A 72,089-nucleotide genomic window follows, 5' to 3' on the forward strand; every position below is an offset into this window, starting at 1 on the left:
TACGCTAATGATAAGGCATCAATCGCTTTCTCGCCACGAGCAAATCTCCATCAATTCTATTTTCCCTCTCATTCTTCCTGGTGGAGATACACAAATAATTAAGTACGCGTACTTGTCCATGATGTGTACGTACAAACAAATACTACGCCCTAGTCCTGTCCCTCTAAATGCTGGTCAACATCCTAATCATTTTTTGGCCACCAGTTTTTGGACGCACAACTTGGTGGTCTTTTAGTAAGGGCACCAATTAGTTGTCTTCTGGGTGCTATATTATCGTTTGTGTTAAATTATCCATGTCCCTCATGGCCTGATGCCACTAATGGTGGTATGTTTTGTTTGGTGGACTCTGTCTATAGCGTTCTAGCCAACCAATTAATTATTGTGTAGCTCCAAAATGATATAAAACCCGTATAAAGTATGTTTAAATCATGCATGTGAGTAAATATGTGTGATAAAGCCAGCGAGGCACCACAAATGCACAAAAAAGACGAGACCACCCAAATAACTCAATCAATGGAAACATATCTTAATTTGCAAAATATATTCCATTGTCTCTTTTCCTATGGTTTTATTATTGTTTTGCTCCTGATTTCCTTGGTGGTTAGGGTGTTACTATGTTGTGTGGGAAAGTTTGGCGTGTCAAGCTCCTACATGGGACATGAGGCAGATAGTTGAGCAGCCGACGGGCCCAAGAGAGGGTGTCATAGACTCATGCGGAGCATCTGCTTGGTTCAAATGATACACATGCCACCTTGATGCTCGACTTCTAACTATCTACTCACATCGCTCCGGCGGCCGCATGAGCGTGGGGGAGCCCCATTTAGCCCATTTATTTCAACACAAATCATATAAAGGCACCGCACCAGTACATCCTTTACGTGAAAAAGGCACAAATGATTTTTTCTGTTTCTCGAATAATTTTGTTGCTTAGTTCCCAACCGTGCCCTGTGAATCATTCTGTCTAAATCTTGATTAATCAGTTGTTAAGTTGACTGTGATGAGATTTTCTCATGTATGATATGCATGGCTGATTCTTTTCCTGTGTACAACATGCTTGAGCAAATATGTATCAATGCCATTTCATTTCTCCTTTTCTATAGTTGTGTTGCACAAATAATTGAGGGCCCAATGTGCCAATGTGTATACATGTCCGTGATTGGTATGTACCAACAAATATATTGACTAGTGCGTGGAGGGCCCGTGCGAGAACACGCAAAATGAATCCTGACTACCAAGTGGCCCAAGTGACAGGAGGCGTAGCTTGCCCAGCTCGGTGAGGAAGCCTAGCATGTGAGTGGCATCGTGTTTTGGTATCAGTGACCCATAGGTCCTCTAGCACATGGTACTAGACGGCTAGGAACTGCCACGTTCCATCAGATAGGTGCACCACCGGAGTAAGAATAGATTGGGGAGGGGATTTTATTATGACTTCAGGATGTTTCTGCCACCTCACCATACTCAATAAGACATAGTGAAAACCTAAAACAAGAAACATGACCCCTCGGTTGACGAGAGACCAGGGGTCCGCTACACCTCTAAGCCCTAAAAAGCCATCAGAAGCGAGGCAAATTGAAATATGGGGCGTAAATCCTAGCCTCCTAGGGGATATCGTTCATTTTCTCCTTCTTGTCGTATCGGTTCAGGTTGTTGATGAATGTATTTTTCTCTCCTTTTTTGGAATTTCAATACAACCATTTTTCTGTTTATAATGAGATAAGAGGGGAATAATCCCTGAGCTCACTTTTATGTAAGCATTTGTGAGTACATGCCGGTATTGTGAGCACGGAGGTTTCTAAGCACACGCTGGTATCGCGAGCATGGATACTCGAATCAAAGTGGGCAGACACGCATCAGCCGGGCCTACCACCCCGACTATGTTGTGGTTCTCTATTTAGGATATAATTTGGTGGAATGCAAGTTTCTTGAGAATATTTAGGAAACTAAGTAGGATGATTTTTTTTAGAAAGTTAGGATGGCTAGCTAAGTGCCTGCACTGCATATCTCTCTAGTTTTGTCAAACACCTTATGAGCACTACACAAATAAGGTACATATTGGTACATATTGTACTTTGTAACTCACTATTATGAGAGAACCAACCTGTGGTTCAATGGTTCGAAGGACAGTGGCACCCCAACCTATTAAGGATTAAACCAAAGGTTTGACATTTTGGTATCTCATAAAGATGGAATACTCTTCTGCGGAAGACGTTTTTGTCGATACCGAGATGTTTGTGGTGATTTCGTCAATCTCAAGATCCGTCATATTAGTTTCTTGAACTTGATCTCTCGGAGGTGCTCATAGGGGTAGGGTATGCGTGTATTCATATGAATGGGTGTATGAGCATCTGCCGTTAGTACTGTGTTTCAAAAAAAATAACTCATCATTTTGATAGCTTATTAAGAAAAGAACCCTCTAAATATTAGAGGAAAACTGACCAATTCTTAATTGACTGAGAATTATCTCAGGTGGGGTCATCGAATATTATTTGGAACTGAATGCTAGCATAAATCATAAGCAGTCCAACAATTTGGAGCATTTTTCTCGGTTGCAACCCATGTTGTAACTCATGTCTAGCACGAATCATAAAACTATCCAACAGTTGGAGGCTTTTCTCGGTTGGAACTTCATGTGCAAAGGGAAAACATCAATTGCGACCCATATCACGACTCATAGCTAGCACGAATCACGATGCAATCATGTGATCTATGAGTTGACTAGACTTTCTGATGTGTCTCTCAATCTCCTACTATTCTGCATGCCGACAACACGTACAAAGTTAGTGGATCGACGCTTGCTAGTTCTCAAGAATGAGCAAATCTCATGCCAATTAATATTCATTAGTAGCTAGAACGAATCACGATGTAATCATATGATATACAAGTTGACCGAGACTTTCGGTTGTGTCCCTCACTCTCGTGCTATTCCGCATGCCGACGACACAAACAAAGATAGCTGATCCACGTATGCTAGCTCTCAAGAATCATCAGCTCTCACCCTAATTAATACGCATCAATGCATAAATCTATTGGCATCTTTGTTGGTTTAGTTAGTCTTAAATTTTTTAAATTTTATCCATCTACGTGAGGCTACTGAATAACGAGCATTCATTTTTATGTTTATAGTAAGATTAGATGCGAAGAATCCCTCGTCTTACTTTTATAGAAGAATCCATGAGTGCACGCTGGTATATTGCAAGCACGGAGGCTCGAACCGAGGCGGTCAGTTACTCATCAGGTCGTGCCTACCATCCCGACTACGCCGTGGTTCTCTATTTAAGGTACATAAAGTGGTGTATAAGTAAGTTTTCTTGAATTTTTTTAGGAAACTGAGTTACTCCCTCCGATTCATATTAATTGACTCTAATATGGATGTATCTAGACACATTTTAGTTCTAGATACATCCATATTAAAGTCAATTAATATGAATCGGAGGGAGTAGAATGATTTTTTCGAGAATATTAGGATGATTATATATGGATTTTTTTTTGAGGAACGAGTTGGCCCGTGTAGCCTGCCCACCATTAGGCCCACGAAGGCCGTCAGACTTCCAGGCCCAGCCGCGGAAACACGGCTTCCGTTTCCATCTCTTGCGTTTTTACCTTTTTTTTTTTCTTCAGCGCAAGGGGATTGGAAGGGGAGAAGGCTCGGGAGATAATAAAAGGGAAAAAGGCTTTCAGGCTTTTAGCTTAGGGTTTCTCCGCCTGCTGCCTCCGCTGCTGCTTCCCATCTCCGGCGAGAGCGCGTCGACCTCCGCCGGCGAGGAGACCCCGCTGATCCGAGCTTCCGGCGGCGGCGTCCCGGATCGGCCGCGTCCTCCGCTCCAGCGCCGGATCGAGGTGCGTCCCCGCCTCCCTGTCGAGGTACTACTACTTCCCGCTGCTCCTCCGCATCCCCGTCGCGGCAGCAATGCTTGACCCGCTCTGCCTGCGCGGGTCTAGCGGGTTAAGCTTGCGCGGGTGCTCCACTCCCGAATCGCTTCGCCCCGTGTAGCGGTCTGGGAGTGAGGCGCGCGTGAAGTTCGATGGCGGCGGTACGGATCGGCGCGGGGGTCAGCGACGAGCTGCGGCTCGCGACCGACGGTGGCATTGCTCTCCGATGGGCACGTGCTTCGGTTTTATTTTGGCGATCTGTCTCGTATCGAGCTTGGAAAGTTCACCTGGGCGTGGGGGCCGATCTAGGTAGCTAGGTTTGTTTGCTTAGTTAGGTTCATGCTTCGAATTTCGGGTTGCTACCATACCGTAATGTCAATGGAAACAGGATTAACTAGGTTTAGCGCACTTGATGGCGTCCGGTTTGTAATTACAATTGTTCGCACCACTTTATATTTATGCGTTCGCCTGTTTAACATGTACACATAGACTAGTGCTGTGCTGCTGTCATTGTTCTCCTTTCTCTTGTTTTAAGTACTCAATTGCTTGATGTGTAGATGTATAAGTTAGTTTAATTGTTTGCTTTAATCCTGTGCTTAAAGAAGACCATATGGAGGAAACAGTAAAATGGTTCACTATGTAATTTTGTCTGTTGCATGGACTCTTCTCGGTCACGAAATCAATTTTCATTGCGGTTCAGGGTCTCCTACCACCATTGGCTATTACTTATATGCGTGCCACCAGCTGAACATTCGACTACAGTCTTGAAAACTTTATCCTGTGTTGACCCTCATCTCCATGTTTAGTTCAAATAGAACCCCATGGGTTAATATATCTTTTTTTTTAAACTAATCTGTAATTTTAAGCACAACGGCGTGACTGGTGCGGTGATAACCACACCCAAACTACAACCAAATCATGTCATGTCATGTGTTTGAATCTCCTGTTTGCTCATTTGTCAAATATTTTGACCTTTGTCCATTATAGTGGGAATATTTACCGTATATTTGTTACTAAGGAAACCTACGCCTAGCGCAGGTGGTACGCCTTTTGGTGTGAACTGGAGTAGTCAGGTGTTTGATCGCCACATTAGTTTTCTTTATTTTTGTTGCCTGGGTTTGCTCCATCTATCTCACTTTTCCTACCAGCATGCACTTACCAATGTTTCTGCTTCTTTGGCCAAGCTTTAAAAACTATGTACTTTGCAACATATATACTACATGCCTAGTTGCTTAATTTGCTTTTTTAGCAGGATACTACTGAATACTTTGTGAAGAGGACTTGAGCACAGGCTTGGTGCAATGGCGAATATGAACATAACTGGCATCTTGGAGAAGGTATCCATTGCTTTAATTTACATCCGTTGATATTAATGAATCTTTTTGCTCTTTTATAATGCTTTGTAACATTTTGTTGTTGTTGTATGTGCTTTCAGATGACAGGGAAAGATAAAGACTACAGATATATGGCGACGTCAGATCTGCTTAGTGAATTAAACAAAGAAAGTTTCAAAGCAGATCAAGACCTTGAACCAAAGTTGACAAATATTATTATTCAACAACTGGAAGATGCTTCAGGAGATGTTTCTGGCTTAGCTGTGAAATGGTACTAGTTTTTTCCGTAAACTGTATTTACTTAATCCATTTTTTATGTCCTTCATGTTTCGGCATCCCAGTGTTCTAGTTTCTGTTGATGTTATCTTGTCCAAAAAAAAAGGAGAATCACATTTCTTTTTATTATGTCTTGATTGGGGAGTTGGGTATCTGGCTGATGCTACCCGCTTATAGATGTTTTAGATGCATTAGCTGTTATCATGTTAAAATGATAATATACTTCCCTTTTATCTCGTAGATTGCCTATTGGTTTGCAACAGAAGACAAACTTCTTGAATTACGTTATGTGCTGTTTTCTCTTGATTCAGTTATTGTATCTGTGGGGGCTTTATTTTGCAGAGAAATCTGATACCCAGTTGTTCTGTTATTATTTCCTACATCTATTCGTCATATTTAACTCATTATTTCTTGTTTTTGTTAGCTTGGCTCCGCTTGTCAAGAAGGTTAGCGAGGATAGAGTGGTGGAGATGACAAACAAGCTTTGTGATAAATTACTCAATGGAAAGGAGCAGCATCGTGATACTGCTAGTATAGGTCTGAAGACAATCATTGTGGAAGTTACTACGCCATCACTTGCTGAAAAGATTTTAGTTTCTCTTGCCCCACAGCTGATCAGTGGTGTCACCAGTGTAAGTTTTTTTTTTTAATTTCGTTTCTTGTTTCCCAGACTTCCTCTTAGTTGTCTGTAGACTTCTTAAGTATCATCACTGTTCCATAGTATAAGCCGTTTTTGGGAAACTGATATAGTTTGCCAAAACGACTTATGTTATGGAACGGAGATAGTACCCTATTTGAACGATCTAGTTTGGCATGGTAATTCTAATTTTGAAAGGTGTGAGACTGTGCGTATGCATAAATTGGTAGTAGCTTTCTGTACATCCATCGTATTTCACCCATTTTTTCAGTCCGACAATGGAAATGACCTGTTGTAAACTTTGTTCATTTGCGCGTGGCTATGAACATGGAACTTGTAAATAATTTTGCATGTTTCGAGGGTTTGCAGAGTATAAATTGTTCCACATACTCCATTATGCTCATCATTTTGATGTTAAATCATTGCAAGTTATCTTTATACATTTCTTTTTTCTTGGCAGGGGAAGAGTGCTGAAATTAAATGTGAATGTCTCGACATATTAAGTGATGTACTTAATAGATTTGGGAATGTGATTGCAAAAGATCATGCATATATGCTCACTGCACTTTTATCCCAGCTGAGCTCCACTCAAGCAAGCGTCCAAAAAAGTCTGTTTCGTGCATTGGTACGCTTGAATGCATTTTGTAACTGTTAATGCTTGCATAAGATCGGATGATCATGTTTGTTTATAATGAGTGTAACATGTTGCCCTCTGTTGCAGCATCGCTTGCTCCATGTTTGTCGGATGATCTATTAGCCAAGGCAACTTTGGAGGTTGTCAAATTACTGAAAAATAGAAGTGCAAAGTCTGAAATAACTCGAACAAATATCCAGATGATAGGTGCTCTAAGGTATATGCATCAATATTCGAAGTAGCTTCTGTGTGTTAAATCTTCCAACTTCAAGTTTTGCTAGTCCAAAAGTGGGTATAATGTTAGGGAAAGTGAATCTGGCTGGATGTACCCATAGAAAAATAATTTCAGGATGAAGGGATTTAAGAGTTTTGGTAGTTTCAGTTCATTTGATTACTGGAATTCATCACCTAATATAATTTATTTTGACTTGTAGTCGCTCAGTTGGATACCGGTTTGGACCACACCTTGCTGAAGCTGTTCCTTTACTCATTAACTACTGCACAACTGCGTCAGAAAATGATGAAGAGCTCCGCGAATACAGCTTGCAGGTGATAATTTATCTTCAGTTGTTACTTATATTACTTGAACATATGCTTCTCCATGGTTATATATAAACTCTTATCTTGTAGGCCCTCGAGAGTTTTATGCTCAGGTGTCCAAGAGATATATCCCCATATTGTGAGGGTATTTTGAATCTTGCTTTGGAATATGTGAGCTACGATCCTAATTTCACTGATAGCATGGAGGAGGACACTGATGATGAAGTGCAGGATGAGGAAGATGATGAGTATGTTATTTATTCTTGTAATACAAAAACATTGGCTCCAATCATAATTGTAACATCTTTAACCTTTTCCCAGTGAGAGTGCTGATGAATACACAGACGATGAGGATGCAAGCTGGAAGGTTCGTCGGGCATCAGCGAAGTGCCTTTCTGCAATTATAGTATCTCGTCCTCAAACATTGTCCAAGATGTATCAGGAGGTATGCTGACAAAAACTAGTTAAACCATCATAGTGTAGTTTGTCAACCTTGTTCTTCATGACGGCATCATTCTGCTTTGGTCATATTGCAGATGAAGTTTTTGAGTACATTAACACCATTTATTACCTGTTTCGATAATTGCATATATGGTATGCGGTGTAATGTATTCTGTTGTATGCAGGCTTGTCCAAAGTTAATTGACCGCTTCCGGGAAAGAGAGGAGAATGTAAAGGTAACTGCATGGTATTTCGTTGCTAACTTAGATTTGAACTTTCATTGTTTATCAATCTTATATGAAGTTTCTCTGTGATCCTAGATGGACATCTTCAACACGTTTATTGAGTTGTTGCGCCAAACTGCTAATGTGACGAAAGGTCAAGGAGACATTGATGAGTCTAGGTAAATACAAAATATCTGTTTTATTGATTTTTACCCACTGCACCACATTCTTAAAGAACTTGCCATAAACAGCAGACAGTTAGCTGTTTTTCTGTTTGCATAGCCTATGTTGGTTGGAACTTGGTATGACTTATTATCTGGGCGCTAAGATTGTGATCTGGTCCAAATATTCAATTTGACCTACTATGCTCAGTATAAAGTTTTTCTTTATTGTGATAGCAAGTTCTATGCACTAGGCACTAAGCCCATATTGTCAACCTGTATGCTTTGCAGCCCTAGATGGCTGCTGAAGCAAGAAGTACCCAAAATTGTCAAGTCTATCAATAGACAGTTGCGTGAAAAATCAATCAAGACAAAGGTTTGTTCGTCAACTATCTTGTGAAGCATCTGTGTTTGGACTTGTAATTGTGATTTATATTGTTTTGTTGGCATTTACAGGTTGGAGCATTCTCAGTATTGAAGGAGCTTGTTATTGTATTACCAGATTGTCTTGCTGATCATTTTGGGTCTCTTGTTCCTGGGATTGAGAAGGCTTTGAATGTTAGTGAATTCTATTTTGTTTAGACGTTTCTAGTGCTGGACTTCTGTTTGTTTTTAACATACTGTTTTGTTGATAGGATAAATCTTCTACCTCCAACCTGAAAATAGAAGCCCTTGCGTTTACAAGGATCGTTATGGCTTCACATTCACCCTCTGTATTTCATCCGTACATCCAGGTATTGTAGCTACCATCTTTAATAACCACTGGCGACACTTGCAGTTGTTCCTCATTACTAAATGCCGAATAAAATACCCAGGCACTTTCCAGTCCAATATTATCTTCTATTGGAGATAGATATTACAAAGTCACTGCTGAGGCTTTACGGGTGTGCGGAGAGCTAGTCCGTGTCCTCCGTCCAAACTTTGAGGTTAGTCTTGTGCTCCATGTGCTGATGTCAACTTATAAGCATCCAATCATACTGATTTTTAAGCTCTTGTTCCGCTGCTGTTATACAGGCACATTCTATAGATTTCAGACCATATATTGGTCCGATCTATAAAGCTATATTGGCCCGCTTGGCAAATCAAGATCAAGATCAGGTTTGGACCTCTCTTCCCTACATAATTACCTCTCTCTCTCTCTCCCCACCTCTCTCATGTGATCATATTTTGCCAGGAAGTTAAAGAGTGTGCCATATCTTGCATGAGCCTTGTGATCTCCACTTTTGGTGATGGTCTCCAAAGGGAATTACCATCATGCCTTCCCATACTCGTTGATAGGATGGGCAATGAAATAACACGACTTACTGCAGTCAAGGTAAGCAATTATCTGTACCTTCAACTGAAACAATTAGGGACATGATGTAAACGACTTAACTATACCCTATTCAACTGAAACAATTAGGGACATGAAGTAAATGACTTAACTATACCCTATTAAAAGGTGAAGTTCAGTAATTAAAAGGTGAAGTTCAGTATAGTCAACGATATAAACCCAAATGTAACTGTTCTGATCAGTGATGGGCTTACTGTGTTGGCTGGGAGAGATGGTTTTGTGGCAGGTTCATTGGTGTAAACATAGCTTCAATACAATACAAAAATGTACCAATTTATTTGCGTGCATCTTGTCTCCACAATGCTATTTGTTTGCCATGTCATCATTTGCCTAATGCCTAGTACGCTATTATAAAGTTGAACCTCAGTATTCTTGTCAATCATATAAATCCAAATGTAAAATGTTCTGATCAGTGCTGGGCAAGGGCTTGCCGTGTTGCTTTGAAGAGCCATGGTTTTGTGGCATGTTCATTGATGTAAACATAGCTTAAGTAGAATTCTAAAATGCACCGATTTACTTGCGTGGAACTTGTCTCCGCAATTTTTGTGTGTACCCTGTCATCGATTGCCTAGTGGTTGTTTTCAGACAGTTTTTTCGCTCTCTGTTTCCTGTATGTCTATTAATTGCTTTTATTGTTTTACAGTATTATTTTTTTCAAAATGTTCATTTTTATACAGGCATTTGCGGTGATTGCGAGTTCACCTCTTCGGATCGATCTTAAATGTGTTCTGGACCATGTTGTTTCTGAGCTCACAGCTTTCCTTCGGAAGGTAGAGATATATTGTACACAATGTTTGTTTGTTGCCTTGAAAAAGTGTCTACTTTAAAGAGGACACCCAAATAGAACTTGAAGGTTAACTTTTTTACTGCCCCCCTTCAACAGGCTAACAGAGCTCTCAGGCAGGCAACATTGGGAACCCTGAATTCTCTGGTTGTAACTTATGGAGGCCAAATTGGCTCGTCGTCTTATGAAACGATAATCGCTGAACTTTCTACTCTCATAAGGTTTTTTTTCCTGTTTAGCTTTCTTCAGCAATTCTACATTTTCTGCCTACCATGATGACTGATGTTGGCTTATTTATTGTGGCAGTGACATCGATTTGCACATGGCTGCTCTTGCATTGGAACTGTGTAGCACAATTATGGTTGACAGACGATCCATTCAAAATGTCGGTTTAGCTGTGAGACAGAAGGTTTTGCCTCAGGCCCTAATTTTGATCAGGAGTGCTCTTTTGCAAGGTCAAGCACTGCAGGTATATATATTCATCATATTTTAATATAAACACTTGATTTCTTCTTATGCTCCAACTGACAGAGGACATTGTTCCTATCACAGGCACTACAAAAGTTTTTTGCTTCACTGGTCCAATCTGCAAACACAAGCTTTGAAACTTTGTTGGACTCCCTTATTTCCACCGCCAAGCCATCACAGTCAGGCGGTCTTTCCAAGCAGGCCCTATCCTCTATTGCACAGTGTGTTGCTGTGCTATGCTTAGCAGCTGGTGATCAGAAGTGTGCATCAACTATTGAAATGCTTAAAGGCATTCTAAAGGATGACAGCTCTGCTAATTCTGTAAGCATTTTCATGGATGTCTTATGTTCACCAGATTTACACTTTGCATGTCGTACTTGCGAACTTTGCCTCTTAACGATTCTTCAAAGTTAGCTTAAAAAATTCATTTATGGGCATCGTCTAGCTAGTAGTATAGCATTGTGAAAATGGGATATTACGTGCTCTCTTACACTGGAGTATGTATGTGTTCTGCTGTTCTCAAACTATTAAGTGGCTAGTGCTCAAAATTTAGTACTCCGTATTTCAATGCTGAGCTTTTCAATTGAAGGTCAAACAGCATTGTTAATCAATTAGAGCAAACGTATCGATAAGTACTCTATAGTGTAATGATCTTGAAACACTGTACTGTAATTAAGCATATCTTACGTCTTGGTAGAATTAGTGCCTAAATATTATGGGGATAAACAAATCATTGTTATTTGCTATTGGTTGATTGCTTACATTTATGTTTAACTCAACGCTGAACTATTGTACTTATCTTTGTCATTTGTTAATTGCTTATAATATGCTTTGCAGGCTAAACAACACATGGCTTTGTTATGTTTGGGAGAAATTGGAAGAAGGAAGGATCTCAGCAAACATGTTCAAATTGAGAATATTGTCATTGAATCATTCCAGTCACCTTTTGAGGAGATAAAGTCTGCAGCATCTTATGCCCTTGGAAACATTGCTGTTGGCAATCTGTCAAAGTATTTGCCATTTATCTTGGATCAGATTGACAATCAACAGAAGAAGCAGTATCTCTTGCTTCATTCATTGAAAGAGGTTGGTTCTAGTGGAATTATGTTTTTTTACTAAGAAGCACCTCCTGTAAGACTTGTTTAATGTGTGCTCTTTGCCAAACCTATCAGGTAATTGCACGTCAGTCTGTTGATCATACTGGCCAGAGTGAGCTCCAGGACTCAAACATTGTGAAGATATTGGCATTGCTCTTTAATCACTGTGAAAGTGAGGAGGAAGGAGTCAGGAATGTGGTTGCTGAGTGTTTAGGCAAAATTGCACTTATTGAACCTAATAGATTGATCCCTGCTCTAAAGGTATGAAATGCGGATTAGCAAATTTAGATTTCATGTTGAATTTATTATGATTATATGGGATCTAATGGGGCATTTCATATATTTTTGTAGGAACGCACGTCTAGCCCAGCAGCAAACACAAGGGCTACAGTTGCAATTGCTATAAAATATTCAATTGTTGAACGGCCTGGGAAAATAGATCCAATCATGTACTCTGAGATTTCTACTTTCCTTATGTTGATTAAAGATAGTGACAGGGTAATTTTACTTCGTGAAATAGTCTTTATATTTTTTTAGTGACTAATGTTTGTAAAGTAAGTTGTGAAGCTGACACTTGCATTTGTTGTTTGCACCTTGCAGCATGTGAGACGTGCAGCCGTCCTGGCATTGAGTACAGCCGCGCACAATAAGCCAAATTTGATCAAAGCTCTTCTTCCTGAATTATTACCTCTTTTGTATGACCAGACTGTAGTGAAGGTATCGTTTCCTAAAATGGTTGCTTTTTTTTTTTCCTTAGTTATGGCTGGAGGGGTGTTGCATATAATTTACACCTAGGAAGTAATGAACTAATGATATCCTTCTTTGCAGCCTGAATTGATCAGGACAGTTGATCTAGGGCCTTTCAAGCATGTCGTTGATGATGGGCTTGAACTTAGGAAAGCTGCCTTCGAATGTGTGGACACATTGCTGGACAATTGTCTGGATCAAGTGAATCCGTCATCCTTCATTGTTCCATTCCTCTTATCTGGCTTAGGCGGTAAGTACAGTTTAGAACATTATATATTTTTTCCTGACACTTTAAAGGGTGTGTTTAGTTGGTGGCTTGGGTGCCCAGATTACCCCCTAGCAGAACTTCGGCAAACCGGTTATTGGCTTGGCCTCCAGATTACCATCTTAGCATAGTTTTTGAGTTTTTGTTCTGGATGTGGCCCACATTTCTTATAACTATTCACACGTTCCTTTCTGAACCCTACATTATCATAATAATCTTGGTGAATGTGTTTCCTCAATATGAACTTGCTAATCAGTTCTTAATGTACTGCTTATTGCAGATCATTATGATGTAAAAATGCCTTGCCATCTGATTCTCTCAAAGCTAGCAGACAAGTGCCCATCTGCTGTTCTTGCAGGTTTGTTATAATCAAGGACCTTTAAATGGATGTTTCCTATTGTGAATGCCCTTTCTAATAGTATTCTTATCCTGTTTCAGTTCTGGACTCATTAGTTGAACCTATTGAGAAAACTATCAGTCACAAACCCAAGGGGGATGCAGTGAAGCAGGAGATTGATCGCAATGAGGACATGATTCGCAGTGCCCTTCGAGCAATTGCTGCTCTAAGCCGCATAAGGTAAAGCTTGACTCTGCCCTACAAGTTCATGATTAATTCTGGTTTGGCCAAGATTTGAGCTGTCTGCTGTCATCTCTGTTCCGTTGCTACGAAAACAAGGCGTGTTTAGTTGCACTATAGCCATAGGCCATAGCTTCTATGCTTGCCAAAAATCAAATCTTAAACTAATCCCGACGTTGACTTTCATCTGCAGTGGCAGCGATTACAGCATGAAGTTGAAGAATCTGATGAACAAGATAACGGCCACTCCTTCACTTGCCGAGAAGTACAACTCGGTGCGCAGCGAATGAATCCTGAATTTTTGTACATGGTAGAAAATAGGCCGAGTCAACTTGGTACCTGGGTCCGCTAATTCCAAGGCTAGATTGATATATTGTATGTGTTACCGACCCTTTTTGGCTGAGAGGTTGTGCGAGAACATGTGGACAAAAGGATGTTGATTATCCAGCATTCTTTTCTTGTACAAAATCTGGTGGTGATCCATTTGAAGTGGTACTTAGTGCGAAGTATATTGTACTCAAGTCAATCGTTTGCAGTTCTGATTCTGTGGGGTAACGTGAGTGCAATGCTATGCACGTTTTAGTAGTTTGTTACTAGTAACTACGCTCTTCTTTAGCACTGAAAGGCCTTGTTTGTAACTCAGTTTTTGTGAGTACTAGTGGGCATAATCCCAATTCACTAGGTTAAAGGTAGGGTATTGGGTATCTCTACTACTTATAAAGGCACAATTGAGAGAAGCAAGACTTCGAAAAAAGTGGGAATAGGGGGATTTGTGGTTTTGTGGAAATTATTCTCACGCATACGCACTGTTGTCAAACAAGGTCTTCATTGGAAAGTAATTTTGGTACGCAGCTTGGAGAAGGGAGTGTAGCCACTTCCAGTATTTGGAGTTCAACCCGTCCATATTTGATCATCAGTCCCATAGTTGCTTAATGTTTGATGTGGCAAAAGCCCGTCAGGCGAAAGTGGTACTTCCTTGGATCCAAATCAAAATTACTAGTCAATGATTTATTAAACGACAATATTTTACCTTATCTATAATCTGTAACCTGCAGCTGACGACAACTTTTTGAATCCTAGTCCTAGTAAAGTATATCAGTTTCTTGATGAAAATCATAGAACCTCTTTTGTTTCCTGGCCTAACTTTGTTTGCCACAAATAGGCAGTCGGACCAAAATAAAACTAACTAACATTTTACTTGCCAAGCATGAATCCTGTAGATTAGGATTTGCCTATGTGCATCAATAACTCATAGTAAGTAAGATAGGCAATAAGGTGATAGCAAGCTATATAACATCGATCATAAAGGTTATGACAAAGTAGAGTGCATAAGTAAAAGAGCCCGGTTGAGTAGTAACCGAGACGTAGAGATGACGATGTATTTCGAAGTTCACACTCTTGGAGGTGCTACTCTCCATTCCAGCTGTGTGCTGGCAAAAGACACTCCAAATACCACAATAGCGCATTGTATTCTCCTTGAGCCTTTCACCAAAAAGGAAATACTCGATCCACTAAGAGACACTGGAGGGTGGTCATGGACCCGTACAAGCTTGAGGTGAGCTCCACAACTTAACTGGAGCCTTCCAAGTGAACTCCATGAAGGTCACAAACTTGAGGCAAATTCTACAACAATTGGAGGCTCCCAAGTAATCTTCACCATGGCCACACCACCACGAAGGCCACAACACCACAAATGCCACAACACTAGAAAGCCCACAAGGCCACAAAGGCCAACAAGCTGTCTAGGGTTCCAACAACCCAAGAGGTATAAGTTCCGGGTACAAGAATCCAAGAGAAATCACACACGGACTCTCACTTTACCGAATCTCCATATGGAAATTAGACCGATGCACCTAATATAGTGGCAAGAACACAAGTGCTCAAATTCTTCACTCCCAAATTCCAACAAAGTTACAAAATCTTATGGAAAAACAATGGAGGAAGAACAAGGAAGAAATACACACAAAAAAACCCCCAAGATCTAGATTTAGTAAGTTCCCCTCGCTAAGAGAAGATTTTGATTGGTGAAGTAGTAGAGCTAGATAATGAAGATCTTAACCGTTTCAAGATGGAACATATTTCTTGATTCTGCTTTGCTTGATGAAGTCTTGCGGACTGCTCCCCATAATCCACTATGAGAGAGCTTCTTCTTAGGCATATTTTCATGTACCCATGACCACCATTTGGATGTCAAGCTTCTTCTCATCCATCTTCTTCAATGCACACCACCCTCTCCATCCATATTATTCAATGCACAACACATGTTCATCCATCTTCTTCAATGCACACCACCATCTTCATCTAAATTCTTTACGTCATTTCTTCTTTCTTCATATTGTTGATGTCATGAGATCCCGGTCACTACATACTTGTCACTTGATCTTTTTCATTTGCTTCTTCTTGTAATCTTGAAACCAACATATCATTCAAGCATTGCTTATAAATAAAACATATAAGATAAACTCAATGCAAACATTAGTCCATATAATTTGTCATCAATTACCAAAACCGCACATGAGAATCCACGTGTTTTCACAATCCAATGTACCTTTCTCATCTTAATACCCGACTAAATGCTCAGAAGTATATCTTGACAATGGTCTATGTTGATCGTAGTACACATTTTGTTTGCTGATGTCCTAGATACAAAGATAAAGTAGGCACAAATCCTCCAAAAGCAATATGTATATGAAATAGAGATGGACTGAATATTCCCCTGGACTCATCTCGTGAGTACGAGATAAAATGGAATACGCAAGAGCATTGTTCCACCTTTTCTTGTTTATTGCACCCCCGTCCTTTAAAAGTTGTCATATATTTGTCTAAATTTGAACGTGTTACAATTCATTTCCTTTTCCTACTTTTGTGTTTAATTTGGCATTATTTGGGAAGATAAAATACATTTTCCAATAAATTCCTTCTGAAGTTATGTGATAATTATGAGAACCGATAATACTTCTCTCGTTGAGAACCAGCTTGTTGTTTGATGATTAGGAAGGCAGTGGCACCCCCAACCAGCTAAGGATAAAACCTAGGTTTGACACTTTGGTGTCTCATAAAATACAAAATATTATTGAGTGAGAGACGATGCCTATCGATAGCGTGGCACGTGTGGTTAGTCTTAAGACCCACCGAATCAACTTCTTGGCTTAATCCCTTGAAGGTGCTCATAGGGGTAGGGTGTGCATGCGTGTGTTCAAATGTGTGAGTATATGTATGTACTTGTGAGAATTTGCGTAAAAAGTACTACACCAAGTTGCATCAATTTACTTTTTCCCGAAGAGCACGACACCACATACCGACTGACGTGATCCGGAAGATATCACTGCTGAAGCGATGCCAACACCATGACCCCCCTTCCCTCGCTCCTTGTCATGCACAGGGCCAAAGAGAGAAGCCATCACCACCACCGCCGGGTAGCTCGGCGGAGAGCCGACCGCTCACTCCATCTTCTAGGGTTGTTGCCCGACATCCAATGGGCACGATGAACAAGGCAACTCCGTGGTGCCCGCAAGTCGTGCCCTGCATGACTGAGAACAACTCCGTGGTGCCCGCAAGTCGCCCCAACCACACCGCAACTAGTAGATGAACTCGCAGCCACACCCCAGTTCCTCCTGGAACTGCCACCGCTGCGTCTCGCCGTTGGTCGCTGATGAGCCTAGATCGGTTCACCTCCCGAGCACATCACCGCCGACACTACGCTACCTTTTCCCGACGGCGTGTGAGGGTGTGAGGAGGAAAGGCTGGAGGCGTAGTCGCATCGTGCCACATGGATCGGTTTTTGAGTCTCTTTGAAATCATGGAGCCTCTCCCTATCTAACACCAACATGTTCTTAGGGTTTTAAAGGTTTAAAGACTTCTAAAAAAAAGATAGAAGAACCAAACACACAAGACACACCACAAAAGGAAAAAAAGACGTATTTTTGGTGACATGATACTCAATCAAGGCAGCCACCTTGTGTTCTCCCTTTACCAAGAAGTGGAGTGGCAAAGCAAAATCATCCTGGGCACCGCACCGTATATCCCAATCCCACGAGAAAGCTAAAGCGAATCCACACTCCACTGCACGTCGCGTTCCTGCGCTTTTCTCCCTTCTCCTGTCCACTCGGCGTCGCCTGCCCGACTAATTTTAGCAATGGACGAGGTTAGCAGAGCAGAGGGAGAGATCCATGGAGTCCCGTCCCTTCTTTGATTAGATGAGAGCAGATAGCGGAGCGCGACATGTGCCGTCCAAAGGCGTCAGCTTCCTGTCTTCCGCGTCTTCGTCTTCGTCTTCGTCGCCGCCGTCGTCTTCTCCCCTGAGGTGAGAGCCGACTCCGCCATCTCTATTCCTTATCATCCCTGTGCATCAGGTGGTAGAAAAGCTAGGATCTTTAGGAGCGGCAGGGCTTGGATTGGTTGGATTTGGTGCCGATTTTGGAATGGATTCGAGCCAGCCGCCAGTGGGGAGGGCAGGGTGGCGGCGGCTTGGGTGGGGCGCCCTCTGTTGATTTTGGGCCAGCTATCTTCTCGTTTGTTTTGTTCTAGAGAAACAAACAATGGAGGAATCGTGGTGACAAAAGATGACATTGCAGTGTGATCCGAGGTGCAGTTTCAGTCTGATTTGGGCAGTTTCCGACTGATGCTGAATTACAGTTTCAGAGTTCAGGCTGGTCATCATGTGCAAGTCGCGTTTGATTTGCTATGGCATTTCAGTCGATTTGGGCAAGGAGGACACTTGCCATCTTCCTTGTCTTGCTAATTAGAATGGGAGCGGGTTTTGTGCAGCCAACAAACAGGCATAGAGATCAGCCTGCGGGGGGTCGTAGTTATCGGAACCTTTAGTACTTCTTGTATACGGTTGATAGGATTAGGCGATTAGCTATGCTGTTGGCAGTACCAGCAGTTAGATCATGCTTCTTATGAGTTTTCTGGCAAGAATGGCGTGACAATAGCTGATGTTGGCTCTGGCATTGTGCTGCTCTTCTATTTCCTGCCTTAATTGAGATGATGCAATAGCGGTTCATTTGTCTTGGCGCGTATCAATTTGCCGTTCCGTGTGTCTTATCATGTATGTATGCTCATTTGAAGAACGAGCCAGTCTCCATGTCTTTTTTGTTCGTTTGTTTGTTTGTTTGTTTAAGTGATGTTTGCATGGTACTGCTTCTTATATCACTTTGCTTTCCTTGTTTTACTTATCTTCTGCTCTCTCTTTGCATAATGCAGGTTACATTCTGCTTCAGATATTGCTGTGTTTCCCAGAGAGGCACTCTCCTATTCTTCTCAAAGACTCGCTCATTTCTTCCTTTGTCATAGACACAAGCCTGTCGCATGGCCGGAAACTCGCATAATCCGCCTCCTGTAACTAGACGAAAAAGTATTCTAGCTTTCAAGTTCCTGATACCCTTTGTTCTAGTTCTTTCAGTGTCTGTTATTGCTGTCACCCAGTACTTCCAAAGTATCTCCTACCTTCTGCGGCCGCTATGGGACACACCACCGAAGCCTTTCTTCCGTATCCCGCACTACTACGCCCCTAATACGTCCATGCAGCAGCTATGCCAGCTCCATGGCTGGGACATCCTTCCTTCCCCCCGCCGCGTCTTTGATGCCGTCCTCTTCAGCAATGAACTCGATATTCTGGAGATACGCTACCGTGAGCTCTTTCCGTATGTTGATAGGTTTGTCATCCTTGAGGCGAATGCTACCTTCACTGGCATCCCAAAGTCTCTCTCCTTCTTTGAAAACATCAACCGTTTCGCGTTTGCTAGCTCAAAGATCGTCTATGACATGCTTCCCATTGGAGATTTGGATCCGGAATCTCGCCAGACGCCCTTCCTTGTAGAGGCCGGTCACCGCCGCGCACTTAACTCCTTGCTAACAAGATCAGGCATTGCTGTGGGGGATGTCTTGATAATGGCTGATGCTGATGAGATCCCAAGTCCTGAAACCGTGCAGCTGCTGAAATGGTGTGATGGAATACCACCAATCATGCATCTTGAGCTAAAAAACTACATGTACTCCTTTGAGTTTCCTGTGGATCACAACAGCTGGAGAGCATCAGCGCATGTGTTCACCGAGCGCACAAAGTACCGCCACTCCCGTCAGACCAACCTGATGCTGGCCGATGCGGGCTGGCATTGCAGCTTCTGCTTCAGGGAGATCAAGGAGTTTGCTTTCAAGATGAAGGCATATAGCCACGCAGACCGGGTGAAACAGGAAAGCTTCCTGAGTCCAGACAGGATCCAGAGGGTCATATGCAATGGGGAGAACCTGTTTGACATGCTACCTGAAGAGTACACATTTGGAGATCTCTTCAAGAAGATGGGGCCGATACCGAGGTCGGCATCTGCCATTCATCTGCCTTCCTATTTGATCAGGAACGCGTACAGCTACAGGTTCTTGCTTCCCGGTGGATGCTTGAGACCAGGCTAAATCAGAGGGTGTCTTGTAACCTTTTAGCCATACAGTATTACTTTAGATGCAATGCTGCTGTTTCTATGGAAATATGTGCGCCTTTGTATGTTTTGGAGCAGTGATACTTTTAGATAGGATTGTAGAATCTTTTTGTGTATGTGTTCAAGGGACTATATGTGTGATTGCTGTGGTGAGAAGATCAACAGAGAATTCACCTAAGGTGATATGAAGGTAATACAATCGGGATAGTAATCGCCCACCCTTTTGGGTTCATCCCGATGAGCAGGAAGCACAAGAATGAGCTCTTGATGGTTGTCTCTCCTGATGAAATGTGTTCTTGGTCTGAATAAGGAGATCAATGCAGCAGACTACAAATGCAGAGATATTATAGATAATATTACTGCTGCGTTGATTTATATCTTCTGGTAGACACAAACATTTAAAGCCCATATTTATTTTGCGCTACATATTTTATCTCCTGATCTGTGCCTTTTCATTTATTTCCTGCATACTCCTTACACCATAGTAGTACTGCAAATTTTTGGTGTCGAGCAAATGAACTGGTCAAGTTTCAGTGGTTTTTAAATTGTATACATGACAAGTTGCATCACTTATATCTTCCAGATATAATTGCTTTCTGTACTACCTGGACTTTGAATAGGTGTACCTTTTCTGTTTTGTTTTCTTGTAACCTCCATGGCTGTAAGAAGAGATGGCACTAGCCTATTTGGATCTCACCATCCCCTTTGTTGTAGCTCCATTCCTTCCTTTTATTGATTTAGTGTTCGTTTGGTAGACATGGGTCTGCTCAAGCTCAAGGTGTCAGGCTTGTGCTTGCTGCTGCTCATGCCACTCCTGTTACTTCCTGGTAAGCCTTGCCAGAATAAGCCTGTCATTTATCTGAAGAACATGACACTTTCTCAGTATTCTACTTTTGCTTTTGGGTCAGATGTAAAGTTCATACTCCACACATAGTCCAAAGAAGAAGAAAAGAAATCTAATGCTGCTATGTGTTGTCCTTTGTTTTACTCTAGGATATGAAGCCAAGACTGGCAAGTGGTACAGCAAGACCTACATGACCTTCTACTGCACGATCGACAAGTGCGCCCAGGCCTGCAAAAACGAGGGCTTCGACGGTGCGGAGTGTGACATGGTCGGCTTCAACCCCATCATGATACAATACATCTGCAAGAAACCTTGCTGATGGACGATGGTGGCGATTCACTTCAGGATGTACGTATGTGGTTCGACATACTCCGCTAAATCGGCTTATGAGGTGCAATTCATTGGCTCCATCGCTTCCTATCTCCACAAGTCGGTTTGGAAGACTTGGGCACCTCCCAAAACCAAATTCTTTGCTTGGCTCCTTACCCAAAACCGTATTTGGACCGCCGACCGCCTTCAAAAGCGTGGGTGGCCAAATTGCGGCCTATATCCCCTTTGCAAGCAAACATTCGAGACGGTGGCGCACCTCTTCATCCATTGTAGGTTCACTACGCGTCTTTGGGACAAAGTGGCGGAGCGGTTGCATAACACGGACATTACCCCGAATGGGTGGGCCGGTCTATCCATCGAGCTTTGGTGGCGCAACATGATAAGCTCCCACTTGCCGAACCGCAAAGCCATCTCTTCGTTAGCTCTTCTTGTCACTTGGGAGCTTTGGAATGAGCGCAACGCAAGGGTTTTCAACAACAAGTATGCCAACCACGATGTAATCCTAGATAAGATTAAGAGAGAGGCCCGCTTATGGGTTATCGCTGGTGCTAAACGCTTGGGTCAAATCATGCCGCGAGAGTAGTTCCTTGTTCTTTTCTTGTTTGTTCGGACTTTCTTGTCAAACTCTTCTCCTTAATTAATCGAATGGGGCAAAGCTTTTGCCCCGTTTCAGAAAAACATGTAATAAGATGTTAAGGCAAGGCGTCGATGCGCGATGGAAGAAATGTGTTTCGTTTTCTTATTATAAGTAAGAATGGCAGAAGTTGAAACTTTCTTCCGTCAGAATGACAAAGTGCTGACGGAATCGGCCAGTATCCATCCATCTTCCTCGTCTTGTCCTGTCGATCTATCCCATGCTATTCTACACTCGGATACAACACTCCCATGACTATCTTCGTGGCACTGAGGTCGCCGAGTCCCTTGCAATGGGCAACGCGTTACACCTCGTCAGTCAGCTCCCCTAGACTTCAGTATTGATGGATCGGCCTGAATGAATCTGGCGTTAATTACTAAGTCAATTTGTTGTTTCAGCTAAAGGCTGCTGGGAGGACCGACATTCCCGTAGCAGAGGGATCCCATGTAGTACTACATAACAGTCAAGGTACCCGCTAATCAATTACAGTACGTATGTAGAGCAGCAAACAAAGCAGTACAGTCAGGTCCTTTGCTAACATGTACTGAATCTGTAATTTAGAAAGCCACCAAGCGATCGCGAGCTTTGTTCATGGTTTAGACGACCTTCGCAACCAGAACTTTCCTCCACCAGCCGGCAATTCCTTGTTGAGCAGGCAAATCTCTTCCCTGGACAAGTTACAGTCGCCACCCTGGGCCGAATACGGAATACTATTAATTTCATCTTTTTCCTATTGTTTTCTGGACTGCCGGCCTAATCTACCTCGCCGTTGCCTCAAATCATATTAGTAGTCCCTCCCCGGCTCCCCCGGAGCAGTAAAAGGTACTATAAAATATATTTCCTGTGCACTACATTTATTTTCTTTATTTTTGTGCCTCAACATTTATTTTCGGTGATCTTTTCAAGCCAGACAATTGAACTGGCACAATACTCGCTACAAATTTTGGCGTCGAGCAAATGAGCCAGTCAAGTTTCCAATATCTTACCAATGTATACATGGCAACATTGCCTCATCACAGATAGAACCACACCTTCCAGATATACATTTGCAGCAATTCTCAACATTTTCAGTAGTATATGGATTTTAAACGATTCATATTTATTTCGTCAAAGTTCCCACAGTGTTTTACGATGTAGTACAGCACATCATTGCATCATCTACCTGGATCTACACAGTCTCCCCTGATCTAGCTCCTTTCCTTTCCTTCTGTTTGAGTGTTTATTCCTGGAGAAACTCAACTTTCACTAGACATCGAACAAAGGCAGAAAACTGCTATTTTTTTCCAAGCGACCCTCTGAGGGATCGAATTTCATTATCGGGAGATAACGAAACATACAAGTCAGGTTTTTTACAGATCACCACCACGCAGATCCTATCATCTATATACATCACCACAGCCCACTGGAGGACATCATGCCTCGAAACAACTCCGCATAAACTACCAGCTAACGTTTTGGACGAACTAACAACTTGACTAGAAGTATCATATCATCTGCAGTTACCAAAAGGATGGCTCGATGAGGCGAAACAGCAGCCTCCAGCAAAACAAAAGTTTTAAACTGACAACAAAACAGCAGAGCAAAGGATTTGCTGCTTTTTAATCAGTGCATCAGCTTCAACATTTTACTCAGCAAGATTATCAGCATCTTCAGCTTCTTCTCCATCAACCTCCATATCTCCAGCAGGTCAATCCATCAGGCGAGGGGGATTGCTTGCACCAGCAGCATTTGTCCTTCTGATAGAAGCTCCAGCAGCCAGCTCGAGGAGCGCATCAGCACCTTGATTCAGTTGCGAGGCTTCAGCTGCAATGTGAGATCCTGCCCAATATTTCATGAAAACCACAACATGATAGATTAGCTCAACAAGATTTTTGGGGAAAACTTTTTCAAAGCAAGCTTTATTACGCGCTTTCCAAATGGCCCAGCAAATTGCCGCCAGTCCAGCAATTTGAACATTGCAACTGACAGTGGAGTATTTCGGCATCCACCAAAAATATTGTGCAAAGGACCCTTACCGATTTTGGGCCCCCACAACCATCCCCACCATGCTCCACAGATATTTTGCTGCAGCCTGCAGTACAAAAGAAAAAGAGGTGTAGAATAGATTCATGGGCAAAGCAAAAAATGGCAAGTAGGGCTACCTGCCCAGTTTCTTTTCAGTAAATTGTCTTTTGTTGCTATGGCATTATGCCAGATGAGCCACAACCAAACGTTGATTTTCAAGGGATTCTACTTTTCCAAAGGTGCTTGAAGGATCTATCCATGCCATTACTGCATAAATGTTTGTATAAACTTTTGACAGAGAACTGGCCATTTTGTGTCCATTTCCACCTTGGTCTATCAATTGTATCTGTCAAAGTTATCTGTTGAAGGATATTGACCAGCCCACACCGTAATTCCGTTAACCCAGCAGGTAGCCACCTTCTAAAGGAAAGTCTCCACCCCATGTTTGTTGTTGCAGCCACAGTGATGTTTTGTTCATTGCAAATATTAAAAAATTGGAACTTATCTTTCAAAGGGGAGTGACCACACGAAGCATCTCCCCGGAAGCTAGTCCTGCAACCATTTCCCACAACCATCCTTCTCCCACACAGATAAATATCTCTTATATGCAGCATATCTGACCAGAGGGGGGAATCTCCACTTTTGTTCCTGGTAAAGTAAATTCCAGCATCCCCCAAGTATTTTTTCCTCATAAAATTCTGCCAAGGTCCTTCTTCCTTTTCCAGCTTCCACCACCACTTACACATCAAGCTAATGTTGAATTTGTTTAAATCTTTCACACCAAGGCCACATTTACCTCTAGGTTTACAAATCCATCTCCATTTAACAAAGTGATATTTCTTTTTATCAGCAGCTCCAGCCCAAAAGAAAGCTCTGATGGGTCTTGAAATATTTTCAATATTATTTTTGTGGAGGAGTCTCATTGACATTTGATACACAACAATATTAGAAAGGCAAGCATCAATTTTAATCAATCTGCCTCCAATGGACAGAGTGCTACCCATCCAACCTCCCATGCTTTTCTTGACTTTGTCTTCTATGAACTGTAGGTCAGCTACTGATAATCTTCTTGCACACACAGGAGTACCCAAGTATTTGATGGGCCATTTAACTTTTTGGCAATTGAACAAATTCACATAATCCTATAACTTGTCAGGTTCATCAAGCACAAGCATGGTTTCACTTTTTTCAAAGTTTATTTTCAGGCCAGACATCACTTCAAATATATACAGCAACAGCTTTAAATTTCTGGCTCCTTCAAAGTCATCTTGATTCAGGAGTATAGTATCATCTGCATATTGAAGAATAGCTACCCCATTTTCCACCAAATTATCAGCCAGCCCTTAAGCAAACCATTCCTTTGTGCATTTCCAATCATCTTGGACATGCTATTAGCTGCCAAAAGGATCCCCTTGTCTCACACCTTTGAAACTACCAAAATATGGGCCCATCATGTCATTAGTTTTCACACCGAGAGTCCCTTTTGTAACTGCTTCTTTGATCCATAGTATCCACTTGTCACTAAAGACTTTCTGTCTGCAGCAATCCAACAGAAAATTCCAGTTCACCTTGTCATATGCTTTTTCGAAATCAATTTTTGGCACAACACCTTGTTTTTTCTTGACTTTGGGGTCTCTAAGAATTTCCTGCAACAACATCACTCCATCTGTTATGTATCTCCCTCTGATAAAAGCATTCTGGCAAGGATGAATTAGTTTCCCCATTACTGGCTCAGCTCTAACAGTCATTGCTTTAGTGAAAATCTTGAATAAGACTTGCAATAAACAAATCGACTTGTATTTCTGAATGATATCTGCATCCTCTCCCTTGGGAATGAGAGTAATAATCCCATAGTTTATTCTCTCCAAGCTAATTTTGCGCTCATGAAAATCATTGAACAACTGCAACATATCTTTTTTGATGATATTCCAACAGTGTTGATAGAATTCTACACGGATTCCATCAGGGCCAACAGCTTTATTTTTCTCCATCTGACAAATAATCATTGATTTCTTCCTTAGTAAATCTTTTATCAAGATTTGCTCTGTCTTCTTCCTCCAACTTTTCCTCTCTGCCCCAGATATCATCTCTCAGTCTGACACCAGCATCAATAGCTGGCCCAAAAAGCTCCTTGTAGAAACTAGTAGCATGTTCTAGCAAAGTAGGTGTCCCCTGTATATTGTCAGAACCATTTTTCAAAGAAAACATTGTCCTTTTCCTTTTTCTGCCATTTGCAATCCTATGGAAATAACTGGTATTGTTGTCCCCTTGAAGCAACCATTACTCCTTGGATCTTTGCTAACAAAAAGCCTCCTCCTTCTTCAGTAGGTGTAGAAGTTCCTCCTGAATTTGCACTTTCCTGCATGCCTGTTCCTCCAAATCCTCCAGGCAGCTAATTCCAGATGTAGATCCTGTCTGGTCTTCTTATCTCTCCCTATGATGTTTTCTCCCCAGCCTTTCAGATCATTTTTTGTTTTCTTCAACTTTATCTGATTTTTTCCAAAGCATTTCTAGCTCTAACAGGTTGTCTCCAAATTCTCTCCACTCTAAGCAAGAAGTCTTCTTCTTTCAACCAATTTTTTTTCAAATTTGAAAGTTTTTTTTCTTTTGTTCCCTGTTCTCCATAGTGTCTAGAATAATGGGATTGTGATCTGATACATCTCTAGCAATTTTATGAACAGTTGTCAGAGGAAACAAGTCTTCCCAATCAGCAGTCATCAGAAATCTATCAAGCTTTTCCAGGGTAGGGTTAATATGATTGTTGGATCAGGTGTATTGTCCCCTAGACATATCAATTTCCCTAAGATCATGAGAATTAATAATATCATTAAACATGTTGTACCATCTGTTCCTTCTCATCTCTTTATTTTTTTCAAAGGAAAACCTAAGAATATTAAAATCTCCACCAATCAACATAGGATTCCTTTGGTTACTTCAAACAACACCTAGTTCAGCCAAAAAGCTTTCCTTGTTTTCCTCCTGAGCAGCTCCATACACAAAGACTAAATCCCATTTTTCTGAATCTTCAAGTCCTATAGGGTTACCCTTATAAAGAATCTGCCCAACAGTGTATCCACAATATCAAACCTAATCTTGTTGAAACCTTCAAGAATGCCACCAGCTCTCCCAATAGAAGGGATCCATCTCCAGGAAAATTGATTCACAGGATCAATCTTCCTGAAGAATGCTTGAGAATAATATTTTAATAGTTTCTTGCAACCCAATAAAATCTAACTGATGTTCTCTGATGAAATCTGTCAGGAACACACTCATCCCTTTCTTTCCCACACCCCTGCAATTCATGCTGGCACCTATCATAGATACTTAGGGTTTTTATTCCTTGCTCTGGGTCCAGCCACCTGGGTGATCATTAGTGGCTTTGCCCTGGGCAGCACCAAAACCAGATTGTGCTCCCAAAGATCTTGTATTATATCTGATTCTTTCCATGGATCTTTGGATTTTATTCACATATTTCAGTTCCTTTTTGGATTTCCTGGATATAACTGGAGTGAAGTCCTCCCCATCATCTTCCTCTTCTCCAAAACCCAAGAACAACACCTGACTGGCCTCAACCGGTTGATTATCCATACTAGCATTTTGCAACTGTTGAGATTTACAATTCAAATTATGTCTAGCTATCTCAAGATCTTTAATATGGTTGAGTTTTTAAAGAGTAAAGGTGTCAGCGTTAACTCCCATTTCAAGGGCTCTAGAACAAATATCATCATCATCTAAAAAAGCAAAGGAATTAAAGTCATTAAGATTTGTACTTGAAGTATCTCTTGTTTGCTATGTCCTCGTGCCATCTGTCACCCTGGATGCAGCCTGAGGATGTCTAGCAATCCTTGTGCTCACCCTGGCTAGTTGCACAGGGTCCTGGCATGGATCTCCATTCTCCCTCCATCTCCACCTGAAAAACCCTGCACATCTTCCTGTGTCAGACCTTCTTGCATGTCCTCATGTAGGTTCTCTGCTTCTGGTTGAGAGCCATCCACTGGAATGACCACAACTGTGCGTTCATGTTCCAGGGAAGGAGCAGCCAGGGCAAGATTGCACCCTGAATATGTTCAACCACTTCTTGTTCCTCATGCATCAGTTCCCCATTATCACACTACTCTCATAATCCACCATATCAATCGAACCATCTTCATTGTTGTCTTGCACTGGTTGCACTTGCTCTTCTAGGATAGGCTCCATCATTTTGTGATACTTCTTTTGGTGCATAAATCCTTTATTACTCCCACTTTTTACCAGTTTGCTCATAAATTCCCTGAAGCCAGCATCATTGTTCATTGATGGAAGTTCCACCCCATCCACCACTTTCTCTTGTGCCAGAGCAGTAATCACATCTTTGTGTACATCCTGCAAAGAGGGCAGACTGGCAGACTGATTGCTGTTCTCCATGATTCTGACACAATATGCAGTAGACTTGTTTCTATATTTCATGGGAATTCCTTTAACTCTGAACCAAGCTTCTTCCATTGCGGCAAATGGTTCAATATCTCCAGCCCATTTCTCAATCTTGATGATAGTATCTGGTACAATTTTCATGATGAACTTACCAAAATGAGATAATTCTTCAATACACTTTGCATTAGGAAATCTAGTGATGTATTGGTTTTCAGCAGCTACTTTGACATAAAACCTCCATTTGTATCCAATGGAGTCAGACCAGACTTGGAACTCATGTTCCATATCTCTGAAGGTAGCCTCCCCCCTGACAAATGTTATCTGGGCATAATTAAGCAGCTCCAGAGATTGCACTTTTGCCTCTACATCACGAATAACATAGAATCCTTGACCAAAATCTGGACTACCATAATATGGTGCTCTATACTCCCAAGGATCTCTATCCTGACAAATACTAACATGATGATTCTTGCCACGGTTCAAGCAACCAAAGGGGTTCTCAGTCCTATGATTCTGGAAAGGAAGTGCACTAGGAACCACACCTTTGTTAGTTGTGGCCACCGATGGAGGTACAGAGGACCCCTTCGGCGCGACAACAACAACATTGGGAGCAACAGACGAACTGGGACCAGATCTACCAGGAATCGGAGCAGGCGGATCAACAGTTCTAATGGGGTTTACAGTACTCACCATGGTAGGTTGCTGCGGCACTGATGAAGAAGGAGCTGTGGCGAAGGAATTCGTGGATGAATCCGCCCGAGTACCCGCCATCTCTTGCCGATGAGCCCAGCGATCTCTGTTGTTGTTCACCGGAACTTGATCTTCCTTGCGTTGTCTCTCTGCCAGCGCTCTCTCCCTAGCAGCTCTCTCCGTGATGCGCAAGGTTTCAGCACGTCGCCGATCTTCCTCCAGCCTACGCTCTTCACTGCGGCGACGCTCTTCTCACCGACGGCGCAGATCGGCCTCTCTGCGCCTCTCCTCATCACGCCTCCATTCTTCATCTCTTCTTCTGTCTTCTTCCCATCTCCTCTCATCCTCACGCCTCCGCTCATCATCCCTTCTCTCCTCCGCAGATCTGAATTTGTTGTTGTAGGGAGCTCTCTGGTACCCACGCGGGGGGATCTTCGCGGAAGACGATGGTCCATCTGCACCACCGCTACCTGAGCAAAGGACCTAGTATCACCCGATCTCACCCCACGCCAGCCTTGAGGAGGAGTAATCGGCGGAGACGATGAGCGTGGTGGTTGTGGATCTCGCACGAAGACGACTCCGCAAATCGCCTTCGATCTAGGGTTTGCTAAGAGGTTGTTGGCGGAGACGCTCTCACGACCCACTTCTAAGGCGCTTCGCGATGGGCTGCCATGAATAGTATTGGGCTGCGCCCTAATATCTGTCTGCTGTCCAACTCCAACCGCCATGGATCTGGGCTGCAAAACTCGAACAAGGCCTGAAGGAGAGACCGCCTCGTCCACTCGTGCACAGGACGGTGGAGGAGACGCCCCTGCAGAATACGCCGCCACTGCTCGCTGACAATCAACCATCTTAGGGCCAATCAGAACCAATAAACCATCGATTTTCAGCTGCACTTCATTGCCGATCCATCTCGAGCACCTGATCCTCTCAAACTCCTCCTCAGATTCATCCAGTAGCATGAGATGCTCATCCCCTGATGCATGGACGAAACCATCACGGCGAGAGCCATACCTGATGAAGATGGCCTTCCATCTCCTGCATGCGGACTGCACGGCGATGGAGGAAGGCGGCAGGCGGCTGGCGGGCGCCGCCATAAATCGCTAGCGTGTCGCCTACGAAACGTGTCGCCTGCGAAACGTGACATCAGGTTCGCCAGAAAACTGCTAATGTGAGGACAATACATGTAGTCACACTGTTTGTCGTCATGCACTTTGCTTCTGCTTTGTAATGCAGCAAGCCCCACTGTTACTACATGTGTACACTTATGCATACTGCTGGCACATCGATCATTTCTGTGTTCGGCAAAGATAGGCAAACTTGGACCACTATTTCACGCCAAACTCGACATGAACGGCATGCAACAACAACCTGTACCGTATATAGCCAAATTAGGGAGGCTGGTATTGCTATGCCAAGTGTTTGTGCTGAGATGACTCACACAGACTTGGTTGTATTCTCGGCTGCTGTATAAAACACGCAGCAAGAAGAGATCCAACACCATCTCCGTATCACTTGGAAAATCTGATGATGGCTCAAGCATTGCTCATGTATCTCTTGCTCTTCATCCTCTTCTTCCTGCTGCTACGCTACTTGGCTTGTACTACACGTAGCAGGTCCCATGGCCGCCTCCCACCTTCGCCTCCAAAGCTCCCCTTCATAGGCCACCTGCACCTCGTCGGTCCCCACCCCCACGTCTCCCTCGCCGGCCTCTCCGAGAAGCACGCCGCTGACGGCCTCATGCTCCTCCACCTGGGCCAGGTGCGCAACCTGGTCGTGTCCTCCACGCGCGCCGCCGAGGCCGTCCTGCGCACGCACGACCACGTCTTCGCCACCAGGCCGCACTCCCTGGTCGTCGACGTCATCTTCAGCGGCGCCTCCGATGTGGCCTTCGCCCCCTACGGCGAGCACTGGCGCCAGGCCAGGAAGATCATCACAGGGCACCTGCTCAGCGCCAAGAAGGTGGCCTCCCTCTGCGCAGCCCGCGAGGAGGAGGCGCGCCTCGTGGTCGCCAAGCTCCGGGAGGCGCGCGGCCCCGTCGACCTGTCGGGCATGCTCTTCGCCTTCTCCAACGACATCGTGTGCCGCGCCATGGCGGGAAAGTTCTTCCGCGCGGAGGGCCGGAACGACGTCTTCCGGGAGCTCATTAACATGAACGTGGCCGCGCTTGGAGGCTTCAACCTGGAAAACTATTTCCCCAGCTTGGGAAATATAAGCATGCTCAGACGACCCGTGCTTGGCAAGCTTGAAAGGTTGAAAAGGAGGTGGCACGACTTGCTCGACCAGATCATAGACGAACATGCTGCGAGTAATTCATCGTCGCTAGATCAAGATCAAGAAAGGGACTTTGTACACGCGCTACTTTCTCTTCAGCATGACTATGATCTCACTAGAGAGAATATCAAGACCATCTTGATGGTAAGACAACTTTCCATAATCATTCATTCTCAAGCGCTCGCTTATGTTTTTAGAGATCGTTTATACATATTTAGTGTACTAGCAAAATTATTAAAATTACCCCTCAAATGGGTGCGCCACAGAAATTTTTTTTTTATTTTTAAAAATATGGCGGCCAGATCTAGATCTAGATCTGGGGTCGCCGGAATTTTGCCGGTTTTTTTTTAAATTTTTCGGAGGTCACCGGAGGTGGGTGGGTGGATGGGTGGAGGAGGAGGCCGAGGAGGCCAGCCGGAGGAGGTGGCGGTGGAGGAGGAGGAGGAGGTGGTGGTGGTGGAGGAGGTGGTGGAGGTGGTGGTGGAGGAGGTGGAGGAGGAGGTGGTGGTGGTCGCCGGAGGAGGAGGAGAAGGTGGTGGTGGTGGGTGGGTGGTGGAGGAGGAGGAGGAGGAGGAGGAGGTGGTGGTGGTCGCCGGGGGAGGTCGCCGGAGGAGGAGGAGATGGTCGCCGGAGTAGGAGGAGGTCGTCGGGTGTGGGTGGAGGATAAGGAGGGAGGAGAAAGAGGAGAAGGGAGAAGGAGGAGAAGTGGAGGAGTAGGAGGAGGAGGAGAAGGGAGAAGAAGGAGAAGTAGAGGAGGAGGCCACCGAAATTAAAAAATCGGCTCAAAATTTTGGTGGCCCATGTGCATATGGTGCGCCACAGGTTTTTTTTCGATTTTTTTTATTTTTGCAGAAAAAATCTTGACTTTGCCGTATCTTGATGGTAAGAAAACTTTCCATAATCATTCATTCTCAAGCGCTCACTTATGTTTTTAGAGATCGTTTATATATATTTAGTATAGTAGCAAAATTATTAAAATTACCCCTCAGAATACTAGTAATATACATGAACCTGTTATTTTAATTATATATATAAGTAAAAAACCACCTTTTCCTCCCGGGTCGCTCTCATGCGGGGCGGGTCAGGAGGGCACCCAACCCTAGCAGAACCGCCCTAGATCCCGACCAACCCTGGCCGCTGCCGCCGGCAGCGGTGGCGGCGCCTGGCCGTTGAAGGTGGAGGGCATGGCGAGGGCCCTCTACACCTCCCCTGCGCGCGGGGAGGCGGCGGTTGGGGGGTCGCATGATGAGGCATGGCGGCACATCGGCGGGTGCTGTGGCGCGGGTTTGGCGGAGGAGGTTGTGGCGGAGGACCAAGCGGTGTCGGCAACGGCTACAACCTCGGCGACGCTGCGCGGGTTGCGAGGGCCTAGTGCGGGCCCGTTCTGGGCCGTCTCTGGGCCGTAGAGCGGCGGTGCGCTCTCGCGGTGACGGGGTGGGTTCTGGTGGGGAGTCAAGCTAGGGCGGCGGCGCCCGTGCCATGTGGTTCTGGCCGGCTTGCGCGGTGTTCTGCCGCCAGTGGCCCTGTTTCTGGTCGGGCCGGGTCACCAGCGGAGCTAGGCGGCTCCTCCGGGATCTCGACGGTGGCTCTTGTGCGGCGGTGGCGCTGCTGCCGGCGATTCGCTCCGTCTTGTTGTCCGGCCGCGTGAGTATGTGAAGGTTCGATTGCTCTGGACGAAATCCTGACCGCATGACATCCGTGGATGCCGCCATCCTCCTTGGCGGGGTGGTTGTGGAGCTCTCCGACCTTCGCTTCCCTCGGGTTCGCGTCTTCCGGTGAAAGCCTAGATCCCACGGGATCGAACGACGGCGTAGTTTCATCATTGTTTCCTCTCTTGAGGGTGTCGTATTGAAGTTGGTGATCCCCTTCGCGCACTCCGGTGGGCTGGACACACAAAGCATCTGGGCTGCAAGGAGGTCAACCAGAGATGCGGGAGTTTTGGATGGAGGCTTGTGAGGCAACTACGATGGTGGTGACCAAGGTTTTATTGCGGCAAGACCATGTTAGTCGGCTCCGTTCCGACGTGTTCGAATGTCTTCGTGGTGGTCTCCTCTTGTTGTGAAGTTGAAGCTGCCTTTGGACGGTGTACAATGACCTTCGAGTGGCGGTCTGGTGAAGGTCCTATTCGGCGCATGTGTTGCACATCTCCTCTCTGGGACTCGTCTTCAGGATCGAAGCTGCCTGTCCCTTCTAGAAGAGCCAACTGTTTGGCATAGGCTTTCTTAAGCTTCGTGTTTATAGCTTTTATAGGTAGCCAGGTGGCGAAGTGTGGGTGGTTGTGGGTGTGCTTTGGCACTGTTGTTGTTGTTGTTGTTGTTGTTGTTGTTGGTTTTCGCCCGATTTTCTCCTAAAAACTGGACACTTTCTATTTTATTAATAGATGAGGCAAAGCTTTTACCTCCTTTTCAAAAAAAAGTATATAATAAGAATAACATGTGTTGGGTTGAGCTCCTGCCAACTTTCATTAAACATGAGTTGATAATTTGTTGATATGTTATGTGTGCGTCTTAACGCATTTATATATTTCCATGAACTAAGTAGATTTAACTTCTTCATATAGTGCTTAATTTTATATGAAGTGATAATATTCAATGTGCTCACAAGGCATTAAATATTAATATTACACCTATGCTTTCAAATGTTTAACTAAATCTTCAAATGCATACACAGGAGATGTTTGGAGCAGCCACAGACACATCATACGTAGTCATGGAGTTCGCTTTGTGCGAGCTCTTACGAAATCCACACCTCATGACCAAGCTCCAAGCCGAGGTAAGGGGGAAGACACCCAGCACCCAAGAAACTGTGAAGGAGGCAGACTTGAGCAGCATGACCTATCTAAACGCTGTCATAAAAGAAACACTCCGATTGCACCCACCAGCGCCGCTCCTCATCCCACACATGTCAATAGACAAATGTGATGTCAATGGCTACACAATCCCAGCCGAAACACGCACCCTTGTCAATGTCTGGGCTCTTTGTAGAGACACGAGGTCATGGGAGTACGCTGATGAGTTCATGCCGGAGAGGTTCATGGACGCCGAGGCTGTCGATTTCAAGGGGAGGGATTTCCAGTTTCTGCCATTTGGGGCTGGGCGAAGGATATGTCCAGGGATAAATTTTGGGATAGCCACTGTGGAAATCATGCTCGCAAACCTTCTCCACTGCTTTGACTGGGAGCTCCCGGATGGGATGCACAAAGAGGACATTGATATGACAGATGTTTACGGACTAACAGTGCGTCGAAAGGAGAAGCTATTTCTTACCCCAAAATATGTTGCCAGTTGTGTCTAGTACAGTAGTACATGGGCAAAGCATGTACTGGTCATGTACTCTTTTGTTAGAATTTGCATGTAGTATGCAACTTTATGTTCTAAGAACTCATCAATATGGACATCTCGCAGCAGAATAAGCAATTATGTGTTAATGGTCGTTGTCGCGGATAATAAATCAAAAATAATGTGCAAGCACAAAGATGTATTCTGAAGAAACATTGTTTTCATCATGATGAGCAGGAAGCACATCAGGGATCTCTTGATGGTCTTCTCTCGAGTACTGATGATATGTGTTCTTGGTGTGAATAAGGAGCGTCTTCTCTGTTCAAAAAGAGATATAGATATGGTTTGTCCAGAGAGGCTGAAATGCCACATTGTGCAGGTTTTCTTCTTGCACTTGATCTTCCATTCTGTTGTCATTTGTGATACCTCATACCTGTCCATAGACCGAAACCCTGCCCGACCTGACATACGAAGCGTTCCTTTGCCCTTGATGAGAAACCCAAAAGATTTTTTATTGAAATTCCTGCCTGAATTGCTAGATGCCATGGCAGTTAGAAACGACCATGCTTAAGTGGAATTGTTCAGCTTGTAGAATCGACATCACATTAGCCGAATGCTGGTCAAAGTACCAGAGATGGAAGTGAAGACTAATTCCAGTAAGTTCTTGCTGAGTTCGTCAGTAACAATCCCAATAATCACTTTTTCGATAAATGACGCTTTATTATTCGAAGTATCAAGCATTACATTCAGTCTTTGCATAGCTAAGATACACAGCTGTTTATGAATCTAGTATCCAATTAAAAAGAGTACAGAAAGAACAAAAGGAAAAAAGGCAAGTAATCGACAACTCCATTGGCTTCTATCCTGGTTATGCAGCCACCCATGTTGAGTAATAAAGTTTTTTGAGAATTCGGCAGGTGAGCTGCACGATGTATTGATAGAGGAAGATTTGGCTCAGTTAATAAGGGAAACCGGGCCAAAAAACCATACAGAGCGGCCGAGTTTATAAGGGAAACCGGCCGAAAACCGCACAAACACCGGAGCCTCATCGCCCACACGATACCGGACCGCCGACGACCAAACACACACCACCAAACCCGGAGCCGCTGCTCCGGCGTCCCCTGCTCGGAGGCGAGCCGAGCCGCAACGCCGCACGACATGGACGTCTTGTAGCCCAAACTACCAAGGCGACCACACACAGACCACGAACGCCGCGCCAAAAGATCCGGGGCCGCCGCCCCGACATGCCAGCCACACCGTCCGCCCCGTCGTGTAGGCCGGGCCGACGAGCTCGCTACCCACGTAGCACCAACATGCCACCCAAGCCTTTCAAGACCATGACAACACCCCATGGAGTCATCGCTGCAAGACCATCCGAGGCCGCCGCCTCGGCGCACGTCAACCGTCCGGGGCCGCCGCCCCGGCATCCACCATCCTCGACGACAAGGCAACCATGCACACTGGCCACGCATCTACCACACCACGAGGAGCACGGACTCCAAAAGCGGCGCCTTCAAGAAGGTAACGGCACGGTGTGTCGCCGCCGCCCGCTCCGAGGAGCGAAAGGTTTTCACCCGGAGAACGCAACAACTCGCGACAGCAGGAGACCAAGCTCCCCGATGAAGCCCTCAACAGGGAAAGATGGTACCCAGAGGCACCGCCGACATCGGCACCAATTGGTGCGAGGCTTTCACCCGGAGTGTCGATGCTGTTGGCATGCGCAACGCAGGCCCTAGCAGTAGGCGTAGCCAGCCGAGCAAGGGATCTTGTCGCCGTCCACCAAACACGCACCAAACGCCTGAGAAGCGCAACCTGCGGACCGCCGCGAGGCAGCGAGATCCGGCCGCCGAGCGCTGAGCCGCCGGGAGCCCAGGCCACCAACCGTCGTCGCCTTGGACGCAGACCCGCCGAAGCCCAGATCGGGCCCGACCGCGGCAGACCCCGGGCCGCAGGTCCCTCCCCAGCCAGACTGCGCCAAGGTCGGGCTGTCGGCCGACGAGCAGGAGGCCGCAGCGAGGCCGGCGAGGGGCGCAGGAGGGGCGGGCGGCGGCGACGCCTCCGGGGCCCGGCACGACGTCTTCCCTCCGAGACGAGCGCGCGAGATCCCGAGAGGCATAGGGCCTCGCCGCCCCCTTCATCGGCGGCGGACGGCTTAGCCGCCGGCGGCCTCGGGAGACGACGAGGGAGCGAGGCGGGGGGCTAGGTGGCGGCGGCGGGGAGCTAGGGTTGGGCTCCCCTGTCGCCTGGAGGAGGCGACCGAGGGGAGCGGGTTGTTGAGTAATAAAGTCATTGACCGTATTGTCCAACCGTGTAGACACGTCCATAAATAGGTTTAGGTCCTTCAAGCGTTGAAGTGGTGACCATGAATGGAGCATAGATGTACACTTGTAAATAACCTGCATAATAAAATAATTTTTGTCATTAAAAACCTTGTCGTTTCTACACAGCCAATGAGACCATACAACTGCAATCGCTCCCACTCGGATAATCGTTTTATACCTTGAATCCACCTTATTTAGCTAATTGCCAAAAATATTGGCAATACTACGGGGTGGGTACAGGGTAGATCCTATCTGAATGATTGACCATATAGATCTAGCAACTCAACAATTGAAGAAAATGTGTTTTATTGTGTCTTCTTGAACACACATTTCTTTCAATCCTGCTCAGTTGCGTTTTGCAAGATTATCTTTAGTAAGAATCACACCTCGATGAAGATAACATGTGAAGACCTTTATTTTTAGTGGTATCTTCATCTTCCAGATAGACTTACTATTTAAGATCGGTTGAGTAGGAATATCACTTACCGATAATCACTTACCTGGTAGGCGTGATCGTCCCACATGTACCAAAATGTAATATTATAATATGTACTTTCCTAGGCGCAAGCGGATATACAAATGTTAGGAGAAATTAGCTTATAAATGGGAGAATTATTTTCCTGGAGAAAATGGAAGTACTTCAGGGAGAATATTTCATTGTCTAGCCAACAACAACCTTCTGATTCTGTATAGCTTTGGCAGAAGCAATGACATTTTGTCTAACCATACAGTCTAAGACAAATGTGGTTAATGATTGGCTGATGTCCATCTTCTGTGGGCGTACAGGTTCTGCACAATTGAACCTCCCAGCAATGTCAGCATTGAGGTTGGGGAGATGTCTTTCCACCTTGATAAAGTAATTTGCTTTCCAATGTAATACCCCACTATAAATTTGTGATGATCAGAAAGCAAGATGTTGTAGCTTAGCTCACACTTGCATTCAGGCCGCTAGGTATAAGAGTATCTTCAATAGCCGCACTAAATTTTGACGCTGTAAAAGCATTTTGCAGCACGCTTCATCCATGTTTTGCGTGTGAGGCCATATTCATCTCCAATAGAAGCTCTAAATTTTGGAGCTCTAAATATCCTTAGTTGTTTTTGCGCGCGACTTATACCGCGCGCTCTTTCCGGCGCGGTAGATATAGTGTACGATATAGCGTTTTTGCTTGAAGCTCTATTTTACAACGCACCTGTTGGAGCATCAATTTGCGTCCACGTGCTAAACCAGTCACTTTTTTTTGGTACTGCGCTGGATAGAGCGCCCGTTGGAGAAGCTCTAAGGACGGGAAGAAACAACACTTGTACCTCCTTACCTTTGCGTATGTCTAAAACCATCTCTAGCAGAGCCCGTAAAAGGGGCCGAAACTGAAAAACTCCGGCGAGAATACGGGTTCGGTTCGGAGATGGGCTAGAACGGAGCCCGAACTCACGTTCTGGCCCCCGAGAAACTGTGTGGCCGCCCCGTATTAAAAGGGGCCGCGGAGGGGAGTTCGGTTTCTAAACCCTACTCCCCTCCGCCGCTTTCATCCCGCCGCCGCCGCCTGCCTCCTCTCCGGCGAGCCATTCCGCCTCCTCGATGCCGCTCCGCCTCTTCCGCCACCACCCCTCCATCCGCAATGGGGCGGTTAAGACGCGTAGGTAGGGGAGGGGGCCGAATCGGCGACGGAAAGGAACCATGGCGTGCGCCCGGTGTACGGGCGGAGGCGGACCGCGCGAGGCGGTCACGCTCCGACGGCACATGGAAGCGGGCGGGCCAGAAGTGGCCGCAAGCTATCGCGCGCCGGCAAGCGCGCGAGGAGGCGGCCGAAGAAGGAGAAGCCGAGGCGCCCCCCGCCGGCTCGTGCAGCCCGCCGCTGTCCCCGCGCGGCAACGATGACGACGACGCCGATGGGCCGCCTGTAGCCTGCGGGAGCACCTCGGAGGCGGCGGCCTTCGAGGTGGCGGCGCTCATCGTCGCGTAGGATTCGACGGCGAGGAAAAACCCTCCGCCGCCGACAGGAAGCGCCCCGGTGACAATCCGGGGCGTAATCCTGGTCGTTTTAGGTCTCTAATTAGCGAATGTAGGTCGAACTATCATGTATTTTGGCTAGATTAATGTAAATCGATGAATTAAGCTTGATCGGAGCAAACTGGATTCAATTGCGAGTTTGATTTTCCCGTGACGTTTGATTTTCGCTTTTTCAGTTCGCGAGTTTGGTTTCTGATCTGCGCCGTGACAAAATCCATCTAAACTCAACAGTTCGGGAGACCGAACTCATAATTTTCGATTCCGAGATATGCCGGCTCTACTAGAGATGCTCTAACTGAGCTTAACTCTCATAGTGTAGCTCTTATAGTTACACATCTATAAAGTGTTTATTGAAAGAAAGCCTTTAGAAATTACTGTCTCTCAATATTATCCTTCCGTGTTTGTGAGGCTATTTACCACTTGTCATTTTGTTCTTAATGTCCCTTATTTCCTTGTAGTTCCTCTACTTTCAAAGAGTGTCATCCTCATAAGATTCATTGAGGTGAATCCAGCCCATGATGTAGATCTCTCGAGCTATCCGACATCCAGGGTGCAAAATCTTCTGAGTTAATCGCATGGTTCTGCTAGGGTGTGAAGATGGAGGTCTCTCGAGCAAATGTTGTCCACCTTCGATGTACTGCTGAATATCTCCAGATGAATACATAGTCGTGTATAACCTCATAAATCAGACGTTATTGAACCAAGCAGTCCTCCGCAGCTCGAAAGATTCGGTGGAAGCACTTTAAGACATGTGATGTCCTTCTCCCTCATGCCGAAGACCTTCATATTCCAAAGAAACGTGTCGAATTGTTCGCTGCCAAGGCTAGCCTGATCCAGACCTCTTTGGATAGCTAATCTCAGAACACGATGTGATGTCCTTCTCCCTCATGCCGAAGACGTGTGTTGAATCGTTTGCTGCCAAGGTTAGCTCTGATCCAGACCTCTTTGGATAGCCAATCTCAAGATACGATGTGATGCGAAGCCTCAGGGCATCGTACTGTGGAATGGTATAAGCACGGGCGCAAAGCTCAGGAAATTCAATTCAGATTGATGGTATAATGATGCTTCATTCTTGAGCTTCGTTATATACAAGGGGCTTATTTCCACCAGAGTCGGAATGAGCTACGTCTCTCCGAGCTCACGGGTCAAACCCCCCACACTTCTTCATTTCATGGACAAAGAACTTCGCTAACTTTCACAAGCATTTGCAAGTTCATCATAACAAAGCAATTCATCTTACAATTCCTCACCAACTAGGTCATCTTCACATTCATCATAGTGAGTGGAATGTTTTACCTTAAGAGCCCTTGGACATGAAGTACAAGGAGGATTGGTTGTCCTTTTGGGCACATCGAAGATAGAGCTTGCCGGCTTGGATGAAGCAATAGTAATTCCGATGAGGCCACATTCTTCTTCATCATCTCCCTAGGTGTCGAAATTGAACTTGGATCTAGAGGTTCATTCAACAAAATTGGTGTGGGGATTGTACTTGGTGTAGTGCTTGATGTTGTTGCCCTTCTTCAGGTCCTTGCTCTTGCCCCTTCTCCCTTCTCCTTTCCCATCTTAGTGTCCTTATCCTCAGAAGAACTAAACCTATGGTGTTGACTTCCTTGATGGGGAAACACACTGGCTCGATTGTCTAGGGCAACGATACATGCGTAAGTACTGGAAAACCATAAAGTGCCAAGATAGTGTTTTCTTGCTAGTCTCGTGTTCACACTAGTTTGGTGCTTTGGGGTAAAATATATCGGGTGGTTTCGACTTTCGAGGATGTTGATTTCGTGGAGCAAGAGATAAAACATGTTGGATTTTTGAGAAATTCTTTAGAGTTCTTGCGATATATAAGAAAACTTCTTACTAGTCAAGTGCCCCATTTTATAGTACAACATACCTACGACTCAAAGAAATATAAAATTGGAGTCTTCATATGTGTCATCCCATATTCTCCAATGTTACGGCCATCGTTATCTTAATCCAACTAACAACGGAACTAAAACTTGCAACACTTAGATGGGTTACTAGTTCCTTAATTACCTTGTTATACATCATACAAATTCTAGATGGTTCCTAAATGCACTATCAAAATAATTGTTGAACCCACGACCTTAAAGATTTGATATCATGTAAAATTGCATGTTCTGGCGAGTTCAATCAAAAGACCGATCTATCTGATGGAATAGATTAGATAACTATATTCAAAATATCAAAAAATGAGAGAAATAAGGGCCCAAAAAATGGTTAGGTGGACATATTTGCGTACCTCGATATTATAAGTTTAAGAAGCTGACTGCGGGAACCATATGCCTTTTTGTATTCTATGCACCTGGGAAACACCAATCTCAAAGATAAATTGGTGGCCTAGCATGAAGAGGGAAATTGCAAAGTGTATCACTATATGTAATGTGTGTCAAAGAGTTAATAGTGAACAACAATGTCCCACACAAGACTTCTCCAACCATTACCGATACACCTGATTGGGAATGGTATAAGATAGGAATGAGCGTCATTATTGTATTACCCAAAGCTAGTTAGGCTATGGTTCCAATGGCATCCAATGCCTGCCCCTGCGGCCTTCCCCTTTCCCCCTTCTTCTCGGTAGGATTTTATGCGAGGAAGCGCTCGACAAATGTAGTTTTTTTGGTCATTGTCGTCAAGGTGTGGCGGTGCCCGCGAGATAGACTTGGTGGCATCCTTCCTAGAGTTGAGATGATTGGTAGAGCTGTTCGAGCTCCGGGACGCATGGTGTGTGGTCTAAGTTGGGTCGGGTCTCTATGCGAATGGCATGCCTGGCATTGCATTGGAGGATCCTCTTTTACATGAAGAAGTTAGAACTAACCGTCTCGAGAATGTGGGAATGAGCCAGATGTATCATTTCTCTATTTAGGAGAATAATTCATGAGTAGACTTGGTGATCCGCCAAATAAACCACTAGAATAAAAAAAGTCTATGGAAGAAAATAAAGTGGAACATACTTTAGTTAGCTTATATATCAAACTAATTTTCTTTGTTGCTATGCTAGTTGGTTTGAATGATCCCACTTGTCCAAGTCTGAGAAGGATTGAACAGACGACCGCCAACTCAAATCTTTAGGGCTCGCTTAGTTCAAAGAGATTTCGTAAGAATTTTGGAGGATTTTCTTAGAATGTTCACAAGAGCTTGTTTGCATTGCAGGATTTGAAACCGTAGGAAATTTGAATTTCCACGGTCTACTTTGCATGCAATTTCATAGGATAATTCCCTTATGTCCAACCATATGAGTATATAAAAAAAACCAACGGCATGTATTACAAATTTATATATTTTCAAACGGTAGGATTCAACATATCATGACATCTTATTCATATGTTAATCTGCATTTTGAAAATCTTGTAAACCAATCCAAACGTCAAGATCTTTAAAACTATTTTTTTTTTAAAAAAAAATCGCTTCGGTGCCTTCAGATGGGAGATCTTGGTCGACAAGGTGGCTTAAAGCGGTAAGTTGGATGCATGATGGACGGTCGCGTAGATGTCCGGCGTTTGAACCGGTTAAGAGACACTTGGTCAGTTAATGTTGGATTCAGACATGTTCAGAAAAGGGTTTCAGATTGAAAGCCTGACATCATCTTCGACCATCTCCGGCGGCAGCCTCCCCCGCCCATCTCCTTTACCCGCCGGCCGCCGCCACCCTCGCCAGATTTTAACTGACGCCTGAAATCTTTCTTTTTTTCTGAACCCCACAAGGCGCGCGCAAACCCCCACTTCTCTCATGGACGACGACGGCGGCGCGTCCCCGGATCACTACGGCGGCGGAGGAGGAAGCACAACCTTCGTCTGCGAGATGTGCGGAGACGAGGGAGTATACAGCCCCGACGACGACGAAGAGGACGGCTACTTCACATGCCGCGAGTGCAATTATGTCAACACCTCCACCCAGGCGCTCGTCTCCGACCCCGGCGATATCCAACGCAGCCAGTCCTTCTTCCGAGTTCCCAGCAAATCCACCAAAACTCCCAAATCCCTGAACGCTGACAACACCCAGCGCGCCACTGCTGCGCGTGCCTTCGATGAACCCGACGAGCCGCGGGACTTTGTGCCCGGCGCCGCCGACGCTTGGGGCGGCGAGCCGGAGGAGCTGGGGACTCGGATCCGGCAGCGCTACGTGGAGGGGCTGCAGGTGATCCTGCAGCAGCAGCTGCAGGTGCTGGTCGAGACGCACCGGGCGGGCGCGCTCATCTGCGGCGTGGCTGGAACCATCTGGGTGCGCTGGGTGGCTGCCTCCAAGGTGTTCGGCGAAATGTGGGCGCGGAAGGTGATGGCCGAGGACGAGGCTGCGCAGGGAGTCAAGCGGCGTTCTTCCAATGGAGGTGCTGCTCTTGGTCAGCTTCTACTGCCATCGCAAGTTGATTCTTGGACAGTTAATTTTAGTTAGTCATATATGTCATAGTAGCATTAATTAATAGCAGTAAAAAGGGGCCGCCTCGTATTAAAAGGGGCCGCGGAGGGGAGTTCGGTTTCTAAACCCTACTCCCCTCCACCGCTTTCACTCCCGCCGCCGCCGCCTGCTTCCTCTCCGGCGAGCCATTCCGCCTCCTCGAATCCGCTCCGCCTCTTCCGCCACCACCCCTCCATCCGCAATGGGGCGGTTAAGACGCGTAGGTAGGGGAGGGGGCCGAATCGGCGACGGAAAGGAACCACGGCGTCCGCCCGGTGTACGGGCGGAGGCGGACCGCGCGAGGCGGTCACGCTCCGACGGCACATGGAAGCGGGCGGGCCGGAAGTGGCCGCAAGCTATCGCGCGCCGGCAAGCGCGCGAGGAGGCGGCCGAAGAAGGAGAAGCCGAGGCGCCCCCCGCCGGCTCGTGAGTCGTCCCGCGCGTCGTCCCGCACCTTGGCCACAAGAAAAGGCAATGGTCTGCTCCTTCCGCCGCAGCTCCTCCTTGGACGCCCCCAGCTGGATGGATGGCCAGCCTGGCGCCAGCGACGTGAACAAGGAAACGCCCGCACGCACGATACTGCTGCCGACTGAAGCACTGCACCTCTCCTGCCGCCGATCAATCGAAACAAAGGAAAAAAAACCGCTCTATCAATCAAACTAACTAATTCATGGATGGATCTCGCTCGTCTGAAAAAAAAAGTAATTCCTAACATACTACGCGCGCGATCAAGAATTGTATGGAGGACCAACGAGCAGAGGACCAATCCAGAGCCTACATATGTCTACGCGACATCTACGGCTCCAGATGAAATAACCAAAAGACGACCAACTCACCCAGATCCTCAGCCTATATGTCCGTTCATGGCACCACGTGCGCGCCGGCCGGGGAACCTCCACGTTCCGCTGGGACTCCCGCTCGGCTTGACTCGCCGCCCGCCGCACAAAAGGTCCATGGCCTCTCCTCTCCTCTCCTCTCCTCGCCAAAGTCCAAAGTCATAAGTCACGGCACGCGCTGCCGCCCGCGGTTTTGAGCCTGCCTTGTATTTATAGACTTGGTTTCGTTTCGTTTGGAGGGAAGAAAAAAAGTTCCAAACTTTCACACAATTGAGCGGCTAAACCCGATCCATCGGTTCTCCTCGTTCTGCTAGCGGCTCCTTTTGACCGACAGGATATGCTCTCCACGGATCGCTGATGGTGGCATATCTTCAAAAACACTTAATTACGGGACGGAGAATTTTTCCTAGGGGTAGTCAATCAGCTAATTATCAGCCTGGCGTCTCCTCGAATTGTTTCCTTTTTCCCCTCTTTACCAAAGATGGCGGCTGTGACTTGATTGTTCCCTTTCTGTCTATGACTGCATAAATGCTCCCTAAAATCAGGGTTGTACACGACGCTTTCTTCTCATTTCTTATTACTGTTCTTCCATGAAATCGTTACCTCGTGCCATCCCACGACGAGATCACTGCGATGACCAATTCTAAAGGAAAATGGAATCAAAGGCCAAGTCGTGAACAAACTCACACTGCGTAGCTTATTTTCTAACTGAAGTTCCCGTCAAAATTTTCTAACTGAATAAAACTGCGAACTGACGAAATTGAATGTAAACCTACAGCTACCAGAGTGGAAGAATTAACTGAAAAGACACCAGTGAGTAGATATCAGAGCTACATATTGTACAGCTTTGATCTCAGGTTTATGTCGTTAACTTATTATTAGGTGAACACTGATCGAACAAGTAATCGATGAACAGGTACATGTTGGATGGATATATGATATTAGCTCTCAGATCAGATCATGGTTTGAATTTATCCTGGCTGAATTTAAAGTCATCGTTCATGTCGGAAATGTAGCTACAGAATTGGGATGTCGGTAACTTGATGACACTTAACTGCTTTTGCAATTTGATTGATACTTGAGGATAACAAAAAGGTGAGCATGATGGTCTCTTCCAATAGCTTCATTCTGTAAGCGAAATACTGGGCTGGAGACTGTAGTCCTCGTCTACTGTTTCCTGCATAACTTCTTAGTATATTTAAAAAAGTAATATACTCCCTTCGTCCACAAATAAGTGGATATCTAGCCCTAAAATTTGTCCATAAAAGAGTGTACTCCTATCTTCCCAATGCATTTTAATTGCTTCTCTCTCATCGCACGGAAATCAAACCCAATAATATTGATCATATGTTCTCCTTGTTTTCTACAAGCACTTAGCTCATTGGAGATGAACTAATTAAAGAGGAGAGATGCACCTTCCCAATGCATTTTTTACTTCACTTCATAATTTATCTTGAAAACCCCGCACGTACACTTATTTGTGGATGGAGGGAGTATGCTTATTATTATCTTAAAAACATGTACCAGATGCTTTTATTATCCTGAGGTAGTCAGTCAATCAGCTAATTATCGCAGCCATGCGTCTCCTCGTTTTTTTCCCCTTTTTTCCCGCCTTAACAAAGATGGCTGGATAGGCTGCGGCTTGATTTGTTTCCTGCGTTGCTGCCTATGACTACATAAATGCTCCCTATAATCAGGGTTCTACACACCGTTTCTTCTCATTTCTTATTCCTTACTCCTCTTGCCACATTGCTGGCCGATTTTGCATATTTCATATGCTCCCTACCTCCTTCTGCCAAATCATGAATGGCCCACTCGCCACGGCTGCATGCAACATGAAAAAAAAACAGATTTGCATGTGTTGCTTAATTATTTGGAGAGAGTTCATTAGTCAATGCATGCATATGTGATAGACAATACCATTTTGTTCATACTCATGTGCACAAAACCCACGCGTAGCTCAAACCCACGCCAAGAGATGGAGGGCTCAGATGCCTGCTACCACGGATCGATGACATGGAGGCTGGAATTTGGAAATAATCTAGACGGCGATGGCATAGTTATGGATTGGCGATTTCCTTTCCTTGTAGTATAGAAACGAATTAACCCCTCAGAATATGCCAGATCGATCGTGATCCTCTCTCTAGGGAAACAAGCCTCGCCGTGCATGCATGCCCGTGTAATATACATGGTATAGGTTTTTATTATTCATGTTGCCAAAAGGTTGATGCTTCCCATACAACACGTCTGAGATGGAGGCAAGGTCCAGCTAAGCTTCCCAAGTTTGACACATGTATTTCAATTCAATCGAAAAAACGATACATACATAAAAATCTTGGCACGCTAACATGAAATACATGATCGATGGATATTAGCATGTGGCCGTGGCCAGAAGACAAATGACACCCTCAGCCAGAGAAGGAGCAGAGCGGCGACCGTCAAGCGCACCGCCGCCGCACCCAAGCGAGGCGACTAAGAGCTGAGCGGAACATCAGGCTGATCTCTAGTTTGATGTTGCTGCCTGCAACTACGAGAAAAAACTACTATGAGTAAGAGCCAGACATATGTCTTTATTATTCGTGTTGCCAAAAAATTGATGCCTCACATGTTGATTTTAACGCTCCTCCCACCCCCTTGGCTATCATACCAGACGCCGCCGGCGATGGAGGCGAGATACAACTAAGTTTTTCGGTTTAACCTAGGTGCTAAGTTGCCCACAAGTTTGCATATGTATTTCAGTTTAATCGAAAAAGTCTCATATTTACTGGGGAAGGAGATTAATGACCCGTTTAATATTGTGATGAAATCCCGGTTAATTATTGGAAGGCGAGTCAATTATGGATTGGTGATGTACTTCCTCTGTTAACTTGGATCAGCGCCGGAGCAAATTATGGAGTTGGTTAAAAGATTTCAGCTTCAACAAAACTATTCCTCAAAGACTTGCCTACGGATTAACATGACTGAACCATCATATCAAATACTAGCCCCACTGATCCATATCTTAATACTAAATTTTAGACAGTTGTTATGGATCGGAAGGGAGTACCAATTTGGATGAATTTTCCATTATCATTTATGATTGGTCTCTTAGAGAGATATAGATGAAAGAAAGGTCATGTTACACACACTAAGAGCTTATATATATGATTGGTCTCTTAGATAAAGCACACACGAAAGAAAGGTCATGTTGTTACAAGCAAGGTTTCGGACGCTAGGTCTTCCCTGCCCACTCATTGGTAATTAAATATAAATGAAAGCAAGCATATATATAAGGTCTTAGTGAAATAAACTCAGAACTGGCAGAATGATTGTATGATAATAAACATTGCTTCCAGATTACCCTAGCAACCCATCTAAATAGAATGAGAAAATATTGACATCACTGCCACCATAGTTTCTATTGAATGCTACGGAATTCTATGAGCTCCAAGTTACATTTCGTTAGCTAAAAATATTTACAAAGTGAACACAAGATATACTTAATCGATTAGATTGTTTCTTTCCTTAGTATGTGCTAGTACAATATATGTATAGCAGAACTGAAGCTAATTTTCAGAAAGAGATTGCAGCTTCAGCAATCAAGCAAGATCTCTAAAGCAAATTCTTGACTTCGACAACCGGAATCTGGGACATGCCAACGATTGGACATAAACGCATAACACTAATGTTGTTTTCTTCGATCTGGGTCAGTTAGATTCTCATTTCTCAAACCGCGAAATACACACCTAGGTTCCTTACACACACATCAGCTACCAATGAGTAACACATGTGTTCACTCCTTGTTCTACTACTATCGCGGAGCAACCCATTCCGGGGAAAAAGTTCAAAAGATTGCAAACCTACATATTAGAGCTACAGCAAACATATTAACCTTAACATTTAACTAGTAAAAACAACATCTGGTTCGAGGTGCCTTCAGGCGAAACATCAAAGTGATCAACCATTATTCAGCCCACCAGGACGTAGCGGTTGTGAGCTTCCCACTGTGTGCATCTCGATACCAGCTCGCCATCTGATCGTGCTAGTGCCACGAACCGGTAATTCGGGCTCATTATGTTGCTATCCTTGAATGATTCTTAGTTGATTTTCTTGCTCCACTGTTCAAGATGTCGTCAAGGACGCATATGCTTCAGCAGGATCCTGTCACACATGTGATGAAGAATTGTAAACATGGCATTCAGAAACATGAGGGCATATATACAGTTGTACAAAAAAATATGTCCAAACATTCTGGCAATTATGCAAAAGCACTAGTCATGCAGGCCTTATTACAACCGAGCGTGTTATTGTGAATGATGTGCGTTTGCATCAGAAAAATTTGACACTGCAAAGAAAAGAGTACAAATCCAATACCCGGAGCAAACATGAAAAATAAACATGCCCAGTTGTAATGTACGAACCAAAGATACATTCCATTTCGTGATCAATTCAGAGTCAGAAGCCATTCAGATCCATAATATTGACGTGCACATTTAATTTTAAAGATGTGACAACTTACTCTTGCTTACAGAATACAGGTAACTCTCCAAGGCATGCACATTGCGCTTGAAATGCATCCGCAAAACAGCCGTCACACTTAAAGCGGCACAAACTCTTGCAGCATGTAAAGTTGGTGATATCATCCACATAAAAAAAACATATTCCTGGGGATGTAAAACAATGAACAATAAGATGTTTAAGAGATGAATATGGGTGCCTCAGATTCGTAATTAGTGCTGAAAAAACACTAGCATCATTGCATGGTTCACAGTGCTAGACAAGAGAACATCATAGGTACCAAGAAACCATCCTAGGCGGCAAGTATAAGACAGCGTGTCCTTTTAGCAATGTACAGAGCATATTCCGATATTAGTCTTAAATTGAATCAGAATGAAAAAGGTGAATGCACCATCTGTTTCAAAAAGATCTGTGCATTCATGATTGCAGAAAAAATTACACACAAATAGTGCACAACTTAGAGCAATAAATTAAATTAACATGCAACAACTACATTCCCGAAGAGCATTCTTTCAAAAACAGAGTCTTTGAGAGCATGACGGGGAAGAATAGATAAATTGCTGCCATTTATAACTTAGCTCCACATGTTATTAAGTCTCTTGGTCAAGAAAATACAAATAATTTAGTCTAACATGGAAAAAACTAAGAGCCTAGATAACCTTTACCATGAAAGAAAATATTTTTTGATAAACATAACATATGAAGAGACAAATGGTCAAAGAGTGCAGTGAAATCTTGCTAAAGAAAGGCCAAGGAAACATAACTGACATGGCACATAGACAACATTGGATGATCACAGATCATGATTACTTGCGGGTTTAGCACAAGCTTCCACAAGCGACGGGCACAGTGACGCAAGTACTGCATCAACAATGGCATTCAAATATCAAAGATGGTTCAACAATAGCACGAATACAGGCATGCTTCAGCTGGAGCTAAATTGTGCATTTCTGACCTTGGTGATGATAAAGTAGCAAGCTCTGGAAAGATGGTAATGGCATTTTTTCATATAGATGGTAACCACATGTCTATTCACGTAACAGCCAGTACCTTGGGATGCAGATTTCGACGAGCTCGCAAAGACGCCGGCCGTCGAACACAATTGCCGCTGCCAGACTTGGCGGCGGAAGACAACCCTACGTGCCTGCGTCGCCGCCGGCGTGTCCAGGTGGCCGGAACCGTCCTCGCTGGTGTGAAGACAGCCTCACCGAACCGCCTCGGTGATGCGCGCAATGCGGCCAGGCGATTTCGACAGCGCCACGCGCGCCAATGAAGAAGCCGGCCTCGACGCCATGGCTCCTAGGAGGCGTCGGTCAATTTGATGTGGGGGTGAGAGTGTGGGAGAAATTGGCGATGCCAAGTCTTTGCTTTTTACGAAGGCAGCGCAGGGACAACCACATGTTCAGTTAAAACTTCAGTTAATGTGCAGCAAAATAGAGAGGTGGGGATCAATCAGGTTCAATTCTATATTCTTTACCTCTTACTCGCTCCCGGTGGCACTGGCGCAGTGAGGGGAGAGAAGTCATCGGCCTCCCAGCCATAGCCCAGCACAGGTCAAGATACAGAGTGTACCATGCCGGGGAGGCTAAGCCACAGCCATTGTAGTCATCCTCCGTATCCTGATGGAAATCACAAAATACTACCATGCATTAGGTCCACTTGATACGAGTATCTTTTGCAAAAGACCATTGAAATGTATAATTTGAATCAGTTAATTATGACCAAAAAGCAGGCAAACAATAAGAATGCATACATCAAAGTTCATCTTCTGCAGAATCATATGCATAGCTCTTTAAAAGGATGCATAGGAGAGAATGGAAAAACCAGAAGGGCACTTAGACCATTGAGAGGAAGAACAAGCCGTGTTGCCACGGTTGCAGCGCTGCGAACTCGCCGCCTGCACATGTAGATATAAAGCGAGAAGTAGTTGAAGCCAAGGACCTTTGCCTTGCTAGGAGGTGCATCCATGTGCAAGATTACAAGGACCTTGACAGGTTACCTGAAATGAGCATATGCAAACATATGAGTGTCAAAAATTTAAGGTCAACCAAGTTATTCAGGTAAGCGCGGACAGACAGATCCAACTAGAGAAGACCAGTTCAAGGAGAGGGTGTCTTACATTAACTATAGTTCGTTGAAGACAGTGAGGTGCTTGAGTGTTCTTGTCCAGATGGGACTCTTCTTGAGTGTTCAGCGAGCAGCAACTGACAGGCACAGCGAGACGAGCCCGTACTGTATCAACACCATCGCAGGGAAGAAGTCCACCTGCAGTCGCCATTAACAAGGACAAGAGGAAACATTTTAGCATGAAGAAACTCCATTTGATGTGCAGGAAAACTGAGAGGAAGGGGGAATCGATCAGGACCGGGTTCAGTTCTAAATCCTTTACCTTTACAAGTTTCAGTACTGGTCCAAAAAGCATCAGAACAGGACTTGATTTCCAAATCAACTACCTCTGCAAGTTCCTCAAGCACTCGAGAAGCTGTCAATTTTTTTCAAACATTAGGCTTAACATTAAAGAGCTCCAATGATTACTGCTTTAATAGAAGATATCTCACGCTTCTATCCGTATAACTATCATTCTGAACCTGCAAATTTGGGATAACATTTCAGTTTATGGCAATCAAGTTAATTATTCAGACAAACAATTTCTTATCGGTCTGCAGTGTTGCCACTTATGCACCAGACATTAATGGATACTGAGGATTTGAAAATTTAAAAACCCTCCTTCTTAAAGGGAGTGATACACAATACTCTTAAATATTCATCACGGATCATGCATAACAACCACCCACGCTAGAGGAACTCCAAATTGCAATGTAGATTCAGGTAAAGAGATAGCATAGCTTGTGCTATTACCACCAAAACAAATACAAAGCTTGAGAATGGATGGGTGTCCTGTATCATGCATAGATGAGACGTACCAGGACAGAAAGGATAACATATAAGTTATACTATTGCAGAATTGAAATTAATTACTGCTGCGGTCTTCACACATAACAGAAAACAACAGGTTTGAAAATCAAAATGTCAATCAGAAAAAAATCTAGCACGGAGAAAAGCACTAATCATTAGACCCTTGTAGTGTAGCTCATTGAAACGTTATACCATAGATCGACGAGACAATGACTTACATTAGTTGTGGCTCGTTGTAGCCGGTTTGGTGCTTGAGTGTCTCAGTCCGGATGTGGCTCCCAACAGCGTCGGAGACCGGCCTGTACCGCATCAGCTCCATCACAGGGAAGAAAAAGAACATCTGCATTTGCAATTAACAAGGACAAGTTCAGCACAAAGCAAACTCCATTTAATGTGCAGAAAACAAAGAGGTGGGGATCGATCAGGTTCAGTTCTATATTCTTTACCTCCAAGTTGCTCCCGATGGCATTGGCGCAGGGAGGGGAGAGAAGTCATCAGCCTCCCAGCCATAGCCCAGCATAGGTCAAGATACAAAGCGTACCATGCCGGGGAGGCGAAGCCACAACCATTCACTAGCACTCGCAGCCGCGAGGCATTTGCCTGAGCACCTAGCATGTATCGTAAAGAGAGACCCGTGTAAATAAGCCAGGCCACACAAGGGAGGCGTCGGTGTGTCGCTGGAGCACATGACCTGACCATTTCTTCTCCCTATTTGTTTTGAAGGAAACTATCCATTTCTTGTTTACGTGAAAGTCAAAACACGCAAGATAAGAAATTGGGTTGGCGTATAAATTAAGTTGAACTATGTAGCTAGTGTGTTTCTAAATTAGAAATCGTCATGTTTCGACGTAGAAACTCTTCTCTACAACCGCGAGATATGCCACTAGGCTGACCTACGCATACAAGGATCCAAGCTAGACAACTAGGAACATCTAATGTTCAGAAACTTCCATTGAAAAAAAAGATATAACTCTACAATACATGCTCGAAAATCAAAGATTGATCACATACTCCTAGAAAAGCGCAGAAGTATGAAATGACTGATCCGTAGCAGTGCAGTTAACTAATTGAACACATTGTGACCAATTGTAACAAAAAGAAAATATTTTTTTGAAATAGATTTCATGATATGATAGGGTGCCCTCATGATGTAAATGAGAATCAGTATGTACACATAAATTATTGTGAACATGAAAGAACAACTTTGTTCACACATGAGTGTGGATCAAATGTATAACTCAAAGGATAACTACATGTGTCCACTCCCTGGTGCAGGCATAAACTCGTAGCAAGCACATAAACGAGCGGGATGATGTGGACAAAATTAGCAAACTCCATATATGCAGCCAGCTAGCTCGTTGAAAACTCTCATAACCGAAAGAAAAGGGGAGAAATGGTAGACCATGAGAAACCGATACAAAAGTGAAGCCTCTCAGAAGTGACTACTAATAACCAACTAATGTACAACAATGAAAGACAACCAAGTGAGTAAGTTGTCAGCTTGCCTATTGAATCAAACTTAGAATTTAGGCTATGATTCAAGCTGCCATAGCAGCCCATTTGTTGGGTCCATAGCTAATACAAAACAGAACCACGATTGAACCAAGGCCCCGTGGTGCAATTGAAGAACAAACCACAAATCATCCGCAGGAAGAATACACCGCTATCACAGATTTAAACGAAGACCAGTGCTAGTGAGAGGAACACGGGAGAAGGGCCAGGGCTCACCTTGGTCCAATGGGTCCGAGGAGGAGACAGCCATCAGGCCTCTTTGCAGCTCGTGGCGGACGAACAGACCTTTGTGGCTCGCATTGGCGCTGAAGAGTCCTAGTGGCCAGCACCCCCTCGCCTACATGCAGCATGGTCAAACTGATCAGGCCTCTTCCTATGCTACGTCAAGTGCTTAATTCTTTTCTGGGACATTTGTTTGTACTCCTGCATGAAATGAAATGGAGATGCAATCAGTAAATACTTCAGCTTATGACCACAGCTAAATAGTCAAAATGATACATTTCTTAGGCAATTTATCGGGGAATTTAAATGAAATCAAGATCCATTGATTGGAAAACATGCGTTGAATTAAATAACTACAAATCTCAAATGGTGGACAAGATAGCAACATTTTTGTGCCAACTATCAAACGTTCACAACTGAATAACTAGAATATTTTTACATCAAAGTAGTTTTACTTAATCTAATAACCGAAGTTGATTAGCTGAAAAGATTTACATACATACAACTTATAAAGGCAAATACAGCACTTAAAAGGAAATGAAGCAAAGGACTGAAAAATGCAGCCAAAGCCTGTCATGAATGGAGAATTATATCAGTTACAATATTAGCACAATCTCAGTTGGTAGACAGTAATAGAGTCGGTGTCTGTAAAAAGTTCTACACGTACTACATTTTAAATGTATACATCTACTAGCTTAAAGCATCAAACAGCAGAATCACTCACAAATCGTAAGGATATCAAATTATTATCTCTGAAATTGTACATCGAGCAGGATCAATTTTAACACTTCCAGCTATAAGCATATTAGCATGATGGCCTGTATCTATAAACGTACAAATACTCATGTAGCATTTTCTTTTTCACGCACATGTTTCAATGAATCTCAGGCTAATTTTAATTTCAAAACAACAAACATCTTTCCATCTGTCTGTCTAATTAAGGTGCAGCTGCTAGACAGATTTATTCATCCAAAATTAAACACAGTACAGTTGGACTGAATACACCTAACACTGACGAACAAAGCAGCATATTCATCGGCCATCAATCCATCCGATCTTGCCTAGTTACAGCAAGTATCTTGGGATTCAGATTTCGACGAGCTCGCAAAGACGCCGGCCGTCGAACATAATCAACCGAAGAGGCCGGTCAGCTGCGGCTGCCGGACTTGGCGGCGGACGACGTCCCTCCGTGGCTCGCGCCGCCGCCGGCGCGTCCAGGAGTCCGGAACCATCTTCGCTGGCGTGAAGACGGCCTCACAGAACCGCCTCGGTGATGCGCGCAGCGCCGCCAGGTGCATTCAACAGTGCCACGCGCGCCGGCGAAGAAGCCAGCCTCGACGCCATGGGCGTCGGTCGATTTGATGCGGGGGTGAGAGTGGGGGAGAAACTGGCGGCGGAGCGGAGGTTATGCCGGCGAGGTGAGGAGCTGGGGCGGAAGTGTTGCGTGAGCGGGCTGGTGGACCTTGGCTTGGCCCAGCAAGCTCACAATCTACTACTCTCCACCATGACTTTGCTTTTTACGAAGGCAGTACTGGGACAACCAGGTTCGGTTAAAACTTCAGTTAGCTGTATATCTCACCCAGGTTACAGCGAGAGCTGACATGGAGACACAAACTGAAATCGTGTACAGATGAAAGTTGGATCATAAACCACATGTGCAACATTTGTACGGGAGCACCATGCCACAAAGAGATCAAATTTTGATCAAGTACTTTACATGGAGATAACAAAAAAATTACTACTCTACCAAGTGGATTTATTCTGAAATACGATGCAACTTTCATGGTATTCCTATCTATCCATGCATTGATGCATGCCTCATGAGACTGCTTTTAGAACAGCACGCGATGGGATCTCATCTCCTACGTACCTAAGCATCAAAGTCCAATCTAATCAACTGGAAAAAAATTAAGAGAGAGAAATCCGATTGGGACATGAACAAAAATATCAGGTAAAAGATCTCTATCAAATTCCAATCTAATCAACTACAGTTGTACTGGAGTGGAGTTAGATCGAGAAGAAATGAGTTTGAGATGTGAGCACCCACCATCAGTAAAACTATGGTATCACCTCGCGGCCATTATACCCAGAACAAGACGACGTGCCTCGCCGGCAAGTGCTTGGAAGATACTTCATGGGATTCATACGGTGATGATGATGGTGCGTTGTGGTGGAGATTGAGAGGTTTGTGGAGGAAGGATGGGACGTTATGGGAGGATGAACAGCAGAGCAAACGTGAGGAATTTATAGGAAGCCATGGAGGGTAGCCACGAGAAGGAAAGGAGCGGGGAATGCCGAGAACCGATGGATGTGAGCATGATCCGCGTGACTAGTGCGAGGTGAGCCGGCAGCCATTGGATGGGAGAGGGGCAATTGCACGCACGCCCTTGCTGGTTTCTGAAAGGAGGAATCAGAGAGTAATTGACTTGCATTGGTATAATTGATTCACTTTTAATTTCTGCTCTAATCACGGAAAGAATGGATCTCATTTTCCTATCTGCTACTACTACTATGTAAGATGGATCGCATGCCATAATGCATGCATGTGTCCATCCTCCCTCTTGATTAACTAATTAATTGGAGGTAATTACCCATTGACTAAGTAACTGGACGTAATTAATTTCTTTCGGGTCATGCAGGCATGTACGTGTATATGGACCAATCTATCATACTACTGCTATTAAACATACAAGTGCACCTTTTCTTTTGACACTGAACATAGCGATTCCATCAGTTTGTGATCATGATGAGATCAATGGCTCAACGCAACCACAAGAACTTTGTTATATAATTTGCTTAATTATCGCACGATGGCCAACCCGTATGCCTTATGTAATTGTCGTATTCTATGTATATATATATATATTGCGACTTTTTAATCTGAAGTCTCTATGTATAATAACCTTCTCCGCCAACCCATTGTATATTCGACCATTTTTTCACAACAACGGAGGGTCTCGCATGTGCTAGCTAGGGGAGGAACTGTGCGGGTAAGAGACCTACAACAACGAGTATAACATTTATCTGAAATTTCTAAGTGTGCTTTAAGTTTTTTTAAATATAATCCAGGTTCTTACAAACATCCCTATCAATAGATCGGCATATTATGAATTTTCCATTTTGAAAGACTAGCTCACATCTCCTCTTCGGCGACATCGGGGCATCTAGAACCCTCGAATCTAGACCCCCAAAGTCGACCCCACTCTTCGCCGCCGCTGCCAAGACCCTTTATCTTTGTTGTGATTGGTGTTGCTCATGCGCGTGACGGTCACCTAGAGTTGTTGCGGCATCAGTCACGCTTGCTCAATATATATCGTCTACGGCAACTTTTGTTGTTGGGCCAGCCTCGCGCGTGGTGATCCATGCCACCACGCATCTTGGGGTCTAGATCTCATTTGCTTGTCGGGAGGAACTGGACAGTTTAACAACAATAGTATAACATTTGATTAAAAAATATTAGCCGTGTTTTCAGTTTCTTTTGACTAAAATCTAGGTTTTCAGGAGGCTTTCTATGAAGAATCCATGTGTTCATCTATTTTGCAGGTGTACAATGTCTACCCCTTAGATTTCCATCATAAGTGGTAATTTTATGGACGTTGCTACACGGTGCCCTAGCACCTGTTAGTCTTAGGGAGTGCCCCACCCAAAAATAGAAAAAAAACATATTCCGACACCCGCACGTTCCAAAAATAGCATGTCTGCACATTTCCTTCTCCCGCGCGCCTTCTCTTCCCGTGCAGATATTTTTGATCGCGTAGGTGGACTGCAAATCCAGACAGAAAAAAAAACTAAAAAGTAAAAGGGTATGCCACCGTCTTCTTTTTCTGTAAAAATTAGCAGCAATGGAATGTAGAAAAAGGAAAAAATACATCTAGATCTTGGGGGAACATACTAATATTACATCCAGATATGGAGGAACCTACTATTTTCAGGATTCTAAGGGCTCCTTTGATTTGAAGGATAGGAAAAACATAGGAATAGGAAAGGTATAAGATTGGAATGACATGTCTACTTGAATCCTATAGGAAGATGAAGTTTGTTTGATTGTAGCAAAGGAATTTTTCCATGAGGTATGAGCTAATGCTTTTTTCCTATAGGAATTACACTACAAGATTCCTATAGGAATTTTTCCTATAGGCTATGTTCCTATGAATCAAACAACATGTATAGGAAATTTTCCCATAGGAACCAAATCCTACACAATTCCTATGCAAATCCTTTGAATCAAAGGAGCCCTAAATGTATAAAAAGGGGGAAAAGAAGATCCTCGATGTAGAAAAAAGAAATAAATTACATCCACTGGCGTCATTATTCTGGATGTAAAAAAGACCAAAAAAAGTACATCCCAGCTCAAAAATTTTACCAGAAGAACTTGAGGGAACCATGGCAGAGAGGGCCAGCGGCGCGGTGAGGTCGAGGTCCTTCCCGGCAGCGCGCCATGGAGACGGGGCTCCCTGCAGCGCGCGGTGGAGATGGACGTCCTCCCGGCGGCGCGCCGTGGAGACGTGCCCAGCAGCGAGCGGTGGAGATGGGTTGCCTCCCGGCGGCGCGCCATGGAGACGGGCCCCCTGCAGCGAGCGGTGGAGATGGGCGGCCTCCCAGCGGCGCGCCATGGAGACCGGCCCCCTGCAGCACCTCATGGGGGCGAGGCCCTTCCGGCGATGCCCATGGAGACGGAGCTCTGCAACGCCCTATGGTGGAGCCGCCCCTCCCGATCTGCCGTCGAGCTCCTCCCCGCCGGATCCGTCGGAACAAATGCTAGAGAGAAAATGAGAGAGAGAGAGATGCGGTTTGAGAGGAAGAATGGGGAATTTGGATCAGAAGTCATCGAGAAGGATACTGATCGGACATCCCCACGTCCACCACCAAACTGTCAAGCCCCTGCTGTGGTCCCTATAAAAGCTTCGAACCGTCGGATACTGATCGGACGAACGCGGAAGGTGGGCACCCTGTAAGACAACAGCGTGCTATAGCAGTAATTAGAAAACGGGTAATTTTATGTGTCTTTCTTTTTTTTACTTGTGTTATAATGGGTCATATGCACATGACAAACCGCAAAAAAGACCAAGTACTTACATAAATTGTGTCACTAGCCTCGGAGTGGGGTTTTGCAATGTATGTATACAATCTTGGTGCGAGATAGTCCTATTTGTGAGGCAGATACCACTTTAGAGTTGTGCATTGTCTTTACATATTTACACCACTCTTCAATACCAAAATCAGGAACCATGCAAAAGGGGAAGTATTTTGACCATTCCTCACACAATTTTAGGCGAAACCGTAGTTTGTGGGCACCACTGCGTCTATTGCCTTGCTTGACTTTCAAACTAGGTCCAACAATTTAATTGCTCAAGCACGTGTCGCTAACTGGTGCATCCTACCATCGCCGAGCATAACCTCTATAGATCATCTCTACGTCCCGCGCAGCTACACTCCACACGTCTACTCTCTCCCAAAATCACCCATTGATGAATCCGCATCGGTTGTAGGAGGAGATAGTTCAGGCTCCCGGCCGGCGGCGACACGAAGGAAGATGATGATGGATCATTATACCTAGGGCAAAGGATTTGTATGTACTTCTTTATGCATTTCATGTCGATTGTTTTCTTCGGTTTGTTTTTGTTGATATCCCATTTTTGTTCTTCGACACTATAGAAGGGTGGTATTCAACTTTACTATACAAACAAACTCCTCCCCACCTCACTCACTTAGAGCTTGTCGGAGATAAATCCTTGGTATAATATGTGTTGTCCACCTCGTGTCCTTACCCGCTGGCGTTAGATCCTTGTTCATACAACAGATCCTCTCCTCTCCCCGCCACGGCGCCCTCCTTCGATCATCGGGCCGTCCTAATCTCCGTCGCTCCGCCCTCCTTTGACTTGACACCCCTTCTGTATGGGATTGTGGCGTTGATTCCCGTACATGTTACTTATAATTCGATGATCACCGAATGCTAGCTCTCAAAATATTTTGACCAAGAATCATGCACCAGTCCCCGTTTATTAATTGAACCTGTAGAATAGAGTAGAAAGTACGAGGAAGAAGAATACACTGGGTTTTTGATCAATCGTCGAGTCAAATCCGCCTTTGGCCAATCATAATTTGAACCACTTGTGCCAAAGTTGTAATTTTAGATGACATCTAGCAAGATATGACCGATGGAGCGGGTAAACTTAATTATCATGCCATGTATGGTATCCTCATCAACGTGCGCTCCATTGCGTGAGGGCAAAGTGCCCGAGTGTTGTCGGAGTCCGGACGAGTTCCCTCTATTCTTCATTCTTGCATGAGTAACAAGGAATTTGTCGTTGACCGTGGTAGATAAGCCGGAGTCAGTGTACATAGTAAATCCTTTTGCGTTATGTTATCACTTTCACCATCTACTTGCAAAATAAATGAATGTTTGGACTCAATCTATGGTCTACCCACATTATCATAGTAACTGTCAGATCTTTCCACCGTGACACGTGACATCTCTGAAGTTGAACTAGTTTTTCATGTTCCTATATATAAACTGCCACTGCAAATTATCATTGAATGTTGGGACCCAATCTCCGGTCTACCTGCCTTCCCCCACAGGACAACAAATCACATTGTCGTACTGACTGTCCGATCTTTTCACTGTGATACATGAAATCTCTGAAGTTGAACTAGTTTTTCATGTTCATAAACTCATTCATGTTTATTAAATTTGAATTTACTTAAATAGTAGCTCCACTTAATCATTTTTTCCCTAAAGTGCCTTCGGATTCCTGATTTCTCGATTATGCGAGCTAAAAGGAGCATGAGTTTCGTGAAATACTTGAAACCAACTCAAAAATAACTTCCGATGTCATGTAAAGATTCCAATGTTGATTATAACTAAATCATCGGTTTCGATATTAATTAAAATTTTCATACATAATGCTACTTAATTTTTCATACGCTTATTAATTTATAGAATGGATTAGAAAGAAGAAAGAGAATACAAGAAAAGGAAAGAATGCGCTATCTTTTTTATCAATCATGGAGTCAGATTCACATCTGGCCAGTCGGTAGATATATTGGTCTCGTCAACTCACGTATACGAAGCTACGGCCATTTAGATCGATCAGGTGGAGACCCCTTTGCTAGGCTTGCTTTTCTTTATCTACGTGATTCCTAGTTGATTAGTTTGGGTCTTTGTCTACTCTCGATCAACTCAATTGTCTTTGAGCACTAGGTACTTAGTCTTTCACGTACACATGCAACATATGGCCCCTACAATGGTATACAGCTCTCGGATCAATTTCGCTCCAAGAAAAACTAGCCATCTCTTCTTATTTAGCTGAAGCGGATCGATTACTTTCGTGCTGCTAAAGTGTGTCCATTGCTTTCCGGTCACTTCGAACAAAGCAGCTAAGACCTCACAATAATACAAAATATCTAGACGACGTCATAATAGATGTCACACTGACTTGTGCTGGCCGGCGACCACAACGGTAGTCGCAGTGAGTGATGACTCAACGACACCATGTGCCCTTGTCAGGTGTGGCGAGGCCATCGGAGGAATAAGAGTGGAGCTTGCTTGTCAGCGGCGATAAACAAGGTGCCGTTGAAGATCATGCCGTCGGCGCCCCAGAGCGGGAGTCCACATGTCGGCGTCAACTAGACGAGGACATGCATGGTTTATTGACCAACGTTGACAAGAAGATCACCGTCGCTGGTGACGTTAGGTCAGCGAGCACCGCAAATGTCACACACGGCCTTGGTGTCGGACGTCGCTATGGCCTGATAATTCGGTATCTTGACATAGGAGCATGATATGCCTCGGCTTGGTGATGCTCTCCACCAACTATGATTCCTTCTCTCTATATATGGCCATCACCATCGCACCAGACGCGAAGACTATGAAGGAGTGTCGAAGCTCTATAAGACAGAACACCCTTACCGGCCACGGAAGCCTTTGTCTCATGGGTAGCAACAAAGTTCTGTTGTTTCATCATATATAGTTCAACCCCTTAACCCTAGGCACATGGCTCAAGTCACACTTACAACTCATACTTAGACTTTATGCATGCAATAAGTACGAAATGATCATTAGACATGGCACAGTAAATGTCTAGCGATTAATTTTCATATGGAAAAGCATGGCGAAAGATTGATAGCACGTAAACGAGACGTGCTTTTTCATATAGTGTATAATACAATTTATAATATTTGTTATTGTTTTAGGTTGCAGATCTAAGCTAGGTCAATCCCTCCTTCCTAGGTAGTCGATCCGATAATGCATGTATGCATGGATCAATTAACTCTAGTACTTGGCGAGCGTTGTTGCAGAAAGAGATGCCCTCCAATTGAAGCTTATTAGAGTGTTGGTTATGGTTCCTTAGTTTCTATTTGGAATGATAAATTGATCCCTGAAATTCAGTAGATGAAGAGAAGAATCTTAATATAGGATCTAAATTGTTTGATCATGAAGCAGGATCCTGGAATATTGTTAGGATCAGAAGAAATTTCCTTGATATGATTAGAGGATAGAGGGAGGTGGGGCTCTTGATATGATATTGGTTTCTGTTGATGTGTTCACATTGCCGCGACCACGGGACGACCGGAAAAGAGCTAATTCGCTAGTTATAATAGTTGACGCATATACAAGTATGTGCGTGCATGATAGGATCCATGTTAGTATAGCATGGTTGGACGTAACATGCATAGTATCATGAGCTCTCTGCCACGCCCAAAATTAATTAACATGATTACTTGCTATTAAGAGCATCTCCAACAGGCTGTTTGTAAACTGCGGGCGCTATAATAACCGCTGAAATGCAGTGCGGAAGCGGACGGGCGAAGCTCCAGCAGAAGCGCGAAAACACAGCGTGCGGTAAAAAAATTGACCCGCGTGGACTTATGCGCCATCCGACGCGCCAAAACTAGCGCGCCGCTTGCAGCGCGCGCTATTAAACGAGGCGCGTGCACCCAACCGCCTCCGCTCCAACTCACCTCGCGCGCCGCTTCGCCTCCGCTGAACCATCCCGCGCGTCGCTCTGCCTTCGATCCACCTCACCTCGCACACCGCTCCGCCGTGATGCCTCCCCGCCGCCGCTCGAGCTGCGGGTACCGTGGTGTGTGCGTGTGTCCGAACGGGACGTTCTACATGGAGATCCAGAGTCGCGAGGAGCGCATCGGGCTCGGCACGTATGAGGCGGCGCGCGCGTACGACGCGGTTGCCTGGCGCCTCGGCCGTCCTCGCCATTCGACGAAGTTCTTCGACGTTTGGATGTGCCGAAGACCTCGCGCCGCTGGCACCGGACATCACGCAGGAGGCGAGGCAGCGCCAGCGTGAGCTCAAGCAGCGCCTCCTCGTCGCCGAGCGGGACGAGCGGCTGCGCCTCGAATGAGCGCGGCGCTTCCCGGAGGACGTGGCCGAGGAGGTCGTCTTCTCCTCTGAGAAGGAAGAGATGAAGGCGGCGCAGAAGGCCGCAAAGAAGGAAGATCGGGAGGCGAGGAGGGAAAAGAAGGAGGCCAAGAAGAAGGAGGAGGAGGATAAGGTCGCAAGGAGGAAGGAGGAGAATAAGTAAGGCACCGGTCCGTCGACCATCGCCGTTGATTCTTCCTCCTCCGAGTTTGAGGTCGTTGACTCCGGTGTCGTCCGCAACACTGGACTCCTCCAAGTTCGAGTGGTCCAATTAGTTTTAGTATAGTCTATATTTTAGTTTTAAACTCGGTCATACCAAATGTGGGTTGAACTATGTAATATATTTATATTTTCAGTCTTTTTTTAGGTTTTTTTAAATCCATTTAGATGTGCAATTTTGTGAAAACATGGTTTTTGGTGCTGCAATTTTACCACATCTGCAAAAGAACCATTTCAGCGCTGGATTTTGGGCGCAACGATTTACATCACCCGACGAAGCTCTCGCCGGCGCCACGCTCTGCATCCGGCATTAGGTTCCGGTGATTTTCCTGCCCAAATTTGCGTACCGGCGGCTTCTCATGCACTATTTACCGTACGGGCAACATTTTCCCACCCAAATTCCCGCACCTACGTACTCGATGGGTCTTGGCACCCTCCTTCCTTGTCCCACGATTTTATGTGTCCGTACCACTTTGGCGACGCCGTATCCATCGCATACGAGCTCCGAATCGGGCGTGTGACCAGGCGTCGGTACCTTCTCAAGAAGTTGGCTTCTCCCCAAGCGCCATGAACTTGCGATTTTGTGTAACTCCACGATTTAACACTTCGAGAGAGATTTCTTTTGCACTGCGGTGAAGTTGGATCCTAGGATCCACCGGAAAACTCTCCTGGCCCAAAAGAGCCATCCTCGGCCTCCGAAAACTGGCCCGCAAGTTCGGCTACACCCAAATCATGGCCGAATTTTTTTATCGATATGCTCGAGCCTATTTACGTCCCCACGAGTACGTTGTAGCCCCACGCTCCACGCGCCCTCTCGTCTCGTCATTTCGATCATTACCTCTCACTCCATGTGGCATTCTTGTTACGCGCGATTTTATCGCGTGCATGGATTGGCGGCGTGAAAAACCGCATTCCCCACGCCACCTCGCTGCGGCACCTCCTCCAAGGTCGTGTTCGCTGCATGGAGAAAGCTGGTAAAAACCATTCGATGCGCTAACCTCGGCCCACGCGCCCTTTGCTGATCCATAAATGTTCGTACTCGTCGTGTTCCCGTGCACCTTTTTTGAGTCGATGGAGCGCCGAATCGGGCCTGTCATCTCGCGGACCTCGGCGGATCAACCACGCTCTCTAGCGCCCCACTTTGGGAGGCTACGACGCCGCCATTAGGTTCCGATGATTTTCACGCCCAAATTTGCGTACCGGCGGCTTCTCCCGCACAGTTTACCGTACCGGCAGCGTTGTCCCGCCCAAATTCCCGCACCTACGTACTCGATGGGTCTTGGCGCCCTACTTCCTTGTCCCATGATTTTATGTGTATGCACCACTTTATCGACGCCGTATCCGTCGCATACGAGCTCCGAATCGGCGTGTGACCAGGCATCGAACCGTCTCGAGAAGTTGGCTTCTCCCCGAGCGCCACGGACTCGAGATTTTGCGTAACTCCATGATTTAACACTTCGAGGGATTTCTTTTGCACTGCGGTGAAGTCGGACCCTAGGATCCACAGGAAAACTCTCCCGGCCCAAAAGAGCCTTCCTTGGCCTCCGAAACTGGCCCCCAAGTTCGGCTACACCCAAAAGGTGGCCGGATTTTTATATCGAGATGCTCGAGCCTACTTTTTTCTCCACGAGTATGTTGCATCTCTTCGCTCCACACGTCCTCTTGTCCCGTCGTTTCGAGCATTACCTCTCACTCTATGTGGCATTCTTGTTACGCGCGACTTTATCACGTGCATTGAATGGCGGCGTGAAACCAAGCGTTCCCCATGCCACCTCGCCATGGCGCTTCCTCGGAGATCGTGTTCGCTGCATGGAGAAAGCGGGTACAAACCATTCGATGCGCTAACCTTGGCCCACGCGCCCTTTGCCGATACACGAATGTTCCTACTCGTCGTGTTCCCGCACACCTTTTTCGAGTTGATGGAGTCGGGCCCGTCATCTCACGGATGTCAACTTGTCCGGAGATTAACCGCGCTCTCTAGTACATCGCTTTGGGAGGCTACGGCGCCGCCATTAGGTTGCGGTGATTTTTCCTCCCAAATTTGCGTACCGGCGGCTTCTACCGCCCTTCCCGCACCTACGTACTCGATGGGTCTTGGCACCCTACTTCTTTGTCCCATGATTTTATGTGCCCGTGCCACTTTGGCGACGGCGTATCCGTCGCATACGAGCTCCGAATCGGGTGTGTGACCATCTGTTGGAACCGTCTTGAGAAGGTGGATTCTCCCTGAGCGCCTTGGACTTGTGATTTTCCGTAAATCCATGATTTAACACTTCGAAAGATTTGTTTCACACTACGGAGAAGTCGGGCCCCAGGATCCACTGGAAAACTCTCTCGGCCAAAAAGAGCCCTCCTGGTTGTAGTTTGTGTGCTAGCTCAATCGGTCCTTCCTAGTAGTAGTTTGTGTGCGCATATTTACTAGCTAGAAAATTACGGTGAAGCTATATGATTGAAGTGGCAGTGTTGTAGGCGTCACCATGGCCATAGGAGTTAGCAGACCTTGTCAACATGGTTGATTTTGAGTCATGATTTGCGAAGAGGTCTATGTGTGGGACTCAATGCCTTAGGAGTAGTTTTGGTTCTCTACTTTCATCTTTAATGTATATCGTGTTCACACTCAGTCTTTTTAATTTGTACAAGACGAGTATGTGGAGTCAAACCAGGTATATACACATGCGTATATGAACTTGATGCTAGTAGCTAGGAACAACTTAGCTAGCAACATAACTTATACACGTCTATATGCATGCGTATATGAACTTGCCAGTGTGCGTATAAATGGTGAGCTTCTCCCATATTTACCCCTTCTAGGGATCTAAGGCAGGGAGGCCTAATGTCCCTTTATTTATTTATTATTTGTGCTCAAGTTTTTTACTGTCTTACTAAATTCTTCCGAGTTGTAACTATATTGGTTGAGGAATAAGGGTGAGATGTCATTCTCCCTGGATTAGTCACTTGCTGTTCTCTCATGAAAGTCTAATTTTATGTGTGCAAGTATCCGAGGTGGGGAGATATTAGATGAGATCTCGTGTATCTATGGAGAGTGTTATGGACAAAGTGTCAACAGAAGGAAAAACTCACTATTCTTTAGTCCTAATACCCCGGGCCTAGTTCGGCAGAATGTAAAGCAAAGTGTTGAGATTTCAAGTGAAAGCTTTCAGTGATCGCTACTTGGGTTTTGAAGTTGGTAGAATTAAAAGTGGATCCTTTGATCATATTGCGGAATGTATTCGATGTAAGATCCAAGGATGTGAGAGAGCTCTTTCGGGAGTTATGTTTTTCTAAAAAACTGTTATTCATGCGATTTCCACTTATTACGACATCAGTTGTTTTAAATCGACGAAGAAAGTTTGCAAGATCTTGATGTCCACCATTGGGAAATACGGATGGAGTAGTTCTTTGCACCGTAATTATCTGTATTTGGTTCTCTTGAAACATACTTACAACACCTATGTTAAATGGGGGAATGGGGTTTAGGGAGCTTGACATATTCAATTTGGCAATGCTGGGCAAACATGCATGGCGGTTTATCTCCAATCCGGACACGCTCTGTTTCTGAGTTCTCAAGGGTAGATACTACCCAGATAATGATTTTTTGCCTACAACAGTTCCAAATTGAGCTTCTACTACTTGGCAAGCGATTGCTGCATGAAAAAGATGCCCTCCAATTGGAGCTTATTAAGCGCGTTGGTTATGGTTCCTCAATTTTTTTTGGAATGATAAATTGATCCGTGTAATTCAATAGATTTAACCATTAATGCAGAACCGAGAGGACGATGAAGAGAAGAATCTTAATACAGGACCTGAACTGTTTGATCATGAAACAATATCCTGGAATATTGATAAGGTCACAAGAAATTTCATTGATATGATTGGAGGATAGAGGGAGCTGGGGCCCATAGGTTTCTATTGGTGTGAACAGGCGTCAAGTTTGAAGCCCCGCCGAAAAAATGTCCTATCATGCTGAGCTAAAAGGGGGGGCTGTTGGACTGGATTGGGAAGGAGCGGAAGGGCCAATTGGAGCATTTTTCACTTTAATCTACAACTTATGGCACGCTCGGAATGGTGCTCTTGAGTCTCAGAGAATCCAAGATCCCGCAGCGGGTGTGGGGAGGACAGTTGATGGTGTGGAGGAATGGCGTAACCTACATACTGGTGCACATGCGATAACGTCCAGGACAATGGAAAGATGGACACCGCCGGCTGCCGGGTGGTGCAAGATCAACACGGACAGAGCTTTTCACCAAGCTGAAGGCAACGGACGGGGCGGGGGGGAGGGTTCATGACCACCATGGCGATTTCCTCGCTGGGGCATGCCATTTTTTCACTCATGTTGCGGATGCGGAGGCTGCTGAGCTCTTGGGCTATCGAAGAGGGCTACTACTGGCGCGGGAACTGCATGTATCAAAAGTGGTGTTGGAGCCGGACAGTATGGTGGTGTCATCGAAACTGCGGCAGAAGTGCAAGGATAGATCATTCCATGCCCTCCGGTGGAGGAGGTAAAGGAACTCTTAGGAAGCTTTGATGAGATTACAATGCGGGTTGTGCGTCCAATGGAAAATGAAGTTGCTCATGTGTTAGCTAAGGAGGGCTGTGAAAATAAAGTGTCTAGGTCTTGGCTTGGTGTTCCACCAGCTGCTATTGCAATCTTTTCTAAAAAAAAAAGTTTTATTGGTGTGTTCACATTGCCGTGACCACGGGCGGTCGGAAAAGAGTTAATTTGTTAGTTAGAATAGTTGAGGAATATAGAAACACAAGTATGTGTGTGGCAAAGGCTCACATTTCCCCTCGTAACGCTCTCCTCCTGCTACAGTACCTTTGAGAGGTCTCCACCGCCGATCGGGCCGCCGACGGCCGCTCCGCCAGAATAGCTGGCCGGAGTTGGCTTAGGTTGGGCGCCGGAGTAGTTATAGGTGTAGATCTGTAGATTTCTAGTTGTTTTGTGGCGTTCTGCCACCGTTTGGGCGTATGTCCCGTAGAGGAGATGGAAGTCTGGATCCTCGCCGCCGGATCCAGGCTGGTCTAGGACTGTTGCTGGCGCTATCTCTGCTCCGGTGGTCAGAGGGAGGTGCGGCGGGTAGCGGCGCCGTCTTCTTCAATAAAGCTGCGGCGACTGGTTCTTCTCCCTCCCTCTGCGGTGAAGACGAAGCTCCCCAGGCCGGCCATGGTGGCGAGGTGGGGATTCTTCTTCGTACTGCAAGGTGCGCTTCTGTATCTCTCCTGGCCGGCCGTGGTGGTGAGGAGGAGTGGATGAGTGGTGTGCTGTTTTTGGATCGAGGCAGAGGATCTGGTCTTCTCCGTCGACGGGGCGTGTGGTTTGTGGTTGTTAACCTGCAACTTCTCCTTCCTGGCCATGGTGGCCAGAAGAGAAGCGGCAGCGAGGCACTCGCAACCACAGCTCGTCGGCTTCTGCCTGCAGGGTGCTATGGAGATGCAGATCAAGCACTCCTTCGAGCGAAATACATGGTGCTCTTCCTCGACACCGTGATCCTTGGCCGGCAAGGCGGCCCTTCAACAACCTCCATCGTGGAGGCCCTTCTGCGCTCGGTTCGTCTGTCGAGGGTACTCCTCGGCAATGCCCTCCGTTTGGGGCTTAGGGTTAGCGGAATCCTGCAAGCTGACACGAGACATCGGTTCACAGACAAGCGGGGAGAGCGATTTACCCAGGTTCGGGGCCCTCGATGAGGTAAAACCCTTACGTCCTGCCTGTCTGTTCTTGATTATGATGATAATGGGTTACAATGGGGTGCCGAATAGTTCGGCTGAGATCTCGTCGAGAGGCTAAGTGCTATGGTGACCTAGCTCTGGACTTTCTGGTGGCTAGTATTGCTACGATTGGTTCTGTCCCTCGGCAGCCCCTCTCCTAGCCTTTATAGGAGGCCAGGTCTCAAGAGGTCTAACCAAGTACGACTAGGTTTACAACAGTTTTAGATCTAATCTTTCCTTGTTCGGCCGCTTCCTTGTCTTGCCCGTCAAGGATTCCTCTGGTGCGCAGCCCAGGTGGCCCATCTTGCCTCCAGGTGTCTTCATGGGCCTCCAACTAACCAATACGGGATAGGGCAATGTCGGTTACCCGAAGGGTAATGCCCACGTCATCGTCGGAGCTCAGCACTTCTCCACCGACAAGTGGTGCATCCCCGGAGGAGAGGAGTGATCGGCGGAGATGCTTCGCCGGAAGTATGCTCTTGAGAAACTTGGCATCGCATCTCGACGGCAACGTTTGGAGATCGCCAGCGAGTGGTGGCGGAGACCCCCAGGGACCTGATTGCTTTCCTAGATTTTGTCCTAGGGTGTTTTTCATAATTTTTGAGGACCTTTCTCCAAATTCCTGATTTCTCCGTGCAATAGACGCCAGAGGTCCTCTTGTAAAATGTACCTGCCACGTGTGGACTGAATGCATGTTAGTAGCATGGTTGGACGTAACATGTATACACACCATGTATTATGAGCTCGTCTGCCGCCCACAAAAAGGATTAATGTACTTGCTATATTAACTCGGCAGTTAATTGGGTAGTAATAAATGCCTCATTCCATCCCTGATTTTCGTGTTTGTAATTAATTTGTAGGATATATGGCTCTGCCTATAAACTAGGAAGTTGATTGGGCGGATGAAAAAGAACACACCCCTAAAATCACGCCACTCAAACTTTGTATCAATCGCTTCCTAGATTTTCTGGCACAAATAATTTAATTTTCATCCTTGGTCAGTGGGATTCGCCCTTGGGCTTTCCAAACCCAAACAAATTTGATGAATTTTGAACTTCGAGCTCACCCTACGCCGCAACCACACCACTCGGTCCTCTACCAGCGCCGTCGGCTACATCCCGGCAACTCCCCGCCGACCACCTCCTCCGAGCCCCCTCCTCCCCTCTATCTATTCCACTGATCGGAGCAACCAAATCGCTCCCCAACAGAAACCCTAGACAAGGATCCCATGGAGAAATGTTCGGTCTTTTTCCTCCATGGCGGGCTGCGGCGGTGCGGCAAAGGATGTTGGTGAGGCCGGCGGAGGGAGGACTGGTCGTCACTTGCGAAGGAGCAGCTGACTGGTTTGTGCCGTTCGTTTTTCAATCCGTAAATCTGCTTTAGGGTGGCCTGGATACCTGCTTTTGGGGTTTGATATCTGCTAGAGATGATCTTAGCATGGTATGGTTGGATGTACCATACATGCACACCATGTACGTGAGCTCAAACATTTTGGCAAGTTAATTTAGCCACACCCCAAATTAATTAGCCGGATTACTTGCTATAAGTCGGCAGTTGATTGGGTAAAAACAGATAGTACTACCCCATTCCATCAATAAATTTTGTGTCCGTAAATAATTTCCAGGATAGCTCTCCCCTATAAACTAGGAAGTTTTTTTTCAACCTGTATAAACTAGGAATTTGATTGGCCCCTAAAATCACGACACATTAATACTGTGTCAATCAATCGCTTCCCAGCATTTTGACATTCCAAACCAGTTGGAGATGGGTACCAGCGCCTCCTCCCACCGAACCTATTTCCTCCACATCCGCCGCCACCGCCACCGCCGGCAACTCCTCGCCCCGCCGACCATCTCCCCTGAACCCCCTCTCTCTACCCCACCGATCGGAGCCACCCAAATCGGGAAAGCTTCGGCCTTTTTCCTCCATGGCGGGCAGCGGCGCGGCAGAGTATGTTGGTGAGGCGGAGGGAAGATCGATTGGCCGTCACCGGCGGACGTCCACGACGACGGTGGCGCCCCTGCAGCGGGTGGTGGTGGTGACCAAGCCGGCTCCGCGCGGGGCAGATGCGTCCGGCCAGCGACCCCGGCCTTCACCGACGCCAGCGGCCTCAGGGTCCGCGGCACGCCGGCAACCTCGTCCGGGCGACTTGGACGGCTCCGGCGCCGGCCACCCCTTCTCCTCTTCAGTCCGATCCCTGGCCGGACTCCATTGCTGCCCTTGCCTCCGATGTCAGTGACCACAGCTGGCTGCTCGTGGTGTGGGGCAGAGATGTGGTTGCCGGGATGAGATGTGCCTCCTCGCAACCAGGAAGAGGAGCCCTATCTCGACGGAGACGTCCTCAACTCCGACATTTGCATCTCAAGGTCGAAAATATTCTCTGTCTGCCTAGGATTTGGGTGCTGATTATTGCTGTAGTCAGGTATTATGCAAATGAGTAATCGTTGATGCATGTGGTACATGCGGGTATGTTGTAGTATAAGATATCGTGGAGAATTTTCTCTGTCTTCCTATGATAAAATTGTTCTTCTTGTCTGCTTAATGCATCTCGTGTGGCCACTTATTGGATTTCTTGAAATACAAATATGATGATTGAGTGTCTCGCTTAATGCATCCGTGTGTCCACACATTATACTTGTTGAGATACAAATTACTGAATTTGTTTATGCATGGTAGTGCAAAAAGTAGGAGAGGCTAGAATCTCTTATCCATTTGTTGGTTAGCTTGTCGCACGTTTTTGTTTTGCTTGCACCGATATGAACTAAGACTAGCAGAGGATGACTTGTTAGTGGTACTTGGCTGAATCAATCACCAAGTGCATAATGTTAATATCCATGCTTCGTTCTGTAGCGAATTTGATGCATAAGGGTTCATATATAGTATGTCAAGTTGGGCATCTTCTCGTGTTTGATTTATGTGCATGGCTTTGTTCATTTTACTCCCATATTTTCTCATGCACAATGTGTTCCTGGTGTAGATGATTCCATTGTTTCATGGTCTTTGATACTCTCTATTGACTGTTTATCTACCATGTGTGCTCCTGCTGCCTCCTCGCTGCTCCGACCAAGACCCGAGAGGCCCGTAAGCACCTCTCGACCCCGACAAAGCTGCTGCTGCTACTTGCCTTCACCGAAATCCCTTATGCCAAACAGAGGAGAGGTAGTAAATCCCTCATTCATATCTATGTTTGTTTTGCATGTTGAGGTAGTAAGAGCTTGCACAATTTTTTACTTATCCAAGGCAGATTAATAGTTTGAGCACACCGAATGCTTCATGAATTGATTCTAGATGTAATGAAATTATTGGTTCACGTAGGTTTGAGTGAATGCCTGCTATTTTATTTTTGATGAGGTTTCAGTGTATGCCTGATAATTCTGTTTGCTGCTTATTATGCAGTAGTTGTTCTCCTTTTGTTTGCTGCTTATTATACAGTAGTTGTGCTCATTTTTGTTTTGATTGTTTGCTATGCATAGACACAGTACTAAAAACTTGTTCATTTCAGGTTCGAAACTCATCGGAGGAGGATGAGGAGCTGAAGGGAGCGAAGCGTGGGTACTGGGAGGCGGCGTCAGAAGGGAAGCATGAGGAGGAGGAATCATAGAAGCCAAATAATCATGACGACGACAGGGAGAATGTGTCGTATGGTGATCAGCTGGCCGACCAAGCCTCAAATCGGCAAGATGAAAACATGAAGCATTCGCATAACAACGAGAATGCTCCTGAAAAGGTATTGAAGCTGAGATTAGCAATGTGGTTTCCCACTTTCTTCTGTAGGAT

The 72,089-nt window shown here is 45.3% G+C and overlaps 3 protein-coding genes across 3 annotated transcripts; all 3 read left to right on the plus strand.

The window, feature by feature from the left end:
* Positions 1-3,717: 3,717 nt before the first annotated feature.
* LOC124654473 (cullin-associated NEDD8-dissociated protein 1-like) lies at positions 3,718-13,914 on the plus strand. The gene is given in 30 exon segments (XM_047193469.1): positions 3,718-3,837; positions 5,123-5,207; positions 5,306-5,475; positions 5,905-6,112; positions 6,578-6,716; positions 6,719-6,742; positions 6,839-6,968; positions 7,186-7,300; positions 7,382-7,539; positions 7,613-7,736; positions 7,918-7,968; positions 8,053-8,135; positions 8,409-8,493; positions 8,574-8,675; positions 8,753-8,851; positions 8,933-9,043; positions 9,132-9,215; positions 9,292-9,432; positions 10,128-10,220; positions 10,334-10,455; positions 10,541-10,703; positions 10,787-11,023; positions 11,540-11,788; positions 11,875-12,060; positions 12,151-12,297; positions 12,400-12,516; positions 12,628-12,796; positions 13,092-13,169; positions 13,250-13,388; positions 13,582-13,914. Coding segments are annotated over 29 exon segments (3,657 nt in total). The 5' UTR covers positions 3,718-3,837; positions 5,123-5,171; the 3' UTR covers positions 13,679-13,914.
* Positions 13,915-17,589: 3,675 nt separating this feature from the next.
* Positions 17,590-20,078, plus strand: LOC124654474 (beta-1,4-mannosyl-glycoprotein 4-beta-N-acetylglucosaminyltransferase-like). The gene is made up of 2 exons (XM_047193470.1): positions 17,590-17,691; positions 18,594-20,078. Exon 2 carries the CDS (start codon positions 18,699-18,701, stop codon positions 19,797-19,799), a length of 1,101 nt encoding a protein of 366 aa, XP_047049426.1. The 5' UTR covers positions 17,590-17,691; positions 18,594-18,698; the 3' UTR covers positions 19,800-20,078.
* A 10,186-nt stretch (positions 20,079-30,264) lies between these two features.
* Positions 30,265-34,302, plus strand: LOC124655873 (indole-2-monooxygenase-like). Its single transcript, XM_047194704.1, has 2 exons — positions 30,265-31,152; positions 33,679-34,302. Exons 1-2 carry the CDS (start codon positions 30,265-30,267, stop codon positions 34,300-34,302), a joined length of 1,512 nt encoding a protein of 503 aa, XP_047050660.1.
* Positions 34,303-72,089: the final 37,787 nt, after the last annotated feature.

The sequence above is a fragment of the Lolium rigidum genome, chromosome 5 (assembly GCF_022539505.1).
Source record: "Lolium rigidum isolate FL_2022 chromosome 5, APGP_CSIRO_Lrig_0.1, whole genome shotgun sequence".
In the NCBI taxonomy this organism is placed as follows: Eukaryota; Viridiplantae; Streptophyta; class Magnoliopsida; order Poales; family Poaceae; genus Lolium; species Lolium rigidum.

Coding starts and splice junctions, on each gene's coding strand:
- LOC124654474 (XM_047193470.1), top strand. CDS start 18,699: ATGGCCGGAAACTCGCATAATCCGCCTCCTGTAACTAGACGAAAAAGT.
- LOC124655873 (XM_047194704.1), top strand. CDS start 30,265: ATGGCTCAAGCATTGCTCATGTATCTCTTGCTCTTCATCCTCTTCTTC. Junction 31,153..33,678: donor ATATCAAGACCATCTTGATG/GTAAGACAACTT, acceptor ATGCATACACAG/GAGATGTTTGGAGCAGCCAC.